General features: G+C 36.0%; 3 protein-coding genes across 3 annotated transcripts; 1 reads left to right on the top strand and 2 right to left on the bottom strand.

The window, feature by feature from the left end:
• Positions 1–30792: 30792 nt before the first annotated feature.
• LOC141684463 (large ribosomal subunit protein uL3m) lies at positions 30793–35683 on the top strand. Its single transcript, XM_074489450.1, has 5 exons — positions 30793–31319; positions 31888–32097; positions 32723–32827; positions 34702–34815; positions 35231–35683. The coding sequence occupies exons 1-5, from the start codon at positions 30972–30974 to the stop codon at positions 35402–35404; spliced, it is 951 nt and encodes a 316-aa protein (XP_074345551.1). The 5' UTR covers positions 30793–30971; the 3' UTR covers positions 35405–35683.
• A 250-nt stretch (positions 35684–35933) lies between these two features.
• LOC141684462 (putative pectinesterase/pectinesterase inhibitor 13) lies at positions 35934–38161 on the bottom strand. Its single transcript, XM_074489449.1, has 2 exons — positions 36954–38161; positions 35934–36871 (listed from the first exon to the last, which is right to left on the bottom strand). Exons 1-2 carry the CDS (start codon positions 37951–37953, stop codon positions 36174–36176), a joined length of 1698 nt encoding a protein of 565 aa, XP_074345550.1. The 5' UTR covers positions 37954–38161; the 3' UTR covers positions 35934–36173.
• A 1337-nt stretch (positions 38162–39498) lies between these two features.
• Positions 39499–42463, bottom strand: LOC141682653 (pyruvate dehydrogenase (acetyl-transferring) kinase, mitochondrial-like). Its single transcript, XM_074487361.1, has 6 exons — positions 42149–42463; positions 41076–41334; positions 40786–40966; positions 40406–40553; positions 40081–40294; positions 39499–39757 (listed from the first exon to the last, which is right to left on the bottom strand). Exons 1-6 carry the CDS (start codon positions 42395–42397, stop codon positions 39699–39701), a joined length of 1110 nt encoding a protein of 369 aa, XP_074343462.1. The 5' UTR covers positions 42398–42463; the 3' UTR covers positions 39499–39698.
• Between the last annotated feature and the right edge of the window lie 29626 nt (positions 42464–72089).

Here is a 72089-nt window from a genome sequence, read left to right as displayed (position 1 = left end):
CTAGTCAACATGACTGATAATTTCCTACAACATCTAAGAATTACAACTTGAATCCAGAGAATGAAATGTGCTACAATACTAAACTTATTGCTAAGTAAAGCTACTCCTTCAACGGATAGCCAAGATGGTCTTATCCGTTGAGGCTACAAACACTAGATTTCTACCTAAGTGTTTTGTTTAACTTATCATCAAACTAATACACATATTCCTAACACAATTGTTGTAAGAAAAGAAGGCTTATTAGGATGTATTGTCAAAGGTGGATGCAGTTATTAATGATCTTATTTTTGAGGAGAGTACACAAGAACCTTCACCAATGATTGCTGAAGCAGTTCATATTCCTCCGGCCCCACAAGAACCATCAGTTCAAAGTACTGATGCTGGTCTAGTGCATTCTCCTGACAAATCAAATCCTGATACTACAACAAATCCTGATGCTGACCAACTTTTAATTCAAGCAGCTCCTACTGATGATATATTGTTGCTAGCTAGTTTGTCAAAGCACCCTGATGCATTGTTTGTTCCTCCACTGTCATCACTACCACTTAAGGACACGCCTTCAGGTACTGCTTATTTTCCTCTATTGTTCTCAATATTTGTATGATTATAAATAGTCTCTTATTTGAGGTTACCTCTATTTATATGACAAACATACTACTCCTCTCAGCCCTCTCTTATTTTTTTATAAAATGTGTGATTGTGCCTTTCTGTGAGACTGTGTGAAAATATTATGTGAGAAAATCAAATCCTGAGTGGCAGTCTCCTGTACTGGCAAAAGGAGAGGTATTTTTTGAGAAAAAAATTTTATAAGTTTTTTTCTTATAAACTTTCTTATGTGAGAAACATATTACTCTTCAAAGTAACATATTGTGTGAGAAGTGATGAGATCACTTAAAAAGAAAAGAGAGATTTAGGTGTTACATTGTTTTCAATTTCAGGATCTCATCAGAAATAGACAATTATTGCTAAGGATCCTCTTAAAGGCAAAGCAATTCTACCAAGCTCTGCAAATTCTTTTGAGGTTCTGTCTTGCTCTGATTATGATGAAGGCAGTGATCCTGATGCTCCTGACACTGCTCAGCTAAAGACTGCTATTCATGCATCTAAGAAGTCCAATGTTGGTTATTCTTCACATTTTAATGTTGATCCCTCTTATTACAATGCTGATGCTGAACATTTTCGAAAGGCTGGATGGGATTTTGTATGGAGAGATGCACATAATTCTATCTCCTCAGCTGTTGGTATGCAACATGTTCACAGGGCATATGATGGATTTCAGAACCCTGGCCTTAAATTGCATCTCAAGGCCTCTACCATCTCTGTGAAAGGAATTCTCTCTGAACTTGCTGCTATGAAGACATCTCATGCTACTCTACAGAACAAAATTGTTGCATTTATGATTAATTCACTTACTTCAACTGAACTCATAAGTGTGAAGAAAGTTGTTAGAGCCGTGATTCAATCTCAACAAAGCATGGATACTCAATTTTCTTCCTTGGAAGATAAAGTGTCTTCAATGGCTGATAAACTGGATGCTATGTTTTCTCTTCTTTCAAATCCTCATGCCAAAAAGGGGAGAAGATAGCTGTCACAAAATGTACATCTGACTCTATTCAGTTGAAATATAAAGATACTAATGATGATGGTGATAAGAATTCAGTTGCAAATGTTCAAATTGCTTCTGTTGTTCAACAACCTCAACATTCTAGAAGATCTGGGCCAGGACAAGGAAAGTCTACTGGTGCTCATGAAGTTAAGCACAAGACTAATGCTGATGCTCCTGAAACTGGTGACGTTACAATCTCTAACATAGCAGATACCAAAGGATTATTCTTTCCTTACAGACACAAGGAAACGGGTGAAGAGATTGTTATGTATTACAAGGACAAGAGGTTTGAGCAAAAAAAATGCCAGAAGTGCTCTTGGGTTGATAACTGAAGAATTTACTGATCTAACAACTGAAGAAGCAGTTATACAACATAAGGAGTTATTGGCTCAAATTGAAACTGAAGCAAACACCTCTAAAGGAAGAGGAAAAAGAGGTGGAAGAACTACAAGAGCTAGAGGAAGAAGAGGAAGAGGAAGAATTTATAATTCAAGTCGAGGTTCTTCAATTGATTCTGCATTTTTGAATGTTCTATTAAGAGAAGGTTTTATTCATGTGCAAGGAAATGATGTAAAAGAAGAAGCTGGGGATACTGAAGAATTGATTGTCCCCAAAAAGAAGAAATCAACCGCTGACATTGCTTAAGTTGATGTAACTAATGCAAATGTGTCTCTTGAAGCAGACACAAATCCTAAGAAAAAAGCAGATCCTGATGCTGTGAATTTGAAAGCTGACTTTGATACTGATGAGAAGGTGATCAAAATATTGGTCGAATCAGTTCTTAATACAACAGTTATTTCTCATAATTTATAGGTTGATGAACAAGAAAGAACTGACAGAAGGAGGGCTGATCAAGCATGTAATGTCTATGTACAAAGAATTCTAAATTCAAGGAGAGAGCTATGGTAGAAATCAAAAGGGAAGATTCATGATTTATCTACGGTGTATGCTCCTCTCAGCAAGAAGGATAAAAGATGGAAAGATATCTATTCATTCAGTTATCCTAGAGGATTCAAGCATATTGAATTTGTGTCAGCAGGACTTAGGGATTCTATTTCAGAACAGGAGGATATTGATAAGTCCATCAAGAAACCATCTTGGGTGGAACATAATGAAAAGCTAAAGCTTATAAAAACTCATACTAGAGGAGGTATTGGGCATTCTGGAATGGAGACTCTGAGATCTAATTTACTTGACACAGATACTCTGACTGACAATCTTGGTGAGAAAATTACTCCTTCACATCTTGAGAAAGTTGAAGCTGTGAAGATTCTATATAGAAAGATAAATGATAATGATGTTAGAGAAGAGATTCTGTACTTCTTGAGAGATGGTAAAGTGAAAAGCTTTACATTGCAGCAACTCTTGATGAAGACTGTGATAGAGTTGAAATATATTCACTATCTTCTTAGAGTTGAGGACAAAGTCACCAGAAAATGGTCTTCTATAATACTTGAGAGTATCAGAAGAAGAGTCAAGAACAAAGAAGACAAATATAATGGTGATTATGTTCTTATGTACAGAACTTACACTGGTTAAGAAATGAAGATGGAAAAGGAACTGCGGTGCTGAAAGTTTTTCTCAACAATCCTCAGTTATCTTTCAGTCCTAATCATAAAGATCTCAGCTTAAGCTTTATGTTAATTGATGATCTTGAAATAACTAAAAGTTTGATTTTTAAATTAAGATCAACCATTTATCAGCTTGGGGAAGATAGTGAAGAGAAGAAATAGTTGAAGAAAAAGCTTGTCAAAGTCCTTCAAGACAAGGTGGAAGAAAGGTTAAACAAATTTTTGGAAACAACTGTCAGTTATCTTAGGATACTGAAGTAAACCTTATTCCTTGTACATTTTGTAAATTGGTTTTGGCATCATTGAGAATGGAATTTGTGCTTCATTACATTAAGCTTAAATTGGGGGAGATTGTTACGTGCTGATTCTCAATAATCTAGAGAAGCTCGGGATCTGGCTGTTTTGGATGTCATCAGGATTTGATGCTTATCAGTATCTGCAGAACATCAGTATTTGAAGATAGTCTGTTATGAAGATTAAGTCTGTTCCTTATTTTGAAGGATGGATATTTGTTCGTTCTGAGTGATAGGACTTTGTATATTCAGTTAGAGATATGTATCATTTTCAGTTAGTAAATGATAATGCATATCCTAGACTGATTTGTAGTAGTTGTGTATTATATAAACACGGTTTAGGTCATCACATAGTGTGTAACTCGAGCATTGTACGACCTAGTAGCTCTCAAGAACATCAGTATTTCTTGAGAGAGTTTGTAACAGTTTTTATCAGAAATATAAAGAAATGTTATATTTCTATACTTGTTCGAAATATTTATACAATTATATCTAACCCCTCTTAAACAATTGTATCTTTACCGGGCAACAAAGCTGAAGCCAACAGAAACAATAGAATGAAGGAAAAAATAAGTGAACCAATTAATTCTGACAATGAAAATTTATCTCAAGAAAGAAGCACACCTGAATTTGGTGGCACAAACTCAGGGGGATAAGAAGATGATAGTTCTGCAAGTCATGCCAATAATGAAGAAATTGAGGATAATTCTAGTCAACAAAATCATCACACCGGAAAATGAGATAAAAATCATATAAGAGATACTATAATTGGTGATCCTAATTCTTGAGTGAGTACTAGAAGTGCCACTGCAAATGAATGTTTGCATGTATGCTTTTTATCTTAAATTGAGCCTAAGAAAACTGAGGAAGCTCTACTTGACCCTGATTGGATAACTGTTATGCAAGAAGAGCTAAAACAATTTGAAAAAAATAAAGTTTAGGAATTGGTTACTGCACCAAGAAATAAAAGCATCAGTGGAATAAACTGGGTGTACATGAACAAAATGGATGAAAATGGAATCGTGACAAGAAACAAAGCAAGACTAGTTGTCAAAGGCTATTCACAAGAAGAAGGAATTGATTATGATGAAACTTTTGCTTTAGTTCCAAGGCTTAAATGTATCAAAAATTTCTTGATTTTGTTTACAAACTTTTAAAGGCTCTCTATGGACTGAAGCAAGCACCAAGAGCATGGTATGACACTCTATCAGAATTTTTGCTCAAATATGGATTCACTAGGGGAACAATTGACACAGCTCTATTTTATAAGCAACATGGTGATTACATCATCCTAGTTCAAATTTATGTGGATGATATCATCTTTGGTTCTACTAATGAAAAGTCGTGTCAAGATTCTCAAAACTCATGCAAATTGAATATGAGATGAGCATGATTGGAGAACTAAGTTATTTTCTTGGCCTTCAAGTTAGCCAAAGAAGTGATGGAATCTTTATCAGTCAGACCAAGTATTTCAAAGATTTTTTGAAGAAATTTGGAATGGTGGACTGCACCTGCATCAACCCCTATGTCTACAGCTACCAAATTGGATGAAGATAAGAAGGGAACAAGTGTAGACATCTCAAGCTATAGGGGAATGATTGGATCTTTGCTATACTTAACTGCAAGTAGACCAGACATCATGTTTGACACATATTTGTGTACCAAATTTTAAGCAAATCCTAAAGAATCACACTTAATGGTTGTCAAAAGGATTTTCAGATATTTGGAGGGAACAACAAACTTGAGATTGTGGTATCCTAAGGGAACTGATTTTGAAGTTGTAGGATACAGAGATGCAAATTTTGCTGGATGCAGGATAGATAGAAAAAACACAAGTGGAAGCTGTCAATTCCTTGGTCAAAAACTTATATCATGGTATAGTATGAAATAACAATATGTGTCAACTTCCATAGCTGAGGCAGAATATATAGCTGCTGAAAGTAATTGTGCTCAAATGTTTTAGATTAGAAATCAGCTAATGAACTATGGCCTAGTGTTATAAAAGATTCTAATCGTGTGTGACAATACTAATGAAATATTTATTATTGTTAATCCAGTTAATCATATCTAACTTGGAGTTTTTTTTAATTCTAAGAAAAACTGTCCAAATGTTAGTTCACATCATTATTATGTAAAATTAATATAAGACAGATTCGAGAAAAATCAAAAATATGTAGAGAACTGAGTTCTCGATAAGTCTAAATGACTTGTCGATAACTCTATTGTAGGGAGAATTTCGTACAATAGTATTTTGGAGGTTGATTACCATAATAAAGATTAAGGGTGATGTTTAAGGGCGGAGGGAGATTGTGTATGGTGGTGATTGAGCTTGTATGATGACTCCTCAAGGAAGAATATGGTTTTCTTTATTCTTCGTCCAGTGTCCATTCATGTCTCATACAAGTTCCCACGTACCCTTTTTTATAGGGATCAAGCCTCACGTAGTTTTTGGGCTAGGGTTAGGGTTTTTCTACTGTGCAGCCCAAGCCCATATCTAAGTCAGGCCTTCAGCCAATTAGTCACGTAAAACTCGACCAACCCCACATGCTTCCTACAATCTCGTGGCATCTCCGTATTTTTTCCCATAATTGTAGGAATGTCCCATGTCGTTCCCGAAATTCACGAACAACTCAATCATCTATGCATCATTTTTCCATATTTCAAATAAATTCATGTAATGCGAGCCGACCTGGTCACCTCAGCTCGCATCAGCTCTTCTCAGACCAATAAATGAGCCATATCCTTCATTATTCCACTAGAAACGAGCTCACGAGCCCGGATCGCATGTGGATAGGCTCCTTTAGCTCATACATAATGTGGGATGGAAGTCATGTGGTGGGCCTGCAGCCCACCAATCTTTTTTATAAGGTTATGCAAGCCCAGGTCACATGATGCGAGCTCAATTTATATAATAAGCCCATGAACCCAGCTTACACAACGAGCCCACGAGCCCAACTCACATAACAATCCCACAAGGCAAGCTCGCACAAGAAGCCCAGCCCATTAAGACTTTGATTTCCTTAAAGGCTCATGCTTTTAACAGAAAAACCAAGGTGCGAGCCCAATAGACCATCTCATGCTTTTCAATAATCTAGGCCCTCTTTTCCAACATACCCTTGGGGACCTGTTTAGTGCCCATGCCCAGAAGTGGGAATAACAACTACCCACCAAAATTCCTGGTCGCATTTTGGGGCTAGGAATTTTTCAATAACTTCTTATATGTTCCTGCGAATGCGAGCCCACGAGGTCGCTTCTTTATACCTATACGTTGCGAGCTGATGAAACCACATGAATGTCTGGCCGCTTCACACTCTTCTAATAATCATGTCTCTTGAGTGGTTCATAGATGTAAAAAAAACTGTCATGGGGATATGTGTCATCCATCAAAATGATGACACGTGTCATCATCACTTTCTCTCTCCTTTCCCCTATAAATATGAGAGATCCACTTGCTATTTGTAACTTTCCCAAGAATATTATTGAACTCTTGCCATTTTTGTTCAAGGATCTACCATGGCGAAGACCATCATCACCACAAGAACCGTTTACCGGCGGTGATATTCTCCGGCAATAGTTTCATCAGGATCATCCTTTAAATCATCTACACCCTAGTTAGATTCAGGCATGCTACACTTTGTATCATTTTGATCCGAAATTATGCATTTTCATTATTGTTTGTTCATAAGCCTTATGCGACATACCACATATTCGATGCGAGCCCATTTTAACACACGCGCTTACAAATTGCAATGTGAGCCCAAGTTTTTGCTCACACATTCACCAAACACGATGCGAGCCCACCAGCTCACAGATAGTGATAGGTACGACCCCGTATATTCGTGTGTGATGCGAGGACACTAGTTCCTTTAATTTTTTATGTTTGTGATTATATATGATTTAGGAGCACACATTAACTTTCACTATCTCCTACAGATGTCGAGTGCATCTTCAGCTCGCTCTTTTGGCTTGTCCTGCTCTTCCTCGAGCCCCGCTCGCTCCTCGGCTACTCATTCCCCTCTAAATCAATATTCACCTGAACAACGAGGCTCCAAAGATTTTCAGCATGAGCTGACTTCTATCTCTGGTCGTCTTAGCCAACCCATTTCTTCCAGCTCTACTATCACCCCACAGGGGCAATGAACATAGCTCGAATTGAAAATAAGACACGTGACAGCGTCTCCAATTCGCTGAACATCCACCTCGACCCCAAACCTGAAGAATATACCAGGGAAACCAATATTTATACTGGAGGAGTAGACCCATGAATCTTTCAAAGATCCCTAAATCACTTGGAGTGGAGGAGCTTCTCAGACGCGAACCTACTCCTATTAAAAAGGAGCGAGCCGATGAGATCCCGAGGGAGATGGCCCAAGAAAGAGAAGCTCGTCTTAAGCTGGCTGCGGACACCACCCTCGACCCCATTCACCTTGACTCAGATTCCACGGATAGCGACACGGGCATCGATTACTTTGATATCAATTGAGGGAAAAAATCGGTTCTTTCAGAATATCCTATCATTGGGCTCGAGGGCGAGGAGGACGACTCACAATGGTCCTATGACCCTCCAAGAAGTGAGGAAGTGGCAGATGTGACAAGCCAAGTCAATGTCTGTAACTACAACTATGTCCCGGCAGCCTCCTCTAAACCATATATACACCCTGCCCAGCCTAAACTTGAGGGTGAAATTATCTTTATGAAGCAAATTATTCCAGACGGAGAGGAAAGCTCGAGCTCAGCTTATGAAGAGGTAAAAGTCTTGGCTTGTCGCGACCTGGCCTCCTCGCTTACTCAAAAATATATAGCCGACATCGTTGACCAATTTCATCTCGAAGGCCACGTAAATTTTCAAAGGCCGTACATGCGATGCTACAGATTCAACCACCCTGAGAATGGGGATAGGGTTCCTCGCATGGTCCTGTCCACCTTCCTGCTCAAACTGGGGATTTCTTCACCTCTCCATCCATTCATCAAAGACTTCTACGAGTATTACCAGCTCACCCCGCTTCAAATAAACTCAAATGGATATAGGGCCACCATTGCTCTGTACATCATGTACCATAAACGCGGATACCCTCCTCTCACCGCGAGGCAGCTGGGTTATTTCCTCAATTTGAAGCACCATCCAAATGACTTCGGGTATTTCTACCTTTCTGTCTGGTCGTACTACAATAAGAAAAACCTCATTCACAGTGGGCCCAGTAACCCGGGGAAGTGGAAGAGTCCATACTTCTACATTCATGAGGTGCCTCGAGTTCAAACCCAATTTTACTACAACCCATATAAGTTTAAACCCTTTGGTCGCATTTCATTCCTTCATAGTAGTTCATTTTGATAATCAATCTTCCTTTTTTTCTTATTCATCACTAGCCCACCCGCATTGCACTATCCTCCATGGACAATAAAAGAATAATGTGCATAACCTTCTTGAGCTCCCAACTGCGGACATGATATCTGTAAGCTCGTTACCACCTTGAACCTAGTCGGGTGTGGGTTTTTGAAGGAGGGAGTAAGGCTAACTCCCTAAAAGAAGAAATCAAAGAAAATAGCCAAGAAAGGTAAGGGTACCAACCTCGCATATAGCTCGTAGTGCGAGCCGGCCGGCTCGCACCCTTTATTTTTTCTACACGCATTTTATTTTTACTTGCATATCTTATATTGCATTTTTATTTGCATCTCTTATCTGCTCGCATCTAGCCTTTTTTAACACTTCTTTTATTGATTATTTTCAGAAATGGCTATCTCTCTCATCCCTTTTATGGAGGCGGAGCAAGTCGTCGCAGCTTTGGGCCCAGTCCAGCCAGCGGAAGTGACCACAGTGGCTCGCACGTAGGAGAATCATGTTGCCCACGGGACAACTTTGACTGAACACCTCAATGGTGGTGCCCCTTCTCCAAAACTCAAAATGCATCAAAGCTCCAAGAATGGGAGGACAAACGAGCCTGATCCTAAAAGGACCCTCCTCTCTGTTCCTGCTGATATTCTTCCTCCATCTTCATCATCTACCAGCGCAGTTGTGACCATATTAATTCAGCTCGCACATGCCAATGTGAGCGACCAGGACATCAAGAATTGGACCTCGACATCTCTCGAAGCCAACAATGATGCACTAACTCGGGTCACAGCCGAAGTATAATTTTGTCAGCTTTCAAGGACCCGGGAGATTCGAGCCATCGACTAGGCTAGTGTGAAGTTGGATGCCAAGGTTAAAGGTCTGCAAGGCCAAGTCAACGAGCACGGTCAGGAGAAAGTTAAGATGTTTAAAAATTATAATAAAAAATGCTTGACTTGTCTGCTGCTCATGTCAAGGAGCAAAAGGAGGCCCATGACCTGGCCGCGGATGATGCAAGGAGGGAGATGGAGGCCCTTGAAAAGAAAGTTGCAGAGCTGGAGGGGTCACTTTCTTCTGTGACCGTGAGCCAGGAAGCCACCCTCGCGAATTCCAGGAACCTTGGAGCAAGAAACTTTATGAAAATCTTTATCAACAAGGTTCCTGACTTTGACTGGGGTCTCTTAGGCACAGACACGGCCATAAATACAGAAAAACTCAAGCTGGAGATAGAGAGGGATGCCAAAATTGCTGAGAAAGTTTGGTCGCAGCCGAGCAGGCCTAGAAGGAGCCAGAGGCCGATAAATCCTAGTTTCCTTCAATTTGATAAACTTTAGATGGGGAGGCGGGCACCCCGTTTGCCTCGCGTTTTTATTTAAACTATCTTGCCCTCGAGCCCGACTTTTAACTTTGCTTAATTATAACTGTTGTATAAATTTTGAAGTCTTTTGTGCTCACATATGATTGTTGTACATGTATCAGTGCTTGTTCTTCTTTTTACAAGTTGATTGAGCTCGCATCGCTCATAAGTTTTGCCCATACTGGCATAGAGTCATTCTAACTCTGGCCGCGTATGACGAGTGTATTACTTTAAAAATGGGTCGAACCCACCAGCTCACATCATATTTTTATATGTTCTACCATGTTTCTAATTACATATTTTTTCCAAGTGTTTCCTCCTCGCATGCGAGCTGGTTAATGCAAATTAAATTTACTTATACTTTTCTTGATTGGGATAAACTTTTGCCACTACTGGCCTAGAGCTATCATAACTCTGGCCGCGTATGATGGGTCAAGTTATTTTAAAAGTGAGCCGAGCCCATTAGCTTGTATCGCTTGTCTAGTATTCTCGCCCCCTTTTCTTTTGTCTTTCTATGAGCTTGTATTGCTTTCCATTTTTAACACAAGTAAAAATGTATTCATGACAAATCTAAGTAGAACATGCCCGCATCACCACTGGCCTATAAATTCTAGCCGCATATGGCAAGTTTATTCATTTGATAGGGTGTCGAGCCCACCGGCTCGCATCGCATGTCCACATCGTTAGCAGAAGAATTTATTAATGTGAGCCGATGGCACAAGCTCTAGTTGATGCTCGCTTTTAAAACCTTTGTAATTTTGGCCTCACATGGCGTAACTCTAGTTGAGATCGCGAGCTCGCCCTGTATTAATTCTGCAATCTTGTTTAAATATGTTAGATATGAATACAACACAGAGGGGGGGTGAATGTGTTTTGGCTTAAATGTTTGATTTTCGATCGACTTAGGCTTTAGCAGTTGGTTGTTGTTTATGATTTAGTAGAATGGATGTTAAACATAAATAGCTGTGCAAATATATAAAACAAAGATCTTCAAAACTCACTTAATTTTATATTAAAAATCAAGCAGTGTTTTGCTACAAAATCTCTAAGTTCTTGTTTTAGAACTTAACTTCTTTCTTGGGAGAGAACACACACGCTTCTATTCTGATTGTTCTTCTTTTTTTAACTAGAGGACCAGTGTTAACTTTATAACTCAGTTAACTGCTGGTTTACACAGTGGATAATAAACATGCTATTAGCTTTTCTAAACTGTCACTTGTCATTTTTATTTATAAAAAAGCAAATATTCTATTTCTGGCTTAGCATATCTTTAGCATCCCGTGTTAACTTTAATCTCCTCTGTCAGTTAATCTTTGTCATTGATCTTGCACATCTCTCAAGCTGCTTTTTGTAGACTTGTCAATCCAGCTGTGTGAATTGTTTGTTGATTTGCAACCTTGGATATTGAACTGTTCTGCAATTCTGTACTTAGAGAAATTTCTTCACTTCGAGATCTTCAGTTAAGCTGTAGAGAACTCGACATCTCAATAGGCATGTTGGCTTGTCGATATCTCTGAAACTTCATTGTTGCCTAGACTTATCGACAACTCTGAGTTCTCTAGTGAATTTTGGTTTATCGATAACTCAGAGTTCTCTAATGGACTTTGGCTTATCGATAAATCAGAGTTCTCTAATGAATGTATACTTTTTGATATCTCTGAGTTCTCGATAGACAATTCATGAGTTCTCGACACCCGGTGGATGTTGCTTATCCGTCGAGTAATGATGGCTTATCCGTCGAGTAGACATTCCTCATCCGTCGAGTAGATATTGCTCATCCGTCGGGTAGATGTTACTCATCCGTCGGTACTCTCTGGAGTTTAAATGACTTCTCGATAAGTCATTCTGGAGTTCTCGAATGATTTCTCTATAACACTAATTATGTGACTTGTAGAGATCTTGACTTAGAATATTTTACACCAAACAGATTTATTCAACTCCAAGCTTCTTCATAATTCTTCTGAGGCATGATCTTCTTGATCTTCTTCCAGATAGAATTCTTAGGCTTGACACTGTTTAGAGAAAAATGCACCAGTCTGCTCCATTTACATTTTACAGACATTAAGTGTTACAAGTATAAATTATAGATTAAGGTTACAATACAACTAATCTTAGGGTTGTTAATATGACTTAGTCTTGTTATGATACAGGCATGTCTTGCACAACAATCTCCCCCAATTTGTGAGAAGATTGCTTATCACAAATTCATGCATGTTAATAAGACTAACCCCAAGTTAAAGAATGAAAATAAAATGATACAAAAAATGATACAACACTTGTACATTGGACAGTTTACAATAATTAAGTAAAGACTGAGTTGTCTGATTCTTTCTCAATTATGTTCTTAATTTGCACAAGTATTTCCAATTCTTCTAGAATGGGGGTGTCATCTAGAGCCTCTATTAGTTTCAGCAAATCTGGCTTAGGATATCTAGCTAACATCCCTATCCTATAACTTGACAAAGAGCCAGCTTTTATATTCAGAAATCTTCCATCCTTTGATATTCTGCTCTTGCCTGCTGCCTTCAACTCTTCTGATATACTCAGATCATAGATGTTGATGATATTATTAGCTCCAGTAATCTTTGACATCATCTATTATATATTACAATCTCCCCCAACTTGTTCATTATGAAATTATGCACAAGTTCTGATTGATGATGTCAAAACTTTAACTAAATGCAGAAACCAAAATCAGTCTTCCCACCAGGTCTTCTTCTGTTGAGTTGCATTTAGATTTATTCAACATCCATTAGCTATTTTGGCATTTAGATATATTCTCCCCCTTTTTGACATTATCTCCAGGAAGAAAAATCCAGCTAAATGCACATTGTTTAAGCTGTTGTCATTGTCCATTTGGAACACTGTCTGCAGCTTCAAGCTTCATTGAGATTCATGGTGATAAGTTTTAAACAATAGAAGTTTCACTTAGATCTGTAGAAAAATCTGTTAGTGATAAAAGTCCTAAGCTATCTGTTCTTTTGAATAAGTAGTCTCATCAATTCTCACTGCACTAGTCTCATGACTTTTGAGAGTCAGAGTTCCCTCACAAGGATTACTAAATCCATACATTCATCTACCTCTCCTTTTGCCAGGAAGGATCCTGCCTCTCTTATTCTTTGTTTTTCACTCAATCTTTTTTCTTATTCTCACATGAAAGGCTCAAATGTTGTTTGACCTACGAAAATAAGAGGTGGCTGAGAAGAGGTAATCTGTGATCATATGATTAGAGGAAGACCATATAGGGCTAATCATACTCATTTCACCAGAAAAAAAAAGAGTGCGTAAGCATCTATGACTGGGGTCACAGTTTGACGCACAAATTACTCTGTGGTTGTGACAGTGTGTTGTCCTCCACTTGTAGTGAGAACCTCCATTGGAATTGGAGAGGATTTGACTGGGTTACTGTCATGTACACCAGCCTCAAACCTTTGTGCACCTTGCAGAGCACTGTCACATAAATGTGATAAGATTGCCCTTTTTATAACATTGTCATAGGCAATTGTTCTTCTAGCTTTGACTAATGAGACAGCTTCTGCTAGAGTTATGAGGGGAGTTGTTCCTTCTTGAGGAACCTCCAATTGAATTGAAGAGGATTTAGATAGCTCCCCCTCAGGAGTACTACCCTCAAACCTATCAGTCTGTTAAGACTGTTTTGCACATGAAGGTGCATGAGAAACATTCATGAAATATTCTCTAAACTGATAAACTTTCATGTCTGGTGGATTCTTTTCTCAAACAACTGAATCAATCTGAAGGTCATAAAGATATTGCTGTCCTTTTATAAAATAGGTGGCTTTTGAAAGTCACCTGAGTGGGATTGTGTTTGTGTTTGTGTTGCTGTTGTTGTTCCATATTTAATGAAAGTTCTGATTCTTGTCTGAAAGTTCTAGTTTGTGTTTGTGTTGTTGTGCATGGGTAAACCACAGTTTGGTTTTGAAATGTTTTAGCTGCAGTGTAACACAAATACCTGTTGATTGAAACTTGATTCTCCTGTTATTGTCTGAGTGGATTGTGTTGAACCTGTAATGCATTGAACATATTTATCTGTATTGATTAGGCATAACCATTGAGACATACAGTTGCATACATTATGACAGGAAAACTAATAATCAATCAATTTGTAAACACAAGGCAATCATGACATAAACAATCAAGCAACAAAAACAAATTGATAAAGAAGAAGATAATTTCATTAATATTAAACATAGAGTACATTAAGATGCAGATTACATAAAGTAAATCCTAATCCTAACTACTCTAATTTAGACTTCTTCTTCTCAGCCTCCAACCTCCTTGCCCTGCGCTGGTAAGCCCTGGACATGGAGTGTGCAAGAGAGATGATCCTCTCCTGCAACTCCAAAGCAGCAAGGCGTTGCTGCTCAGCCTCCCTTGCTCGCCTCTCCTGCTCGAAAAAGGCTTTCATCTCAAAAAAAAGAATGTCAACTTGATCATCCCACGAGAGTCCGTAAAAGACCTTAAGTGGAACATCAAAGGGGCTGTAAACTACCCCCTTGATGCGGACACGAAGTCCGAAGGGATCAAAATACACCAAATCATCATCCAAATGATGAACCGGTAGATAAGCTCCATTAACAAGTCTGTAGAAGACTGGGGCATCCATTTGAATGAGAGAAAGAGAGATGAACAGAAGGTGAGTTTGAAATTTGATGTTTTTGTTGAGAGTAGAAGAGTGATGAGTGATAAAGAGTGAAGCGTTTTAATTTATAGATGGAGTAAAGATAGAAACTAAGAGACTCTTGAGTTGCCTGGATAATAGGAGTAATAATCACATAAGCCTACTAGACAGCTAGAAATGACTAGTGACTATTCCCCATGCAGGTACTCAAGAATATTAGTTTATATTAAAAAGTAACTATTTCCCATGCAAATAAGCGTGTACTCCCTACACAAAAAGTAACTCTCCCTATTAGCAAGCAATCATATATGATTATCACTATCAGCATACGCAAAACAACACAAATAATGTACTAGTCTACTAACATTGGACTAACATATTTCCACGTAAGCAAGAAATTATATAAGCACGCAAATGTGTCAATAAGTCAGAGAAATTTAGAGACTAAGTATGTTAAAAGTATTTTTATGAACAGAATTTATGAATTAAATTTGTTCAGTTTTTCATACTTTTTGCTTCTTTTGATCTGTTATTTATTAAGTTCACATACTGAAGATATGACGTAATAAATATTCAGTTTACTTAGAGTTTTGAGAAATTCCAAGTTAATATTAATGGAGAAGTCTGGGTATTTATAGAAAAAGTAAAATACTTATCGAGAAGTCAAATAAACATTTGATATTAAACTTATCGAGAAGTAATTTTAAATATGAAAAAGGTACATTCGAAAAGTCAAGTGACTTATCGAGAACTCTGATAAATGCCCAGTTTGTCCAAAAAGGACTAAAATAATTCTAATTTATTTGAATTGAATCAAATTATAATCAGAATAAATTTTCCAAAAGTATTTGTCTAAAATAATTCATTGAATTAAATTATTTTAGTTCTAAGTTATTGATAAGTCTCAAAATATCCTTGTCGAGAACTCTGTGAATTAACACTATTAGAGAACTCTACATGGTCTTATCGATAAGTCATAATAGAGCTTATCGAGAAGTCATTCGAGAAGCCTGTAGACAGACTTATCGAGGACTCCCTCGAGAACACTAAAATGACTTGTCGATAAGTCATTTTGACTTATCGAGAACTCAGTTCTCTATACCTTTGAGTACTGTTTATCTGCCTTGTGCTAATTTTTACACATTTAAGATGTAAATTAACAACTAAGGAGTTTACTTAGAATTTGAAATATTCTAAGTTAATTTTTGAGTTTTTAAAGAAAAATAAATATACAGAGCTTCTGAAATATTTATAATTCATATTTCAGTTAATTTCCAATTAAATCAAACTGGGTTGATTTATTAGAAATTAATCTGCTGCAAAACATTAGCTGAGTTCTTGCCTTAGGATGAAGAATTGAGCATTCCAATTTCACTCACAAGTCTAGTGAAGGTTGCTTCATCCAAAGGTTTAGTAAAAATATCAGCTAATTGTTTTTCTGTTGGAACAAAAATGAGCTCAATGGTACCATTTACAGCATGTTCCCTGATAAAATGGTACCTAACATCAATGTGCTTTGTTCTAGAATGATTAGCTGGATTAGCTACTATAGATATGGCACTAGTATTGTCACACATAATAGGAATTTTGTGTAACACTAGACCATAGTCCATTAGCTGATTTCTAATCCAAAGTACTTGAGCACAACAACTTCCAGCAGCTATATATTCAGCCTCAGCTGTGGAAGTTGACACAGATTGTTGTTTCTTACTATACCAGGACACAAGTCTTTGACCAAGAAATTGACAGCTTCCACTAGTACTTTTCCTATCAACCTTGCATCCAGCAAAATCTGCATCTGTGTATCCAACAGCTTCAAAACCAGTTCCCTTAGGATACCATAATCCCAAGTTTGGAGTTCCCTTTAAGTATCTGAAAATCCTTTTGACAGCCATCAAATGTGATTCCTTTGGATTGGCTTGAAATCTGGCACATAGACAAGTAGCAAACATGATGTCTGGTCTACTAGCAGTCAAATACAGCAATGATCCAATCATCCCTCTATAGCTTGAAATATCCATATTCTTGCCTTTCTTGTCTTCATCCAACTTGGTTGCAGTAGACATTAGTGTAGATGCAGGTGAGCGATCCACCATACCAAATTTTTTCAATAAGTCATTCACATATTTGGTTTGGCTGATGAAAATACCATCACTTCTTTGACTAACTTGAAGGCCAAGGAAGTAACTCAATTATCCCATCATGCTCATTTCATACTCACTCTGCATTAGCCTAGAGAATCTTTGACAAAGCTTTTCATTTGTAGATCCAAAGATGATATCATCCACATAGATTTGAACTAGGATCATATCTTCACCATGCTTCTTGTAGAAGAGAGTCTTATCAATAGTACCTCTAGTAAAACCATGTTTGAGTAGAAATTCTGACAGTGTGTCATACCAGGCTCTTGGTGCCTGTTTCAATCCATATAGAGCCTTAAGTAATTTGTAAACAAAGTTAGGAAATTCTGGATCTTCAAAGCCAGGTGGCTGTTGCACATAAACTTCTTCTTCTAATTCACCATTGAGAAAAGCACTCTTGACATCCATTTGATACACCTTGAAATTTGAGTGTGCAGCAAATGCCAGAAAGATTCTTATTGCTTCTAGTCTTGCAACAGGAGCAAAAGTCTCATCATAGTCAATTCCCTCTTCTTGTGAGTAGCCTTTAGCAACCAACCTTGCTTTGTTTCTAGTAACAATTCCATTTTCATCCATTTTGTTCATGTACACCCACTTACTTCCAATTATGCTTCTATTCTTTGGTGCAGGGACTAATTTCCAAACTTTGTTTCTCTCAAACTGATTCAGCTCCTCCTGCATAGCACATATCCAGTCAGGATCCAATAGGGCTTCTTCAGTTTTCTTGGGCTCTACTTGAGATAGAAAACATGCATGTAGGCATTCATTAGCAGTTGCACTTCTAGTTCTCACACCAGCTGAGGGATCACCAATAATAGCTTCTACTGTATGACTCTTATCCCACTTTCTGGTGTGTGTCTGTTGTGCCTTCATCATTTCCTTCAGTATTACCATGACTGTCATTTCCATTTTCTCCTTCTCCCCCTGAGTTTGTGCCATCAAATTCAGGTGTCTGGAGAGAGCTTTCATTTCCATGATTTTGTTCAGAGGTTTCTTCATTTGTCACTTGTTGTGTCACAACTTCATCTTCCTCATCAGAATCACTATCAATGGTTAGGTTTTCAAATGCAAGGGCTTCAGCATCATTTACATCAAGGCATTTTAAGCCTGGACACTTGTCATCATCAAAAGTCACATATGTGCTTTCCATAATTTTCTTTTGATCAATCACATAAACTTTGTAGGCTGTTCTTTCCAATGAATATCCCAGAAAAATTGCTTCAAAAGCTTTAGAGTCAAATTTTCCCACATATTCAGAGTTGTTTTTTAGAATATAACACTTGCTTCCAAACACATGTAGATGTTTCACTGTAGGCTTCCTGTTAGACATGATTGAGTAGGGTGATTTGCCATGAGCTTTGTTGATGAGATATCTGTTTTGAGTGTAGCATGTAGTATTAACAGCCTCTTCCCAAAAACTAGTTGGCCACTGAGCATCTTGTAGCAAAGTTCTAGCAGCTTCAACCAATGTTCTATTTTTCCTTTCAACTCCATTCTGTTGAGGTGTTTTAGCTGCTGAAAATTCTTGAACAATGCCTTTGCTTTTGCAGAATTCACTTAATATTGAGTTTCTGAATTCTGTTTCATTATCACTCCTCAATCTTTTCACACTAACTTTTCATTCAGCTTGCTTCTCAATTTTCTTGATGTGCTCAATTATAATGTTTGGAGTTTCATCTTTAGAGTACATGAACTCAACCCAAGTGTATCTTAAAAAATCATCAACCATGACAAGGGCATATTTGTTCCTTAAAATTGACAAGACATTTACTGGCCTAAACAAGTCCATGTGAATAAGTTACAGAGGTGCACTTATGGAATTCACAGATTTTGACTTGTGACTTGATCTTTTCATCTTTCCTTTCTGACAAGCTTCACAAACTTCCAGTTGAGTAAATTCCAAACTGGGCATGTCTCTCACAAGCTCCTTCTTGAATAAGGTGTTGATTGCTTTGAAATTCAAGTGAGATAGCTTTTTATGCCACAGTTTGCTTTGCTCTTCTAATGCCTTGGTGTAGAAACAACACACCCCTTCCTTATTTGTTAAGTCTAAGTCTGCAACAAACAAGCTTCCCTTTCTTACTCCCTTAAGAGCAATTTCACCAGTCTTTTCTAATAAAAGCACAATCTTCTTTGTTGAAAACAACTTGAAAACCTCTGTCTGCAAATTGACTAACACTTAGAAGATTTACTTCTAATCCAGCAACTAGTGCTACATCTTCAATGACAACATTTCCAGAAACAATCTTGCCATATCCCATTATGAATCCTTTGTTGTTGTCTCCAAAGGTCACCAAAGGGCCAGCCATCTCCTCAAATTGTGATAGCAGGGCCTTATCACCTGTCATATGCCTGGAACATCCACTATCAATGATCCATATGACCTTCTTCCCTTTGCCCTGTGATTTAGATGATGAAGAATCTCCTTGCTCCAAGGCCATGAATGCATAGTTTCCGACTTCTTCATCTTCATCATTATTTGAATCATCCCAGCTCTTGCCCTCTGCAATATAAGCTTTCCCTTGTTGCTTCTTTAGAAGAGCATCATACTTTGCTTCCAATTCAAGATAGGCTTTGTCTTTCTTTGCCTTTTTGGGTTTTCTACATTCTGTAGCAAAATGGCCCAACTCATCACAGTTAAAACACCTTATTTTTTATCTATCAACAGATCCAGTTTTATAGCCAGTTTTGCTATCAGGAGTGTACTTCCCTTTTCCTTTCCAGCTGTTATCTTTGTTGAAGGACTGTCCTTTGCTCTTGAAAAATCTTGGTTTCTTTACTCTAATATTAGAGAATTTTCTAGCCAAGTAAGCCATTGATTTGTCTAGCTCATCAAGCTCATCAAGAGTGTAGAACTCATCTTCTTCATCCAATTCCAGTATGACTTGCTCTTCAGTGTCATTGACTCTTTTCTCACTTGTAGAAGTTGTTGGAGTTGGGAATCTTTGCTCATCATTAGAAGTCTGGCCATCATTCACAATCAGTGCACTTGAGCCATCCATTACATATCCTTGACCAGCCCTTAATGATTTCTTTTGAATCATTTCAAGTTCATAAGTTTTCAGAACCCCATAGAGCACTTCCAGTGTGATTCTACTCAGATCCCTTCCTTCTCTGATTGCAGAGATCTTTTGTTCCAAATGGTCAGGGAGAGTGAGCAAGAACTTCAAATTCACTTCTTCAACATCATAAAATTTATCATGAAGCTGCAAGTCATTTATCAGCTTATTAAACCTTTCAAACACATCAGTAATACCCTCCTTTGGTTTAGCCATAAAACCCTCATACTGAGAAATCAATATCCTTCTTTGATTTGACCTAACCTCCTCAGTTTCTTCACAAAGTATTTCAATCTTTTCCCAGATCTGTTTAGCAGTGTCACAGTTGACAATGTTATTATACATTACATTGTCAAGTGACTCAATTAGTATCAGTTACAAAGCACTGTCTAGGGAAACTTTCTCTCTTTCAGGTTCAGTATACTCAGAAGGATCTTTGGGAGCATAATGAGCTGGAAATCTCCATCTGTGGTTTCCTCAACTCTAACTACAGGAGTGAAGGACCCTTTCTTGAGGATACCAATGTAGAGATGATTGGCCATTCTTATAAACAGTAACATTTTCTTTTTCCATAAAGTGTAATTGGCCTTATCAAAGGGAGGAATCTTGATACTACTGATTTTCTGTGTAATTGCCCCCTTTTCTTTTGTCTTTCTATGAGCTTGTGTTGCTTTCCATTCTTAACACAAGTAAAAATGTATTCATGACAAATCTAAGTAGAACCTGCCCGCATCACCACTGGCCTATAAATTCTAGCCGCATATGGCAAGTTTATTCATTTGATAGCGTGTCGAGCCCACCGGCTCGCATCGCATGTCCACATCATTAGCAGAAGAATTTATAAATGTGAGCCGATGGCACAAGCTCAAGTCGATGCTCGCTTTTAAAACCTTTGTAATTTTGGCCTCGCATGGCGTAACTCTAGTTGAGATCGCGAGCTCGCCCTGCATTAATTCTGCAATCTTGTTTAAATATTTAGCAATCCATTTTGTAAATATTGTTTTCAAGCGGGCTGAGGCCCAGCTCGAATTGTAAACCTTGTTTCTAAGCAGGCCGAAACCCAGCTCGATTTGTAAGTTTAACATGCTAAGAAAATAACTATTTTTTCCTCGCATGGGCGTCCCTAGGACGGGCTCCCCTGCTGGTATCTTAGTCTATTAACAAATGTCAACAATCAAGGCATAAAGAAATAAATAGCAATTAGGCATTCATTCATAAATAGTGGAAGGTGAGTCAAGTACATGTTTATGACCTCGGGGAGGTACCTATATAACACTACCCCCCGAGACTTATGAATATTTTAATAATACTAAGTCTAAAAAGAATAATATTACTGATAATACTTGCAGAGATGCTCCACATTCCAGGCCTGTGGGATCAACTTATCTTGCATTATTGAGATGGTAGGTTCCCTCCCAAAGTACTAATTTTATCTTGTAGGGGCTTTCCCAGTTGCCCCAAAGACTCCATGAATCACTACCTTGGTGTTTAGCATGACCCGACGCAAATCTAAATCTCCCACTTTAAAAGTCTGGGTTCGAACCTTGCTGTTATAGTGTCGAGCTGTCCTTTGCTGATATGCTGCTATCAGGGCTGTCAAAAAAATTCGAAAAATCCGATATCCGTCCGAAAAATCCGCATTCGTATCCGAAATAAAGCGGATATTATCCGTATCCGAAAAAAGCGAATATTATCCGTATTTGAATCTGACGATTGCGGATACGAATACGAATATAGGCATATTTGTATCCGATAATATCTGAATCTAAATAAATATATTATATTTAAATATTTATGTAATTTAAAATTTATTATATAAAATTTATAGTGTGTGTATATACATACACACAGAGATATATATATATATATTAAATGTTATTTTTATAAATTTTTTATATAATTGTAAAAATAGTTAAACATATATTAAAAAATTATTTGAGTTCAATAATTTAAAGATAACAAATATATCGGAAAGATAAATAAAAATTAATTTTTGAATAAATTAAAATAATATTAAATCTCTTTAAATCTTATTTTAATTTTTTATTAATGATACTTTAATTTTTATTATATTTTTTTCAATTTTTAAAATTTTTTAATATAAAAATAAAAAAATCTCATTGAAAATCGTATTCAGATCCGGCTATTATCTGTATCCGGATAGTATCCGTCGGATCCAGATTCAGATATTATTTTTTAAATATTTTCGAATTCGGATATAGATACGAATTTTCAGATTCGGATCTGGATACGGATATAAGCAAATCTGTATCCGAATTATCCGTTTGACAGCCCTAGCTATTATCCTGATCATATCATCCTCAATCATGTCCAAGTAAAGTCGATAATTAACCCCATTCGCCTTCCGCTCATAATTATCCTTTCGAAAAGATCATGCTCCCACTTCTACCGGCATCATTGCCTCACATCCATACACCAAAGAGAAAGGTGTTTCCCCGGTTGTAGTTCTTGGGGTCGTGTTATAAGACCACAAGACCTCTGGGAGCTCATCTGGCCATGTTCCCTCATTCTCCTCCAGCTTTGCCTTCAAGGTATGCTTGATGATCTTATTAACAGCCTCAGTGTATCCATTATTTTGAGGGTGACTGACTACACTGAAGCTCTTCTGAATCCCAACTGCTCATAAAATTTTCTCATCTCCTTGCTGTCAAATTATTGTCCATTATCAGAGACCAACTTATGTGGGATGCCATCCTAACACACAATGGCTCTGTACACAAACTCCTTGAGCTTCTTTGCTGTAATAGTGGCCAGAGGCTCAGCTTCTGCCCACTTTGTAAAGTAATCCACCATAACCACTGCATACTTAACACCCCATTGGCCTTTGGGAGCTCTCCAATCAAATAGATTCTCCATATTATGAAGGGCCAAGGGCTCATGAGAGATGTGAGAGGGGCCACGAGGTTGTTATAATGATTGGCATACCTCTGGCACTTATCACAAGCTCAAGAGAATTCAAAGGTATCCTTTTTCAGCATTGGCCAATAGTAACCTTGACGGAGGATTTTTTGAGCTAGAGAGCTACCTCCCGAGTGATTGCCACAAATGCCCTCGTGTACATCCCTCATGATATAGTTGCTCTCATCACCATCTATGCATTTGAGGAGGGGCACATTGAACCCTCTTCTGTATAGAGTCCCATCATATATCACATAACAAGCTACCTTATACCTCATCCTCCTTGCCTCATTCTTTCTGTTTGGAATTGACCCTTCTTTTATGTATTTTATGTAAGCCAAAATAAGAGTCATCCATGTTAGGGCACACCAGGCCGCCTCTTTTTATCCAAGGGAACGACCCCTAACAGAGTGGCCTCACAACGCGAGCCCGGTTTGGCTAGCTCATCTGCATTTTCATTCTGCTCATGTGGGATAAGTTCTAGCCTTACTTCATGGAACATGCCTATTATTATTTATGCACATTTTAAAATAAAGTTTCATCCTCGGCCCTTTAGCTTGGTACCCCCCGTTTATCTGGTAGACCATGATCATGGAGTCACTAAACACATTCAAATTCTCGACCTTTATTTAGTTTGAGGCTGTTGATTAGAGCCTCGTACTCAGCGTCATTGTTGGTCACATGAAAAGCCAAATGGGTCACATGTCTTATCTTGTGTCCCTATGGGCTAATCAACTCAATTCCGGCTCCTGCCCCTTCCCCATTAGAGGCTCCATCCATGAAAATGCTCCACCATGGGGCACTATTCAGCTTCCCATATTCATTATCCTCCGCCCCAGGTGTGACAATCAAGGCTCGCTGATCCATTTCCTGATGTGGGAAAAACTCTAAACTAAAATCGGTCAAGGCCTGACCTTTAATCGCAGTCCTAGGCTTATAATCCACCTCGAACTGGCTGAACTCTACTGTCCATTTCAACATTCAACCAGAAGCCTCGGGCTTGTACGTCACCTGCCTGAGAGGATAAGAGGTCCTCACTTCTATTTTGTGGGCCTGAAAATAGGGCCAGATCTTCCGAGAGGCCAAGATTAGAGCATATACCAATTTCTCGAGACTTGCGTATTGAGTCTTTGTATCAGCTAGCCTTTTACTCACATAGTATACCAGGAGTTGAACATCACCTTCTTCCCGGACCAACATAACACTAACTGAAAAGTCAGAAACAACAAAGTAGAGGACCAAAACTTTCCATACCTTCGGGTTAGATAGCATGGGAGGGCTGTTAAGGTGCTTCTTTATGCTCTGAAAAATAGCTTATATATTTTTATATATATATAATATATGCTTGTAGATCGACTCACGACTAAAATTAGACTAACGATGTTAAGGAGTAGAAAAATTAAAACTATCTAATCGGTCTTAACAATAAAATAAAATAATAAAATAATTGATTTAAATTACTTACCTCAAATTTCTCGGGCGTTACATAGTCATCTATCGGTTTTTTAATATTGATTTTTTCTGAGCCAGACATCACCGGAACCATGGAAACCTTGGTTTCCAAGACCCCTGGTCGCGCGCGCTGAGGTTACCAAGGTCTCCAGGCTTGCTGATGCTCGTGTGCGATAAGGGTCCCTGGTCTCCCAGGCGCCCAGTCGTGGCAACTTTTAAATTTATATTTTGGTATTCCAAAATTAATTTGCCTTCTTTACCAAATGTTTAAATTTTAAGTGTGCATGTCTGCTGATTTTTTGGACTTTTAGTTTCAAGGTTACGTCTCTTTCTAAAATTTTAATCACTGACACAGGGCATCACCCTACTGTAAATTTGTGTGTGCGTGTTGATTGATGTCACGTTTATTTTATTTTGACATAATATGTGATTTTTTGTCCAAAATTTTTGCGGTGTACCATAGTAAAGGCCCTGATCACGGGATTTCACAGCTCCTTGATCAGTCATGTCCATCGTTTAAATTACATAGGCGTCCCTAGGTTAGATTTGGAACCATCACTTTCCTCTTTTTGTATTAGCAATAACTTGTATTCTATGATGTTTTTGTATTAGCAATAACTTGTATTCTATGTCTTTTACTAGACCTTTGGCCTCTTTTTAGGCCTGATTTTTTTAGCGGAGCGATTGTTAGACTTTGAGCCTTTTATGGGGCGTTTTTTAATTTATTTTGGGCCATTTTTGGACTTTGGGCCTCTTATGGGTTCTTGTTAATATTGAGGTTTTTTCAAGACCTTGGGTCTCTTATGGGGACTTTTTCTTTTATTTGTTTTGGTATATTACTGGACCTTGGGCCTCTTATCGGGCCTTGTTTCTCAAAAGATCATTTATTAGATTTTGAGTCTCTTGTGAGGCCTTTTTTTGCCTATCCAAATCCTTACTATTTGGCAAGACTTTCATCATTTACGGACTTTTACCTACTAGGCGGCTTGTTACCCTTATTGTATAATAATGGAAGTGTAAACTTTCATTTTCACACCAACCTCCACTTTCAATAAACATTCTTCAAAATTTCTCTCAAGTTAGTTCTCGAAGTCTGTTATTCCCAAGGAACTAACAATGAGATTTACAGAAGTGGGGTTTAATGTAAATCTCAAAACTTTTTCAAGTTGCTTAGTGTATGATGAACAGATGTGTGTGAATTGCTTTGAGCAGGTGCAGACAGATGTATATTCAAGACACAAATGTAAAGAACACAAAGGCTTTAAAAACTTTTCTGGTGGATTTGTTGTTCCACCAGAGATGTGTATTTCAGAAAATCTATGATACAAAAAATTGATCACAGCTGCTTCCTAGTACAAATTAGATGATTTTCTCTCTATGTTTCTCTAAACAGCTCTGGAAAATTCATACCTAATTACTAACTGCAACTTGGTTTATATATCACCAAGTTTACAAGTGAAGACAAAGATAAAATATAATTATAAAATAGTTCTTCACATGTTTTTTCTTCATTTCTCTATCCAATGCAATTTAAGATAATCTGTGAATCTTTGAATACTTCCTTGTTTGCACCAGAATGGAAATGCTGCTTTTTCTTGATTCCTCCAAGAGGCTACCACATTCCAATTGTCTCTGTCAACCCATGTGCCTCTGTCAGCTTATGAATTATCACTATCAACTGTTATGGAACTGAGCATCCGTTGAAGCTTTCATCCATTGATGGCTTTATCCGTTGATGCTTTAGTGACATCCGTTGATGCTTTAACAGTTGATGCACTCATCCGTTGATGGATGTTATCCGTTGAAGTTTTAGAGACATCCGTTGAAGCTTTGTTTCTCATCCGTTGATGGCCTTTAATCTATCAGTTGATACTACTTCATTTATACAAAATTACAAGGCATGAAATATTTACAATTAGCCCTCCTATTTGCATATCCACTAGTAGTCAACATGACTTATAATTTTCCATAACTTCTAAGAATTATAACTTAAATGCAGAGACTGAAATGTGCTATAATACTAAACTTATTTCTAAGTAAAGCTACTCCATCAACGGATAGCCAAAGTGGTCTTATCCGTTGAGGCTACAAACACTAGATTTTTACTTAAGTGTTTTGTTTAACTTATCATCAAACTAATACAAATATTTCTAACAAAGTCCATTAAAGATCTTCCTAGTTTTATCCTCAACTTTTTTAGTGTTTTCCTCGCATGGCTAGTTCTTCCTGTTCTTTTCGACCTCCTTCTCCTACTTCTCTATCTCTAGACCAAACCCTACTCAAATGGGTTTCTAACTAAAGATGGGGTGTCTAGGGTTAACGGCTTGTTGCATATGCTCAATGCAGTCGTATCATCCACGAAAATAATGTTAGTTAATTAAGACTTAATTTTTATTTTTTTTATTTTCCCGGGGACGTGCAAATGCTAGTGTGGGGTTGTTTAATACGATATATTTTTATTAGATTTTAGAAAATTATATTCTCATGTTTATCGTATTTTGCACTGATTTGAATATTTATTTGATAAATTTGATGCTTTTTTGGATACACAAAATTTTAGATTTGGAAAAAAAGCTATTTTGGAGCCAAATTAAGTAAAATTTCAAAAAAATATTGGGCTACATGAGGTATTACAATGTTTGGGCCATATCTTATTTTTCAGAAATCTGATTCTGACAATATTATAACCCACGTGAAGTTTATGAAATTCCCTTTATTTAAAGGATGGTATAGTAAAGAGAATCCAATTGAAGCAGTATAGAAACAGAGGAAAACATAGAGCTATGAATTTTTATCAAAGAATCTCACTCAGTTTAGAATTTTTACTTGTAAATTTATAAGAATAATAAAATATTTGTATTATTAAATTATAAATCAGATTTTATTATGAGCTTAGACATAGAATAGGGACTTACATACTATTATAGAGTATAATATTTTAGAATTATAGTTAGGGTTCTTACAAAGATAAACCAATAGTGAGACGTGGTTTTTCATCTTGCGACATGATTGAATATTACAGGGTTTTCTATCTGAATTCTTCTATGTTCTTATTAGTGTAACTATGTTTGTTTGTTTTAATAGTTGTTTTACTTGTTTATTTACTAGCCAATAGTCGTTAGGGCATTAAGGGGAAGACATGTTTGCACTGCAATGTTGGCATGATTTTCACAATAGTTTGATTTATTATGCTTAATTTAAGTTGATTATGTTTTAACTATTAATTTGTGTAATCAACCAATATTATGAATTAATTCTATGTGAATATGAGTAATAGATCGAGAGATTTTACTAACTAGAGCGTACATACTATTAGCATAACTGAATTTGAGTGCGAAAAGTTTATCATTGGATTTTTGAGAGCATTAATACTCGAGAGAGATGATCATTTCTCTAATTACCAGATTGATTGAATTATCAAAAAAAATTTAATGTATAAGCATGTTTCGAGAGTGTTAATACTCGAGAGATAGATCAACAAACTCTATTTACATGACAACTTTAGTGACTTTAGCTTAAAAGCCGATTATTATGCGAACATGGTGGAACTGATTGCCCTAGGTTTTTATTTCCTTGTTTAAAATCTAATAGTTTAGTGTTAATTTAGTTTTAATTATTAGCTAGCTAAAATTATACAAACAATCATTTTGTTCTTAAAACAATCGCAATAATTGGATCTAAATTAATAGAACTTGTCTCCATGATGATACGATCCACTTTCCATTTTGTACTAGCAATAAACACCGTGCACTAGCGGTTATATAAATAAACATATCAACGAACTCTTAATGAACACGGACAAAAACCTACCGAACTGAACAATGTTTAGTAACACTATCGAAAAAAATTCAGTGTTCGAGTTAGAGTTCGGTAATTACCGAATCGAACACGAATTGTCCGAAAAACTAATCGAGCGAATCGAACACGAACAATTCATTAACATAACATATTTTCAAAAAATAAATTAGGACGTTTTAACTTAATTTAAAGCAAAAAATATATATTTTTATATGACTTAAATCAATATATTTTAACATTCGTAAAGTCTGATCGAAAAAAATTATCTAAAAAATTGTTTGGTTGATCAAGAACCAATTTCATTTTAAAGTGAGTACTTTTAATAGATTTTCTTTGTAAGATCATGCAAAAAAAAACTTTAATTTTTTTAATTATTTTTCTACATCAATAAAACTAATATATTTTAACATACGTATGGTTAGATAGTTGAGAAATCGTTTAAAAATTTATTTTGTGAATCGTGAACGAATCTCATTTTAGAGAGTATTAGTTTTACTGGATTTTCTTTATAAAGTCATGCATGATAAATTTAATTTTTTTAAATTATATTTTTACACGACTAAAATCTATATATATCTTAACATTCATACAATTGGATCATTGACATATTAATTTAAAATTTTATTTTAGTATCGAATCTAATGAACCAACCGAACCGAATTCGAACACAAACTTAACAAATCGAGCACGAACCGCATACCCAAAAACTTCGGTTTGGTTCGTTAAGCTTATCGGACAAAAAATGTTGTTCAAATTCGAGTTCGGTTCGTTAAGTTTATCGGACATAAAATATTATTCGGTAAGCTCGTCGTTAAGTTTACCGAACTCGAACACGAGCCGAACGAGCAACTGCTCGGTTCATTTACATCTCTAACATATTTCTTGTCTCCATTACTAATCAACCAACACTAACTGAAAGTTCGATATTAAAAATTGAATCAGTTCTTTTCAGGATTTGAATTGTTTACCGAATTTTTAAGATTGACCTGCGAAAAATCTTGAAAAGAGCTATGATATTGAAATAACTGGTTTTTAGGATGATCATGATTTTTCAGACTGAAATTCTTTAATTAATGATCTTGAAAATATTATGGGTCACGAAATTATTTAGTCTCTTCCTGAAATCACTACTCGAACTGCTCAAGAAATAATGGTATGAGATGAACAATGATGCAAGTTCGAACTACAATAATCTATGATAACATTTTATAGCGACATGTTATTTTCAGAGACACATTTTTATTTTCAGAGTAAAAGAAGATTAAAATGACAAAATTGCCCACATTTACAATAAAGCCCCGAAAAAATATGAATATAATGGTAATTCGGTCTTTTCGTAATTTTTTGCTCTGGAAATGAAAAAAAAAAATTTGAAAAATAAAATTTCCCTTTAGTTATACAGAAATAATAAATTAGCTTTATAACTCTTATGTGTATGTATAATGATCGTTAACTTATCGATTTATATATTTATAACTGTTACACCCTTATTTTAATAATTAAAATTATGTAATTTTATTTTAGTGATCCCGTGTAATGATACAGTAATTGTGATTGATTGTGATACTTTTTCAATTTCCAGTTCAAAGTATTTGTATCTATTAGAATAACATTCTCTATAAGTATAATTTTTGGGTAGCAATTAAGAGAGAACTTCTTATATAACGTTCCGCAAAGAATCGTTAAATAAATAAATTTAATACACGTATTTAATTCATCTTTCATTTATATGTAGCTACAAATTTTAATTATCAAATTTAAAAACAAAGTTGCACAACTTTTTTATTTAAAAATTATTGAAATTAATGAAAATAGTTTAAAGTGTTTGTGGTAAAATTGCACTTATTCAAAATTATTTTACAGCAGAACCAAATTTCAAATCATTTCTTTTAAATTTGATGTGTTAAACTTTTTATTTTATTAAAATATAACTATTATAATAAATTAACATCGAAATTTATATTTTTTAAAATAAAATTTTACAGTTTGTGATGAGATTTTATAATATAATTAAGGGTTCTCCACTAAATTCCACAATCAGATAAGATAACCGGGTTCTCTCTTTAAAATTGACCAGTATATTGTATAGATATATGTATATTTTTAAAAATTTAACTATTCTCATAAATAAAAATTGTTCATTCTTAATAATAAAAAAAAAGTCATTATAAATTATTGGAATTTTTTCAAAAATACCGTAATTTTTAAAAAATATTTCGAAAATACTTTTATTTTTAAACTTATTTCAAAACTACACATTTTTAAGTTTTATTATCAAAAATACGATTTGTAACCTCTGCAATCTATCATGCAAATTTTGATTTTTTTTTAAGTTAATCTTAAGGTTGCAAACTTGAAAGGCAACAAATACAATTTTAAATTCATTTTTTTCAAAATTGGAAATTAAGTTGAATAACATATTGCAGATGGTGCAAACTGTATTTTTGAAAATAAAACTTAAAAAATTATATTGTGAAAGTAATTTTTTTTTAATTTTCGTAAATAAGTTTAAAAATATAGTATTTTGGATAATTTGCCTAAATTATTTTAAGAATCAAACAAATTTATTTCATTTGTTGAAATTCCATTAGGTCCCACGGAACACTCTCTGAGACCAAACACACACAATCAAAACCCTCCCTTCTAAAACCCTACTCAAACTCCCCATTTCCCCCATTTTTCTCCTCTCCATCTGCAGCACCCCCTCCATGAACATCCCAACACAACCTTAAAAATACACACTTATACACACAAACACACAGCTATACACACAAACACAACCCTGGTAACTCACCCTTTTCTTGACAATGTCAGCAGCATCAAGAGGCCTAACCTCTCTCCTAAGATCTCTCTCAATCTCTCCCAAACCAACACCTTTATACACAAAAGCAACAAGTTTTACACCGACCCATTTGAGATTATTCAGTTCCGAGTCATTAATTGATGAGACCCACGAAAGATCTGGTGTAATAGAGCTTAAAGCTGGAGTTATGAAGGCTAATTCAAGAAGAACAGGCTTGATTGCAGTGAAATGTGGGATGAGTGCTCTTTGGGATAAATGGGGTAAACGTGTTCCTATTAGTGTTCTTTGGGTTGATGATAATATTGTTTCTCAGGTTAAAACTCCTGACAAAGAAGGCATTACTGCTCTCCAGGTGCGATCATGTGTGTGTGTGTTTTTATGTGTTTGTGTGATGTTTCTTGATTAGGGTTGTTGTTGGGTTTTTGTTGTGTTGATGTATTTTGTGGGTTTGGTGTGAATTTCAAGAATATGATTGGATTAAAGTTTTGATTTTTATTGAAGGGTTTTATGTTAGACCTTTTCCACTGTGTTTTAGAAGAGGTTGTCGAAAATGCTGCAGTTTAATGGGATGGGATTTTTGTTTTTGGGGTAGCTATTATAAGCTTTGGGTGATTGAAGTATAGATTTTGAAAACCTTTTTGTGATGTAGCCATAGAGGACATGTGTAGCACCCCATACACATATTTTGCATCTTAACAGATGCACATCTGTAGCATAAGAATATTGAAGATGCCTATTTCCTGCTTTCATGTGATGCTTGGTTGGTGGATATTTGATTTGGTATCTTGGAACCGATTTATAAATTGTGGTACTATCAGATCTATATGTTCAAATTGTAGTATTTTAGGCACTATTTTCTTATTAGATGACTGTTGAGTACTTGTTGAAATGTTTGTTTTTGGTGGTGTGGTGTTAGTTAGATTGGTTGCGGGCATAAAAAGGAAAAGCATTTGACTAAACCAGAAGTGGGTCATTTTAGAGCTCAGGGGGTTCCTATGAAGAGGAAACTTAAGGAGTTCCCGGTGACGGGGGATGCTCTTCTTCCACTTGGTACATCATTAGGTGTACGCCATTTCGTACCTGGTCAGTATGTTGACGTGACTGGAATTACTAGAGGAAAGGGATTCCAGGTGGGGGATATGTGCTGTTTTAGTCAATTATTTTATTTTTGTCTTTGTAGGTCTTTAATTCTAGATGTATCTGGATTATATAAATTCAAAATGATGCAATTTTTACTATCTGTACCCAAAATATAGTTATATACTACCTGTATCCAAAATATAGTCATAAATATTACCCTGATGTGTTAGAATAAGATTATATCTTAGCTGGATACCAACTTCTCTGCTTGCTATCCCTTTGTTTGGGAAGGTTAGAATGAATTAATTTGGCAATTTGGTTGACAATGGAGCACATTGCCCGTTTTTTACCTGTTCCCTTATTTCTATTGGTCTATTCCTTTTACAGAGCTCATTATCTTCTCAACAAATTTTAAATCATCCGATCTTTCTTACTCCCTCCCTTTTGTCTTTACTTATCTTACGTACCATTCAATAATCGGTGTTATCCATTTGGAGGCAGTGAATTATAGCTAAATGCATACTGGTAATCTCACAAATAATCATTGGCTGTCCTTGTAGTGATTAGATATTAAATCACTTGCATAATTCGTTATGAATAAAGAAAGTTTATAAACAGGGATTGTTTTTTTATGCATTGCATTATTTGGCGAGTTACTAATTATTTTGTATGTAGGGTGGCATGAAAAGATGGGGTTTTAAAGGAATGCCTGCATCTCATGGTGCGTCATTATCGCATAGAAGTATCGGTTCTACTGGTCAGAGGGATGCTCCTGGAAAGGTGTGTTGGACTTCCCCTTGAGATGCATAATAAGTTAATCTGTATGTTTTTATAAGTTTGTTTAGATTATATTCTGTAATATTTCTTAGTTTCAAATGCCTGTCAAAATCAGTTTCTATTGTTTGTTTACATATATTATAGTTTGATAAATCACTATCTTCAAATGATTTGTATAGTCCATGTCATCTTTTTTTAAATCCTTCTCGGCCTTGCTTAATCTAAATTTAAAACTAGATTTCAGTGTTTTATTTGTTCTATCTCTTGAAATTAGATATAAGGACTTCATTTACCATAAAATTATATCACATTGCCACTAACATGCGTCCTGGTTATGCACTTTTAAGATAGATAGCATAGCATCTCATTTGAAAAAGAATATGATTTTAGAAATGTCTGAGATTATGAGATTGGTAAGGAGAAGACATCGTTTGTATTGTAAACTCAACCTGACTTGTGGGCCTGCCTATATGTCACTTAATTTTAATTTTAAATCTAAAGTAACGTTGTATAATGCATTTGTGACTAAAACAGGACATTTTGAAAGAAACATATGGTATCATAATTTCTTGTATTGATAAAAAAGAAATGTAATTTACAGAGGATAAAATCAGGGAGAAATCATGGGGAAAAGTAGAGAACAGAGAAGAGAGGGAGGGAGGGAGGGAGGGGCATCACTCCTATATTTTATATGTTTGTTCCACTAAATCAATTTAGAGGTTTAGACAGACACAGGTACTTCTAGGTCTCCTAAGCCTTCTCGAATCAAAATAAGCCAAATCCAGCACTACTTGAATATTAATTATTCTTTACTCGGAGTCGGAGACCCCTTATATTACTAATTCTCATGCCTTACCACTGTTATAATTCTAAATCAATCCTTCCAGGTCATAAACGTGTCGTAATTGCTGTAACAGTAACACTCTGAAATGATGTAGAAAGCTTAATTCTAATTTTTTAATGAAAATGTTGCCATCCATTAGTTAGTCAGTATGATTTGAAAATTCTTATTCGAGAACGTGAATGTTTTACTTGCAGAAATAAGCAAGTTAATTGATATATAATATTTTTTATAATTAGATCTAACTTACTGTGTTGGACCTTCCTTGTCCATGCGTGACAAAAATAACCACTAGTCAAAGGCATAGAAGTTGATATGCGCAAGCAAAAGGAAGAATCCCGTTGTGGAAGAGCAAGTTACTCACTTCATTTATCCCCCATTTGCATCGATATATTTGGGCTAAAATAAGTGCCTATTTTTGCAAATACTTAAAGGTGCCCGAGAAATAAGCACTTGCTAAAGTATGCAATGAGCTGTCGAGCTCCTACACTTTCCATAATAATTGAGCAAGAATTGGGGTTCGGGGGGGGGTTGAAGCAATGTTTTTTTCATTTATATCTTTCGTAGATTGGAAAAATTACACCTAAAAAAATTCTTCATATTTACTTTTTTATTAATGCATTTATTACAATTCTAATTGTTGCCTTAAACAGTCTGCTTGAGAAGTTACGCCTTCTGACTATTATATTGCAGGGGAGTGGTAACTATTCCCTTGTGGAAAAGGTCACTTTTGTATTTTAAAGTTCGAGGGAAGCTTTATTTAAATTTACTATACTGCAGAAGTAAAGTATGAAATGTATAGGTGAACACAATTTCAGTCCATTAAATATTTGTGCAGGAAGTAAATGATTAATGCATCTTCAGAATTCAATAATTATTTTAGAGCAATTGTGGCAGTAGTTTTTTTTATTGTCTGCCATTAACAAGTGTATCATTTACTTTGACTTGATACCAAACTGAGTACCTTATACGCGACCCTTATTAATGGAAATAGTAACTAATATGGTAAGATCAATATTTCGGTCATTTTCAACAGGTATTTAAAGGCAAGAAGATGCCTGGCCGCATGGGTGGAAAGCAAAGAACAGTAAAAAATGTTTGGGTGTACAAAATAGAACCTGCAAGGAATTTGATTTATGTGAGAGGCCAAGTATGATTTTCCAACTTTCTCTTTTCCGTTTCCTAGTAACTTTTTAGTTGGATGTAAATCAGAAAACTGATATTTATGCATGTGAAAGTTTTCTTTTTCTAAACAAGTATCTGATTTCGGTATGGTATTTGGTGCATGAACTCAATAAATATGTAGTTGGTTAGTTCTATATGAATATATTAAATTATACATGGCCTTTATATTCGTTGTTGATCGGGATGTTTGAAAACCTTCCTTTCAAAGTAGGTACAGTATATTTAAAGAAAAAAAATGTAAGGTTGTGTAATCTATAACGAAGAAAAAATCAAGAATCGATATATTAGTAAAATATAAACAGGAGGCAAATATTTGCTTGCCTGCTTGAGATTTTGTGAAAAGATGTGCTCTAAGGTCTCTTAACGTTACTGTTCTTCAGGTTCCAGGTGCTACAGGGAACTTTGTGTTTATTAAGGATGCCGTTTACAAGAAAACAGATGCATCTTTGCTTCCATTTCCTACATATATTGCTCCTGAAGACGAGGACTTGTCGGCATTAGAACCTCTGATAGCCGATCTTGGGGATGTTGATCCGTTTATGGCAGCAGACTAGTTTATGGCAGCTGACTAACGGAGATGTTTATTCGCCTTATCAAAGAGATCAATTTATGCCAGCGACCATGGTTAAAGTACTTGTCATGTTCATTATTTTTGCTACCTTTTCCCCTCCTAATTTTGTCCATGGAGTAGTAAAAGAGTTGACCTCTGCAGCCAAATTAGCACATTAGTTATTTCTGTAATATTGTCATGTATTCCATCTCTGAAGGTCAAACAGATTGGAATTGTTTTTGGATCTAATATTTATTTTTTAAATAAATGTTGAGTCGGTTGATCCTGGACAAGCTGAAAATCTTTTTGTTTGGAACTGGCAAGTTAGCTGAATTGTCATATCTAATTCTATTTAAATGAGAACCAATAATTTAGAATACGGTTTGTCAGAAATGTGTGTAGTAAATGCAAGAAAATGGAGGTCGTACTGTTGTTGATGGCCGGAACAGTTTTTGGTTTACTGGGCTTTAACCCTTTTTGACAAAGAAATCCATCTTTTGAGTGGCAAGTTTAATAGAAGTTGTTTTATGCAGATACTTGTCATATAACGAGGAAACAGTATAATTAATTCGCTCAGATGTATACACACTATTTAGCTCAACTGTGGAATGATAATACATACGCTAAATTGGAACTAAAGTTCACATTCAAGAAGAAATGGACAAGATGAAGGCACAGCAGCAGACTATGGTTACAAAACAGTTAGAATATTATGTTTTCTAATTTAGTGATGTGAGAGAAGAGAACACTATATGTTGTGAAATTGGAATGTTTTAAGTTGTCAAGCCGAGGACAAAAGGTGCTCCAGTTCCTTGGATCCACTCGTTTCCTTGAAGAAATGGTCCAGCAGTGTATGGAAGAACCTCATTCCTGTCAGTAATAACTTTGTAGCCTTTCCACTTGACCCTTTTTGCAGTATCTGCGCCTGGACCGCGGTTTGCATACTCTCTGTAAAACAATGTATCAAGTGCAAAGTTCCCTTGCCATGGCATCCATCCAGCTGGTTGTATGAAGTCAGCTAGTGTTGATTCCATGATTAACGTCATAGAGAATTGTTTCCAGGGCCTTCCCAAGAAAGTTTGGATTTGGAATCTCTGTGGGAAGAGTTTTTGATCAGGGACAATGCGACAGTTTTGAATGACTATGCCAGTTGGTTCATGGCGGTCTGTTCTCCCTTGTGCAGTAACTGTATTTTTCTGGCCTTCACTTGGCATTCTGACAATGATCAAACTGTTCTGAATAATTACAGCTCCATCACCAAATATGAAATCAACGGTGCCTGAGATAACACAGTTGCGATAAAATTGGCGATGTGTTTGTGTATATAAGGTGTCTTGGTATCCATCAATTCTGCAGTTATAAAATGCAGACATATCTGATTGACTTCTTAAAGCCACTGCCTGATGTCCATCAGGACCTGCCGTGTTCTGGAATCCCATATCTTTAGCCACAAATCCCGTTCCAACAGCAGCTGCAATGAATGATCATCTAGTAAGTACATCTAACTTACATTTTTCATTATGATAATTATGTGTAAATTAATGTATACTTGCCAAAGGTTGCACTCTGCATGGTTGAAACTCCTTTGGCATTGCTTTTATTGCCAGTGACTATAGTCTTGCGAGGCCCATCTCCATACATAAACACATTCACTTGATACTTGGAAACAGTTACATATTCATTATAAGTTCCTGCTTTCACATATATAGTATATTTCCCTTTATTGTTTTTCGGATATGCAGCAAGAGCAGCACCAATAGTTTTGTATTGTCCACTTCCATCTTGTGCTACAACCGCATTGGGTGTCAGCCCTGCATTATCACTGGCTAGCAATTTTCTATCTGCAGTTGAAAGCCACGAAGGATAATTGTTCTCATTATCCTCGGCTGCCTCAAGTAGGTGTCTAGAGGCTGCAGTCTTATTTACAGAAATGTTAAACCTCTGAAAAATATCAGGCATTGATGAAACAATAGCCAATGAATTGCTTGTCAGTTGTGTGGCATTCATGAGTGCGTTTGACATTGTTTCATTAAGATCATGATTTTCACCACATCCGTCAATGCAAGTTTGGTGAAATGAAACTACTGCACTCAACCAGTTCCTCAAATCGGCTTCTCTGTCTGGCATGCTATGCAACTCGCTGTTTTCAACAGTTGAAACTGAGCCTTGCAGCTCATCAATAGCAAAGTGTAACAAGTCTTGGCAATCATCAACAGCCATTTTATCTCGCGGTCCCTTCACAGCTTTTTCTAACATGCCTGATTTATCTAATGCCGATTTTACTTCATTAAGGGTATAGTTTATAGCAGCTTGAATCAATTCCTTTGGAGTTGCAGATTGATTGTTACCCAAAAGTCCCAAGCTATTAACACAAGCCTCCTTGTAATCCGTGGAAGAGCAAACTGATGCGACCGGTTTTGTGGCGGTAGCCAGAGGATCTTTGTCTGGTTCTCCTGATGATGATTTCTTGTGCACAACATCAGTGCCAATAAGGCTCATAACTGCAGCTACCACCGCAACACCGACAACTGCAAAGAAAACCAACTTCTTCATCTTCTATACATGCATAACAATCTAGACTATCCTAATTTTTTTTGGAAGATTTTGTTATGTATTAAACAAGGAGGATGGTGTTCCCATAGGAATGATCTTAATCTATCTGGGAGGGAAAGAGAAAGTGTAAAATGAAATGCTGTAAACCGTGCATGCATGCATGCTAATGCATATTATAAATATTCTCATATGAGTGCACGTCCTTTAAACAAGGGTTTAAGATTGGATAATCCATCGCTCATAGTTTTGGGGAGATTAATTATTAGAAATTTAGAATAAACTGAGGTTGGTATTAATTAAACAGTTACATAATTGTTTAGTTTGAGACTTTTGTGGTTCAAACATGCATGTTTTTCACCTTATTTTTCTTTATCAAGGCTTCATATTTCTTGGCTGGGCATGTACATCAATATTAGGCCTTTTGAAAAATAAATAAATCATCCTATCATTAAATTTGTTTGATAAAAATGCAATTTAGTAACAAAAAGATTTTAATGGTAAAGAGAGAAGTAATTACAGTTGAGGTTTCTTGTTGAAAAATCTTGTCAATATTTCACAATTTGGGCGAGTAGCTGAGGTTTGTTGCTAAAATGCATTGAACTGAATATACGTACAATGGATGCATTCACTCACAACTTCAGCAACAAAAAATACAAGTATGCGACATTGGGACTCTACTGAGATGATCAATTGCGCCTCTTATAATCTTGCTTAACTCTAGATGTTGTTTTGATTAAACTGATTGCAAATGCATTTCCCTAATGGGTAACCCTCTAATCTGTGCTATATGCAGAGTATGCAGGGTGACTTTTGTGTCATACCTACATTCCTGGAGTTTAAGAATCCATTATATATACCATTTTCTATGGGACAATCCAACTCCAATCATGCAATAAAACGGTTTAACTTTATTGGACCAAAGTGACTAGTGTTGCATCATATTTGTTTGACACTAATTTGCAGTTTTGCACTTCTTATTTTTTCTTTTCATTTTGGCTCTAATCTACTGTCATGACTTTTTTATGCAGAAAACCGAGAGTCCTGAGATATACCAAAAAAAATGTGAAATAGGTAGGACGGATAAATGGAATATGAAGGCTCTCGCCAATCCTAGAAGATGAGGACTTGCATCACTATCTTGCTTAATTCCGATGTTTCCCAGCTGTGAGGATGACTAAAACCAAGATCAGTTGATAGCATATATTCTAGCTGCTTTTAAATATGGGGTCAAAAAACTTAAATGATATAGATGGGTGGCCTTGTCACAGCACAAAAATGGTGATGATCTCATTTTCCACGTAATTTTAATCAGCCGTGGATGTGGAAAGTTAGCATGTGAAAGCGGGTTCACGTCATCTACCAAACTTTCCTTGGAAAACAATCACAAACATGTTATTTGGTTGGGAAGTGCTTAAATACAACAATTACTCGACCCGGGTAGCAGACTTACGGTTTCTTCTAAAGTGTTCAGTTTTACTGCAGCACTAGATAGGACACCAGAAATATAGAAAGTTTACGTTTTGAGCTTAACAATCATATTGTGAATTCGTCTAACAATGGTAAAATATCATATAGCGGTTTACTAGTCACTTACATGATCATCCAGATGCAATAAAGCTTTGCAAATTTACATCACCATACAACTGAAGATAAGCTGCAATTTTATATGTTTGGACTATCTACATGTGTATATACTGATACTGTGACAGTCTTAGCTTGTCAAACCTTTATTAAGAATGGTGGTATCAAGGCAGGGGCTCTTGAGAGTCTCCCAAGCGAGACAAATGAAGATAAGCATCAGTCCCTGTACAGTTGTAGGCAAATTACAAACTGTTATTAAAAGACAATCCTAGTCATATACAGATCACGGTATATTCTAGTCATTCTTGCTACATTTTTGCAAGGAAGTCGATTACAATTGCAGACTGAAAGTAAATTTTTAGCATAATACAGGAATGCACCGGGCAGTAAGAAATTTCATTAAAGGTACAGCTACAATACTATAGCTTCACATTCAGATAAATTTTTTATTTTATTCCTTTAGGTTTGTTTACCAATGGTAGTGTAACTGTATTAGATTCAGTAATTCATTTACAGTGCAGTAAGATCGAGGGTTAAAAAATATACCATAACCTTCCATAGAGATAATCTGCAGATCCCCTCCAAAATACCTAGCATACAAGCGGCTAATTGGGAGCCCGTATCCATACCCAGCCATTGTCGCCACATTTGCTGTTTCAAGATCTGGCTGCTCACACAGCGGGTTTTTTGCAGTGCTGTAGAGATATGTAAAAATTTTAGGCAGACCACTTCTTGCTATGCCACCTCCTTCATCAGAAATCTAGATATATTAATATGATACTCTCGTTAGCAACAGTTCGAAACAGTGACTGTTTTGGTAGCACATGTACATAAACACGAGATTTCATGCAACAAATTTTATGAATCAGACCTTGATGGTAACATCTTCTAACCCGTCAGCAACTATAATTCGAACAGGAGGTGTAATTTTATCCAGGTCCATAAACCTCTCTTGGACAGCTCGCAAGGAGTTCTTAACCAGCTCAAAAACCATCATATGCAAGTGATTTGGAACATAGCTGACATCACGAGAAATAATTCAGAGTTCAAAGACTTTGAGGTTTTAATTGCTGTTCAAAAGCCATTACTTCTTGATATGGATAACAAATATCTACACCCCAAAGTAATAATAGCAAAAACTCACAACAGAACTCTAGCACATATTTTGAATGAGTAGCGTAGTTGAACAAATCACTAACAATAGGAAGGTCTTTCAGGTGAAGCACTCAATTAGGGAAAATGAATACTCACGGGAAAGTAAAACTAGAATCCCCGTAGATATTAACCTCAGGTGCACTGCCATATTCACGCAGACAAATGCCACGAGCATCCTCGCTGGCACTTCTTGCTACCTCCAAAGGAGACATTTTAGTATGTATGTAACCTACAACATCCGGAGGAGGATTCGGATTGTGTAGTTCTACGTGTTGCCCTAAGTTTTATCCAGACATGAAATCCACAACCATATTAGGATCTTACATAATAAAAGACCATTTAGTGACAAAGAATTGACAATAACTGTTAAAACAGAGAGCACATACCAATAAGCATACGTATTCCAATCCTCGACATGTAGAAGCGATCTAGAAACTGGTGAATTTCTTCCAGACCATTAGTATGCACCTTTGGATGCAGACCTTTCTTCAGCTGTTGGACTCCCAAGGCCATTGTTGGCACAACATTATTGTGTCTCACCTTGATCATCTTAATCATTTTTGTGAATTCTAACTCATCATTATCATCCTTGATGTCAGGGAAGGATTTAAGGTCACGAAATGAATCCAAATACCAATCCCGCACCTACCAAGTGAAAGAGTGAGTATTAAAGCAAGTATTAAACTCATTTAATCATATCACCAGTTCACTTGTTTAAAAACCACCCACCAATATACACTCCAGTAACTCCACTGATCAAGCTAAGCACTAAAATGACGCAAAGGATATTCTACCTAACAGTGAAAAAGCCATTCTATCGTGTTCTGAAGTTCATCAAGGATTCTTATATCATTGTCTAGACCCTTTACTGTGTAATTTACTTGAAGCGCCCTGTATTAGGCATTTTTACAAGTTCCGAATCCTTTTTATGTTCGTCCATCACCCCTATCCACTCGGTGCAAGGTATCTCACTAACATACCTAAAGAAAATTAACAGGGTCTTGGTCGGGACTCGGGACTAGGGACTAGGTTAAAGATCAAAATATCCTCAATCGTTTAACTATACGGCAACAATTGAAAACCTCAAATGCCAATTTCACCATAAACAAATCCGAATTTTACCTAAAACAGAACACCACAAAATCTAACACAATAATTTCCCACAAAATTTATGTTCCCCTTTTATTCCATTTCGCGTTTTTAACGAAGGAGGCCCCCTGTTCATTCAGGAACTAGATAGACCTTAGCCACTAGGCCATCCCACAATCCTCAAATCAATCATCCACATTATGAAGTCTCATTTTTCATTCTTTAATTTTACTCAAATTTAAGAAGTCCCATTTTAATAAGTAGAAACAAATTAAACCACATCACATGTTATAGTTGTAACACATACACACACACACACATACCAAAAAAGAGCAAAAGTACAAAACAGAGAGAGGGAGAGAGAGATGACCTTAAGAACAGCGGGCTTATCAGATAAACCGTAGGGGAGTTTCTGAAGCTCAATAGCTCTACGAGCAATTCGAATAGGCAACTCTTTATGAAGAAACTGAGCAGAAATCAACAAATTTCGACAAGTGGGGTTAGACCCAAATTCCATCATGTACCGGAGACTAACTCCGGTCTGTTTCATGCACCCACATCGGTGGGCTTCATCGATCAGGCTCTTTGAAAATGTCTCGTACAGTTTCTTGGCGGCCATATCAAGGTGAGCATGTAACAAACAAATGGAAAATTAAAGTTGATTTTTAGTACTAGTAGTGTTAGCAGTTACCAGTATGTGTGTGTATATAGGCACTACTTTCTATGCATATAGCGACAAAACCGAATTTAATGATAATTAATTAAACTTCTGAATTTTTGGCAATCTCATCTACTAACAGTGTATTTTAAGCTCGATGATTAAGGGACAACTAATAAGACATGCTACAATAATACTAGTATTTTATTTACACTAATAGATTAGATTTTTTCTTTCTCAATTTTTTACGGGATTACAAATATAATTTGCAATATTAATTGATCGAATATTAAAAATGAGCAACTTAACATTAAAATATATCGAAAACTAATAATTGACAGATAAAAATAAAATTTTATTTTATATTTGGTATATTGGTTGAAATGAACAAATTTAAAAGAAATAAATGAGAGTTGTACTTTTAACATTTGATAATTTAAAAATAAAGTATTTGTTGCTCATTTCAATTTTTATTACCTAAATTAGATGTCAAAATTTTCAAAATTTGCGATGCGTTCTCTTAGATACCAACTTTCTTTCAATGACTCATTACAAAAAATCGTGAAAGTGAACATATAATTTGGAGTTATTAGCCGAAAAACCCAATGAACTTGTTATTTTTTTGTAAAGTAACGTGTGATACTTTTTATTGGTCAAATAAACCAACTAACTTTGCTAAATTATGATAATTCATTTGACAATTAATCATAGTTAATAAGAATCTGACATGTCAATTATTTAAATGACTTGTAATTTTAATATGCATACATGCCACGCGTACAACCTAAAACAAATATTTTTTTAATTACAATTACTAGATATTTTTTTAGTTAGTTTATATTTTTATTACTAAATTTTTTTTAAAAAAATAATATCTTTTATTTAAAATATTTATATTCTCGTACTCGCTCCAACCCTTCGTGTCAAGAGGGTTTTCATCATCAAACTGTGTCTGTCAAAGAAACTATCTACAATATCCAATCTTGTTAATCACTTGGTGCATGTGATTGAAAATCAAATAGTTCATAATTTTGAGTAAGTATTTTTGTTATCTCTGTCATTTGTTATAGTTCCTCATTTTTTATTTTAATTATTCAGAAATGTATATTTCAATTAGTTTAAATTTGAGTTTGTTTCTTTTGATCCTTATATGTATATATGAAGAGACTCCTCATAAATATATTATCGAATCATATTAATTGGTAACTATAAGGATGGATTATGTATTATTGTTACTATTTTCTGTATCTTTTATAACACCCTCCAAATCCGGGTTATAGATTTGGGGCATTATTAACAACTACAACTAAATCTGCACAAGCGGAATATAAATATAATAATTACCCCGAACTAATACTACTCAGGATCTTTTAAAGGTTGAGTTGATAACAAGAACCACATACTACACTTTATTACAAGCCCAAATAAATAAAACCTGTCTCAAGAACTCTCTTTGTTACAAAACTTTATTCTATCTACCATCTCACCACACAACTTTTATTCAAACTACACAAGACTTTTATTCAACCCTACATTACTACTTATCCTGTTACACCTGATCTGGCAATTCAAAGCTCTCTTCGGGAATGGGAAGGAACACTCTTGGTATAAGAGGGTCCCGCTGCTTGACTCGCTTCTTGACTATGCGGGTCCTGATGGGTTTCATTCTCTACCTTAACTGTAAAACAATAGGAATAACAATAAAAGGGGATGAGCCAAAATTGCTCAACAAGCCTGCAACAATATATATAGTATAAAGAGAGAGAAATAAGTGAACCAATAAGCTGCCGGTTGGAACAACCATCTGATTCTATATAGGATAGTAAATTTCCAATGCTGGCGAGTACCAAATGAACAAGACTGGAAACAAGAACCAACATATGCACTATAACCCGCTGATCAGTCAGGATATAGTGCGGATCTATACCCAACTGCATAGACCCAACCAACATAAAGAGTACTCAGGCAACTATGGCCTATTAAATAATGGTCTGGGTAAAACCCAGCCCGTATAGTAACCATCCAGTCCAAGGTATAGCATTCGGAACAATCGAAATGCTTTTGATATATCCCAACACCAGGATATACCAGAGCATATGTAACAAGGGTAAAAAAGATTGAAATATGAATAGGGAATTCAATAAATTGGGAGAAATCAAGAATCGAAATGAAATTGAAACAAGCATTAATAAATGGGTAACAGTGTATATGAACAATGATTATCAAAGGTAACTGATATGATAAAAGGAAATATAATTCACTATTCTGAATTTAGAATAGGGGAAAAACTTGCCTTGCGCGTACTTAACCTGGTTCAACTCACCGCCTTCTGTCCCTAGCTTGCCCTGCATTGCTAACACTGAACCAATCATGGAAAGATAGTCGTTTAGATAACTTACTATATACGTGTATCTTGAATTGATATCACGCAACCTTATCAGTCTACCCATGCGTTTCTATCTGACTCGCATATATACACATACATTTATATAGCACATAGGTTCACATAATCACGTAAAGCACATAGCACATAAAGCACATAATCAATTTTTAGACTTATAATTATTTTTAGAATCGATTCTAGACTCATACCTGCATTAACTAGTCCTATCTGATTTTATTATAATTTTTCGGGATTTATTCGACTCAATTATACCCCTATTAGGACCTATGAACTATTAATTATCACCAAACCACTCTCTTTCGGAAGAAATTATAACTTACAACTATTTTTATTGGATTCGTCTCATTTTTCTGAGTCTAGGGGTCTTCGTTTCGCTCAAATCGGACTAACGGTTGAATTATTATGAATTAAACAAGATTTAATTAATTAATAATTAATTATAAATAATTAATTATAATTAAACAATCCTTAATTACATTTTTAAATAATTAATTAATAATTATTGTTTTTTAAAATAATTAATCCCTAATTATTAGGAATTATTACTATTTATTAAAAATTATTATTACTTATTCGATCAGATCGATTATTTACAAATAATCAATCGATTTAATTAACCGATACGCTATTTATCGAATAACTATGAATTATTCGAATTATAAACCAACTTAACGATTAATCACTCGTATAACTACGAGCTACTCGCAATTCTCGCATAATTATCGAACTATTATATTATTATTGAAACTCATATGATTCGCTAATCAATTAATTACCGATATTTAATTATACAATATAAATACTTACCGCAATATTATTCGAATAACCATCGCTTGAATACTAATTCTAATTAGTGAATCACTATTCGCATTATTAACTAATTATTAGATTATTAATCATATCACTTAATTATTTCTAATTCTTATTTATTAATTAATTACCTAATTATTAATTAATTACCCAATTATTAGTTAATTAGATAATTAATAAATAATTAGATAAATAATTAAATAATTAATTAAATAATTAAATTCGAATTTATAATTTAATAGAATAATTTAAAAATTAATAATACTATTTTTTCAGAATTTAAAACTAATTTTTATTTACTTTTTAGAATTATTAAAAACTGATTTTTAATATACTAAAATATAAATAAATAATTAATTTAATAAAAAACACAAAAACAGAAACAGGGGTTGGGTTTTTAGGATCAAACCCGGGTCGTTTCCGGGTTGCAAACCGGGTCGACCTCGGGTTATCGGGTCACGAAGAACAGCCGTCACCGTCCCAGAATCCGGCGACGGCGACGGGTTCCGGCGAGACGAAAAACACTCGATTCCAGTTCGATTCTTCTGCGTTTTCGAAGCACAGCAACACAACGACGCTCCCCTCTGTTCCCAGGCCTTTCTCTGTCCTCCTTCCTCGTCGAACACCGCCGGAGACGAAGAACAATGGCGGCGTCGCCGTTTTTCCGACGAACACGAAACGGACACCAACAGATACGAAACCGGTGCCGTTCGACTCCAAAATCAACGATCTAAACGACTCTAACAACCATAACATCAAACAACACACAGAAAATCAAACCCGAATTCGCGATTAAACCCGAAAATATGAAAGTAAAATCAGATAATCAAACATTAAAACTAATTGCATAATCAAAAACTACGATTCTTGGGCTTCAAAACGGATACTTACACTAACGATTTGGACTCCGGAATCATGATGAAAATCGACTTTGATTCTCCTGCTCTGTTCTTCACCAAACCCTAACCATAATTCCCTTTTCTGATTTTCTTTTTATTTTCTGATTTTTTAATTATAATTAACTGAAAAATTAATAGTAATTCAGGTATTTATATTTATGAAAATAATACCCCCTAAGTAAAATTAAGGGTCTAATTACACTCCTAATAAAAATATTTGGCCCCAATTTTTATAATTTTTGGGTATCAATATTGAATTTTTAAATATCCAATAAATACAAAATAAATGCTAAAAATTCCCAAAAATTGTGAATATTACAAAAATACAAAGAAAAATGATATATGATAATTTCATGATCATATAAAAATAAAAATATAATTTTTGTGGGGTTTTTGGTACCCGAAGGGATTCGGAAAAGTCGTTTTTCGCGAAAAAGGTCAATTTGTAAAACGTCTAGGGGTTCAGAATAGCGATATAGTATAGGGCATTTTTAATAAAATATGGCCAATGATTTTGTTTGAAATACGGGCTTTTAAAACATAGTTTTGAGCTGTACATATTTTGATATAAAATATATAACTGACGATAAAACGCTCGATAAATATCCAAAACACGTTTGAATCAAAACAACCAACACGTAACACATAGCAGTTAGGGTTTAATGACTTAACACATTTTATCACATAATAACATAATTTATCATTATTATAATATAATACAAGCGTAATTTCTCGGTCGTTACATTCTCCCCCCTTAACATGATTCTGTCCTCAGAATCATACTATGCAAATAACTGAGGATACTTTTTTAACATTTCACTCTCGAGCTCCCAGGTTGATTCTTCAACCACTGGGTTTCTCCACAAGACTCTCACTAATGACACAGACTTATTTCTTAATACCCTCTCTTGCCTATCCAGAATTCTTATCGGCTGCTCTACATACGACAAATCTGCCTGAAGTTCTACTGGTTCATACTCTATCACATGCCTTGTATCAGGATTGTACTTCTTAAGCATAGATACATGAAATACGTCGTGAATGTGCTGCATATGGGGTGGTAAATCTAACTTGTACGCAACCTTCCCAATTTTCTTCAAAATTTCAAATGGTCCAACATATCGTGGCTTCAATTTCCCTTTATTGCCAAATCTGGTCAATCCTTTCCATGGCGATATTTTAAGCAATACGTGTTCTCCTTCCTGATAGTCCATATCCTTCCTTGCTTGGTCTGCATATTTGCTTTGCCTGTTTTGCGCTGCCTCTATTCGTTTTCGAATAAGTTCAATCTTTTCTTTCATCTGCCGAATTAATTCTGGACCCAAAATCTTGCGTTCTCCAACTTCATCCCAATGCACCGGTGATCTGCATTTTCTCCCATATAATGCTTCATACGGTGGCATTCCAATACTGGCGTGATTGCTGTTATTATAAGAAAATTCCACTAGGGGTAGATGTTCATCCCAACTGCCTTCAAAATCGATCGCACAAACTCATAGCATGTCTTCAATCATTTGAATTGTCCTTTCGCTTTGACCGTCGGTTTGTGGATGATAGGCTGTACTCATGTTCAACTTCGTTCCTAGACATTCTTGGAATTGTCTCCAAAATCTTGAATTGAAACGAGGATCTCGATCCGATACAATTGATACTGGTACTCCATGACGCATCACAATTTCTTTAAGATATAAGTGCAATAACTTGTCTAGTGAAAATCTTTCATTAATCGGAAGAAAATATGCTGATTTCGTCAATCGATCAACAATAACCCAAATTGCATCGTGATTTGCTTTCGTCCTTGGAAGTCCCACTACGAAATCCATCGCCAGATGTTCCCATTTCCATTCTGGAATGTCTAACGGTTGTAATAACCCGCTCGGACGTTGATGTTCCGTTTTAACTCGCTGGCATGTGTAGCATTTACTCACCCATTATGCTATTTCCTTCTTCATATTCGGCCACCAAAAGTTTTCCTTCAAATCGCGATACATTTTTGTGCTTCCTGGATGAATGGAATACTTCGAATTGTGCGCATCTCGCATTATTTCTTCTTTTAATTCTGCCACGTTAGGGATCCAGATTCTCGACGCAAAGCGTAAAATTCCTTCATTATCTTTCTGAGTTATGATCTCTTCTCCCGTTAAGTCATCGTCTTGACTCATCACTTCATCTTGACAACAATGAATCTTTTCTGGCAACCTTGGTTGGAAAGTCATAGCGTAGATAGTTCCTGCAGATTCATTGGGAATACGAATCTCGATTTCTAATTTATCGAATTCCTTGACCAATTCTTCGCATGAAGTTAACCAATTCAGTCTTTCTTTTCTTCTCAACGCATCCGCTACAACATTTGCTTTTCCTGGATGATAACTGATTGTAACATCATAATCTTTAATCAATTCCAACCATCGACGTTGTCGCATGTTCAGTTCCTTTTACGTGAAGATATACTTCAGACTTTTATGATCCGTGTAGATTTCACATTTTTCACCGTACAGATAATGTCTCCAAAGCTTCAATGCAAATATGATTACTGCCAATTCCAAATCATGCGTAGGATATTTCTGCTCATGAGATTTAAGTTGTCTCAAAGCATATGCAATGACGTTACCGTATTGCATCAATACACATCCTAGCCCGCGATACGAAGCGTCACTGTATATGACGAAATTTCCTTGCTCGTCTGGCAGTACTAATACTGGTGCGGTCACCAACCGATTCTTTAACTCTTGAAAACTTTCTTCACACTTACCATCCCATTCAAACTTTTCACTTTTTCGAGTTAACTTGGTCAGCGGTGTTGCTATCTTCGTAAAGTCTTTGACAAATCTTCGATAATATCCTGCCAATCCTAAGAAACTTCGAACTTCTGTCGGCGTCTTTGGTCTTTCCCAATTTAACACAGCTTCAATCTTTGCTGGATCAATTGAATGCCTTCTCTAGTAATGATATGCCCTGGAAACTGTACTTCTGTCAACCAAAATTCGCATTTTGAGAATTTTGCATAAAGCTGCTCCTTTCGTAATATCTCCAATGTAGTTCTTAAGTGCGCGGCATGTTCTCTTCCGTCTTTGAGTAGATCAAGATGTCATCAATAAATACAATGATAAACTTATCCAGATACTTCTTGAATACTCGATTCATCAAATCCATAAACGCTGCAAGTGCATTCGTCAATCCAAATGCCATTACAAGAAATTCATAATGTCCGTACCTCGTTCTGAACGCTGTCTTTGGAATATCTTCGGCCTTGATCTTTAACTGATGATAGCCTGATCGTAAGTCAATTTTCGAAAACCATGCTGCTCCTTTTAGTTGATCAAATAAATCATCGATGCGAGGTAAAGGATATTTATTCTTGATAGTTAACTTGTTCAGCTCACGATAATCAATACACAGTCGCATACTACCATCCTTTTTTTTCACGAACAATACTGGTGCGCCCCATGGGGATACACTTGGCCTTATGATTCCTTTGTCGAGAAGTTCTTGCAACTGCTTTGCTAATTCCCTCATTTCAATAGGTGCCATTCGATACGGAGCTTTCGAAATTGGTTCAGTTCCTGGCGTCAAGTCAATAGTGAACTCGATTTCTCGATCTGGTGGAAGTCCTGGTAGTTCGTTTGAAAAACATCAAGAAACTCACAAACTACAGGAATATCTTCAATCTTCAGATTACCCTTGTCAGTATCCCGTACATAGGCTAAGTAAGCTTGACATCCTTGGCGTAGCAATCTTCTCGTCTGCATTATTGTTAAGAATTTCTGCTTTTGCTTCTCACCTTTAAATATTACCGTTTCATTTTCTTCAGTTTGCAATTTCACTCTCTTATTCGCACAATCAATCTGTGCATTATTATTAGATAGCCAATCCATTCCTAAAATAACATCAAACTCCCCTAGCCTAAAAGGTATTAAATCAACTGAAAAATGACATCTCCCTATCTCAATATCACAACTCGGGCATACTCGATCTACTGCAACCTGATCATCATTTGCTAATTTTATGACTAACACTTCATCTAACCATGAACCTCACAATCTATCTTAGAGATAAAATCTTCAGAAATAAAAGATCTAGTAGCTCCTGAATCAATCAATACTAGAGCATTTACGGAATTTACAGGGAGTGTACCTGCAACCATATTCGGATTCTGTACCGCTTCCTTCATTGACATGTTGAAAGTCCTTGTTCTGGGCTGATTTTGTTGTGGTAGTGGAGGTGGAGGTAATGCTAAAACTCTTGGAATATTAGCGGCCATTGCAACTCCTCTGCAGTCTCGGGCAATACGTCCTTTTCTCCCACATTGGAAACAAGTAACTTCTGCTTTTCCCATCGGACATTCTCCAGAATAGTGTCCCCTTTGCTTGCACTTGAAACACGTGACATTTGGCTTGTTGCAAATTCCCGTATGCTTTTTACCACACGTTCTGCAATCAGGTATAGGCGGTCGAATAAGCCTTTGCTGAGTTGGGGCAGGAAGTCGATTACCCATCCTCTGGTTGTTTTGTTCTAGTCTCCTAAAGTTTACTTTTCCCCGAGCTTGAAATCCCGGTCTTTTGTTGAAACGATTCTGAAAATTTCTTGGCCCTTTCTCTTTCTGAGCTGCTTCACTTTCACCTTCAATAATCATAGCCTTATGAACAACAGTCGTATAAGTTGTCAGTTCAAACACATCTACTTTGCTATGAATTCATGGTTTCAGTCCTTGCTAGAATCTCTTGGCTCGCTTCTCATCCGTATCCACTTGCTCTGGAACAAATCTAGCCAATTCAGTGAACTTGGTCTCGTAATCCGCCACTGATAAGTTGTCTTGCTTCAGCTCCAGGAACTTGATCTCCATCTGGTTCTTCATAAAGCGAGGAAAATATTTCTCCAAGAAAAGATCAGTGAATCTATCCCAGGTCACCACACCTTCTCCTTCCAAAGCTTTCTTCGATTCCCACCAGTAATTGGCTTCGCCTTTTAGAAAGTAGCTAGCAAAATCCGTCTTCTGTTCTTCCTCAACTTTCACCAATGAAAATGCCTTTTCCATCTCCTTCAGCCAAGCTCTCGCCTTTGTAGGATCCGTGGAACCCATAAATTCCGGAGGCTTTACCGACTGAAATTGCTTGAAAGTGACCGTAGGTGCTGTTGGTGGTACTTGATGTCCTGGATGAGCGGCTTGCTGTAATATCTGTTGCTGGAACTGCTGTTGTTGCTGCTGCATATGTTGTTGCATCATCAACATCTGCTGTTGCATGAGATTAAACATATGATCCATCTGGTTATTATTGTTTTGGCCCTCGGTGTTTCCATTTGATGAGTCGGGTTGTGCTTTTCTTTTAGGTGCCATCTTTCTGGTAAATAAACAATGGGTCTTCTTTAATAATAGTATATTAAACAGATATTAAAACAGTTGATTTGGGAAAATAAAACAGCTTATTAAATAGCTTAAATAAATAAAACAGTATGATGTGTAAATAAAAATATATATATATATATATTTTTATATTTTAAAATCTTTTTGAAAACATAAGGGTACAACATGATCGTAAATAAAACAACATTTGTAAATATGCAATGGTAATGAAATAAATGTAAATGCTTAAATGACTAGAAATAAAATAAAGAAAATATGCAAAAGACCATCTCATATATATATATATATAGTTAGAACACTAGCTGCAGGTGTCAGTGCTTGATACAAAAACCTATGATATATCAGTCGTACTGCTACTACTATCAGTCAAAGTCAGTAGCTACGCTCATACAAACTAGTCATAAAATACTATACTGCCTCTATCTACAAAATGTACATGATACAACACTCCTCGATCTGCTAGTCTCAAAATCCTGGTGGCACGTGACTCAACTCCTCCTGTAATGCCTCTAGCACTGCCTCGGTAAGTCTCAATGCTCTATGATATGCTGTCTCCGCACTAAGATCCTGCTGTCTCAAATCTATAAGCTGCTGAGAACTAATCTGGTGAATCTGACGTAGCCTCTCTCTCAGTATATAATCTGATCGTAATGCTCTGACAGGACCATCTGCCTGTGTCTCATACAATCCAAGGATCTCTCTGCACTGGTTCTGTCATCGAATCCTCTCCTCTCTCTCCGCCTGAAAGCGCTGATAAGTCACTGTATGATGCTTACGAAGATCCGTGCTAGAACCTCGAGAAGGTAACGGCCCATCTACCACTATCTCATCCATGAACTCTGGCTGAGGAAACTGATAAATTCCAGGAACAGGGGCATAAATGGCTAATGGGGCAGGGAATAAGACAGGCTGCTCCATAGGTGCATACACTGGCGGCTCTGCCTCTGGCTCCATCTGTGGTATCTCTGGAATCTCGACTGGTGGCATAGGAATCTGGGGCTCTAAATCCTCCCACTGCGGAAGATCAACCATGTCAGGAATATCGAACATCGGAAACTCTAGTGGTGGAAAATCTGGTATCTCTGACTCAAAATATGGAAAATAATCTGCAAAACCTGGTACCTCTGGGGAAGTGGTATCTCTGGTGCTGGTCCAGGTGGCAATGGTGGAAATAGTGGCAATGGTGGAAAGATCTGCTCTGACACTGGAGCTAATACCGGTGCAACCACTGGATCTGTCTCGGTCCACTCCGTAGACGATGATAAAGAAGCCATCTAATATACATAACAATAATAACACAAAAACAATCAAATCACAATCCTAAAACTCATAACTTCTAATCACATAAACAGACAATCCTAACACTCTTACTTTTATCCTATCTCATTTTCCTATCTTATCTTAGCCCTAACGTTCTTGTTTTCAAAGGTCAATCCTAAGCTCTGATGCCAACTATAACACCCTCCAAATCCGGGGTATAGATTTGGGGCATTATTAACAACAACTATAACTAAATCTGCACAAGCGGAATATAAATATAATAATTACCCCGAACTAATACTACTCAGGATCTTTTAAGGGTTGAGTTGAAAACAAGAACCATATACTACACTTTATTACAAGCCCAAATAAATAAAACCTGTCTCAAGAACTCTCTTTATTACAAAACTTTATTCTATCTACCATCTCATCACACAACTTTTATTCAAACTAAACAAGACTTTTATTCAACCCAACATTACTACTTATCCTGTTACACCTGATCTGTCAATTCAAAGCTCTCTTCGGGAATGGGAAGGAACACTCTTGGTATAAGAGGGTCCCGCTGCTTGACTCGCTTCTTGATTATGCGGGTCCTGATGGGTTTCATTCTCTACCTAAACTGTAAAACAATAGGAATAACAATAAAAGGGGATGAGCCAAAATTGCTCAACAAGCCTGCAATAATATATATAGTATAAAGAGAGAGAAATAAGTGAACCAATAAGCTGCTGGTTGGAACAACCATCTGATTCTGTATAGGATAGTAATTTGCCAATGCTGGCGAGTACCAAATGAACAAGACTGGAAACAAGAACCAACATATGCACTATAACCCGTTGATCAGTCAGGATATAGTGCAGATCTATACCCAACTACATAGACCCAACCAACATAAAGAGTACTCAGGCAACTATGGCCTATTAAATAATGGTCTGGGTAAAACCCAGCCCGTATAGTAACCATCCAGTCCAAGGTATAGCATTCGGAACAATCGAAATGCTTTTGATATATCCCGACACCAGGATATACCAGAGTATATGTAACAAGGGTAAAAAGGATTGAAATATGAATAGGGAATTCAATAAATTGGGAGAAATCAAGAATCGAAATGAAATTGAAACAAGCATTAATAAATGGGTAACAGTGTATATAAACAATGATTATCAAAGGTAACTGATATGATAAAAGGAAATATAATTCAATATTCTGAATTTAGAATAGGGGAAAAACTTGCCTTGCGCGTACTTAACCTGGTTCAACTCACCGCCTTCTGTCCCTAGCTTGCTCTGCCTTGCTAACACTGAACCAATCATGGAAAGATAGTCATTTAGATAACTTGCTATATACGTGTATCTTGAATTGATATCACACAACCTTATCAGTCTACCCATGCGTTTCTATCTGACTCGCATATATACACATACATTTATATAGCACATAGGTTCACATAATCACGTAAAGCACATAGCACATAAAGCACATAATCAATTTTTAGACTTGTAATTATTTTTAGAATCGATTCTAGACTCATACCTGCATTAACTAGTATTATCTGATTTTATTATAATTTTTCGGGATTTATTCGACTCAATTATACCCCTATTAGGACCTATGAACTATTAACTATCACCAAACCACTCTCTTTCGGAAGAAATTATAACTTACAACTATTTTTATTGGATTCGTCTCATTTTTCTGAGTCTAGGGGTCTTCGTTTCGCTCAAATCGGATTAACGGTTGAATTATTATGAATTAAACAAGATTTAATTAATTAATAATTAATTATAAATAATTAAATATAATTAAACAATCCTTAATTACATTTTTAAATAATTAATTAATAATTATTGTATTTTAAAATAATTAATCCCTAATTATTAGGAATTATTACTATTTATTACAAATTATTATTACTTATTCGATCAGATCGATTATTTACTAATAATCAATCGATTTAATTAACCGATACGCTATTTATCGAATAATTATGAATTATTCGAATTATAAACCAACTTAACGATTAATCACTCGTATAATTACGAGCTACTCGCAATTCTCGCATAATTATCGAACTATTATATTATTATTGAAACTCATACGATTCGCTAATCAATTAATTACCGATATTTAATTATACGATATAAATACTTACCGCAATATTATTCGAATAACCATCGCTTGAATACTAATTCTAATTAATGAATCACTATTCGCATTATTAACTAATTATTAGATTATTAATCATATCACTTAATTATTTCTAATTCTTATTTATTAATTAATTACCTAATTATTAATTAATTACCCAATTATTAATTAATTAGATAATTAATAAATAATTAGATAAATAATTAAATAATTAATTAAATATTTAAATTCGAATTTATAATTTAATATAATAATTTAAAATTTAATAATACTATTTTTTCAGAATTTAAAACTAATTTTTATTTACTTTTTAGAATTATTAAAAACTGATTTTTAATATACTAAAATATAAATAAATAATTAATTTAATCAAAAATACAAAAACAGAAACAGGGGTTGGGTTTTTAGGATCAAACCCGGGTCATTTCCGGGTTGCAAACCGGGTAGACCTCGGGTTATCGGGTCACGAAGAACAGCCGTCACCGTCCCAGAATCCGGCGACGCCGACGGGTTCCGGCGAGACGAAAAATACTCGATTCCAGTTTGATTCTTCTGCGTTTTCGAAGCACAGCAACACAACGACGCTCCCCTTCTGTTCCCGGGCCTTTCTCTGTCCTCCTTCCTCGTCGAACACCGCCGGAGACGAAGAACAACGGCGGCGTCGCCATTTTTCCGACGAACACGAAACGGACACCAACAAACACGAAACCGGTGCCGTTCGACTCCAAAATCAACGATCTAAACGACTCTAACAACCATAACATCAAACAACACACAAAAAATCAAACCCGAATTCGCGATTAAAACCCGAAAATATGAAAGTAAAATCAGATAATCAAACATTAAAACTAATTGCATAATCAAAAACTACGATTCTTGGGCTTCAAAATGGATACTTACACTAACGATTTGGACTCCGGAATCACGATGAAAATCGACTTTGATTCTCCTGCTCTGTTCTTCACCAAACCCTAACCCTAATTCCCTTTTCTGATTTTCTTTTTATTTTCTGATTTTTTAATTATAATTAACTGAAAAATTAATAGTAATTCAGGTATTTATATTTATGAAAATAATACCCCTAAGTAAAATTAAAGGTCTAATTACACTCGTAATAAAAATATTTGGCCCCAATTTTTATAATTTTTGGGTATCAATATTGAATTTTTAAATATCCAATAAATACAAAATAAATGCTAAAAATTCCCAAAAATTGTGAATATTACAAAAATACAAAGAAAAATGATATATGATAATTTCATGATCATATAAAAATAAAAATGTAATTTTTGTGGGGTTTTTGGTACCCGAAAGGGTCCGGAAAAGTCATTTTTCGCGAAAAAGGTCAATTTGTAAAACGTTTAGGGGTTCAGAATAGCGATATAGTATAGGGCATTTTTAATAAAATAGGGCCAATGATTTTGTTTGAAATACGGGCTTTTAAAACATAGTTTTGAGCTGTACAGGTTTTGATATAAAATATATAACTGACGATAAAACGCTCGATAAATATCCAAAATACGTTTGAATCAAAACAGCCAACACGTAACACATTGCAGTTAGGGTTTAATGACTTAACACATTTTATCACATAATAATATACATAATTTATCATTATTATAATATAATACAAGCGTAATTTCTCGGTCGTTACATCTTTACCATAAACTCTTATGCTATGGTGTTAAACTTATTCAGTACCATAATTTTAACAAAAATTGTAAATCAACATTTAGACGTATGGAAGATAAAGATTTATGTTTGTAATCACATTTTTATACATTTTTATGTGCAGAATGGACAAGGTGGATTTTGTGATTCATTTTGATGGTAAATTTGAATATTCGCCTCATCTTGAATATTCAGAGAGAAAGTTAATGTGTGTAAAAATTATGACGTTGATATTCTTAGTTATTTTGAGTTATTGGATTTGGCCAAAGAAGACGCGGAGAATAAAAGCATATCATGATTATACTTCAAGTGGTGTAATATGCCTTTGGATGTTAGTTGTACAAGATTGGACAATGATGTTGATCTGATGCGAATCTTGAAATTTGGTCCTGAAGAAAACAATAAATTTGAGATATACACTGAACATGAGATTAAAGATATCAATGAAATCGAAGAAGACGAAGAGAGTTGTAATAGTATGACTGGTCCGCTTAATAGTATGCCTGATAGTGATGAAGAAGTTATAAATGTCTAGAAAAGAAAATCACTACTATATGAGGGAGATTGTGAAATAGAGGATAATAATGATGGGATAAAAATTGTGTTCAATGATGATAAATATGCAAGTGATGATGAGGATAAATTATGCTTAGACGAGATTGAAGAGATTGAGGAGGCTAATGGTGTTTTAAGAAATGAGGATTCATATTACAATGATCAGACCAATTTTAGAGATATTGAACTAGTCACTGGAATGAAATTTATTGATCATCGTGAACTGAGACATGCCATTCAATCTCAATCAATTGCTAAAGGATTTGTCATTAAGTACTTAAAGAGTGAAAGTACCAGGGTGATGGCAGTATGTGGATACCCAGGCATCTGCAGCTGAAGACTTTACGCTACGAAAATGTCACGTGAAGAGAGTTTTCAAATAAAATTATTAAATAATAGTCACACTTGTATAAATGACTACACTGCAACCGTCGTGAATAACACCTGGCTAGCGAAAGAATATGCCAGAAAGTTTCGAGATAATCCTAGTTGGAAGTTAAAGGATATGCAAGCTGATGTGTTCGGTAACTATGGATTGACAGTAACTTTTAACCAGTGTTGGAGGGCTAAACAAAAAGCCGTTGGAGAGATTGAAATAAACTTATAGAAACATTATGCAATGCTATTTGATTATGCAGAGAGATTCAGAAGACTAATCCCGGAAGTAGAGTCATGGATGATGTTTTAAATAAAGATGGGAGCAGATTTTTTAAGAGAATTTATATTTGTTTTGCTGGTATTAAAAGAGGGTGGAAAGAGAATTGTAGAAAGGTGATTGGTCTTGATGGATGTTGGTTGAAGGGCAAGTGTAAAGGTGAGCTGCTATCAGCATTAGAAAGAGATGTTAATGACCAGATGTATCCAATTTGTTGGGCTGTTGTGGAAGGGGAATCATACGATTGTTGGAACTGGTTCTTATGTTACCTGTTAATGGACTTAGGGTCTGATGGATTGATGAGTACGGGGCATGGTTGGACTATCATTTCAGATCAGCAAAAGGTCTGTTTGTATGTTTCTTTTAAATTTTGTATATTTAATTTAATTTATTATTATTAAATTTTAACATTTGTAGGGGTTGTTAAGATAATTTGGTATTATTTAATTTCAGATGAGTTTGGTAAGATAATAAATAGGGTTAAAAAAAATTCAAAACAAGCTTATGAATGGCTTATGGAGCATGATCCAAATGTCTGGAGTAGAGCTTTTTTCCGTCATTTAACAAAATGCACGAGTATAGAAAATAATATGTGTGGGGTGTTTAATGGAAGTATATTGATCGCTAGGGATAAACTTATTATTTATATGCTAGAAGATATTAGAAGAGCAATCTTGGATAGAGTAAAGAAGAATCTCCCAAAGGTTTTAATGAATGAATCAGATCATCTCTGTCCGAGAATAGGGGATAAATTGGAGAATTTGAAGGCACAGTATAGACTCTGGACTCCGAAGCATATTGGAGAGGGTGTGTTTGAAATATTTCTTGGAAGTTCGATTGGATATGTTGTAAATATGAGACAACAAATATGTAGTTGCAATATATGGCAGCTAAGTGGCATCCCATGTGTACATGCCATTAGCGCTATATACTATAGTAATGGATATCCCGATGACTATGTTGACGTTGCGTACAGGAAAGAGACTTATAAGAAAATATACACAAACTACATTCAACCATTAGAGGGAATTAATATGGCCTGAGAGCAAATTAGTGCCTATATTGCCACCTATGCAGAGGAGATTGCCTGGAAGACCTAAAAAAGCAAGACGCAAAGAAATGCATGAAGAAAAAGATGTTGGAGCTTCTTCAAAAACTAATAAAGCAGTGCAACTTAGCAAGAAAGGAGTGCATATGACTTGTAGCAACTGTGAAAGTATTGGGCATATTAAAATAACCTACAAAAATCCACCAAAAGAAAGGACTCCAGAAAATGAGAAACCAAAAAGTAAAAGTGGGAGGCCTAAGGTACAGAAAGCAGCATCTAGTTCTATTATACGACCAAAGAAGAAAAAGAAAAATCAATACTTGGGAGTTGGATTGTATACTGATCCTAAAACGGGAACAGTTTATCTAAATATGAGTTACATTTATTCTTACACTTAAAATGCAAATTACTTGTTTACTAACTAGTGAATGAATTATCCAGGGTTATTTGCTACCTAACGGAGCTGGAGCTAGTTCAACCATAATGGAAGTTGGCTCAAGTGCAGCAGCAAGTAATTTTTTTAAAAATACATCATTACCAACCCAAATAAGTGAGGTCAATGAATCACTTTCACTCTCTCCATCTAGTTACTCTTAGTGATTAGTTAAAATTTAGTTTCTTTTCGCAGAATTTGTTCTGGCGATTTGAGTTCTAAGACTACTAGTTTATGGACAATTTTTATTTAAAGGATGAATGTTAGTTATTGTTAGCAATCTTGTACGATATATACATTATTATATATATTGAATATAACTAATTCACAAGAACACTGCTAATCTTAAATCATATAAGCATATAAGAATTAACAATTAAACTAGAAGAAGGGTTTGGAAAAATAAACAGAGATTGGATTTAATCTCGAGCCCAGAAAACTGTCTCCTTAAAGCAGTTTCGTCCCGCACCATCCGTGTTTAGTGACCTGCTTCCCAAGATAAAACGAGATACTAGTATAATCGATAAATCGAAGATACTCTCAGCGAACTTGAACTGAGCCCGAAAACTATCACCGTAATATTGAGAAAAAATTAAGACTAAAGAGACCAAGAATTAAAGAGACGACTCTTATTTTCTCGACTTGATAAAACTGGTGTCCTAAGTGTTGTGGATATGTTGTAAACTTGATGATTTCATTAATAAAACACCTTAGTCGATTTAACTTAGTGAAAAATGTAGCACTCGACGGATAAGAAAATATAGTTCCGACGGATGACTCATTACAGTCCCGACGGATGACTCATTATAGTCCCGACGGATGACTCATTATAATCCCGACGGATAATTATTTGTTATCCATCGAGTGAGTAGCTTATGTAATAATAAGTCTGTAGCACATTTCTGCATACATCTTTATATAGATTCTGTAGTAGCATATAGGTCATATTGACTTTAATTAGATATGCAGAATAGGTTGATTAAATGTACATAATTGATGTCTTGTAATTCTGCATAAATGAAATGAAGTCAAGTGCCAAATAGCTACTCGACGGATGATCAACAAAGCTACTCGACGGATGATCAACAAGACAACTCGACGGATGATCATGTACTCAACGGATAATCAATTCAAATATCTGTTGATAGTGACAACACAGTCACATGCGTCGAGTGTATGCAAAAGGAATGTGGAAGCCTATTCAACTGGGTTTTAGAGAACAAAGAAGCATTTCCATTTCCATGCTATTATGAAAATATTCAAAGATGCTGGAATAGAGTAATGAAGCAACAGAGTATTAGACCTGATAAATTTTGTTTTATTATCTTGTCTTATTACTTTGTAATCTTGGTGATATATAAACCAAGAAGTAGCAAATAGAACAACAACTAGACTAAGAACATTTTTCTCAGAGAAACATTTGTAAGCTGTATTTCTTAGCATTTCTCTGTAAACTTAGTTTTTCATATTTTAAGCAGCTGTGAGCTAATTTAGCTACACAGAGTTCTCTTGATATAATATATATCTCTGGTGGATACATTCAAATCCACCAGAAATTTTTTAAAGACTTGTGTTTTTAATTACTTGTGTTTTGATTCATTCTAAGTTATTATTCCGCACTCTGCAAATCAATTCACATGGATATATATTCTAAGTTAGAACACTTTTAAACCAAGAAAAAGTTTCAAGAATTCCATTCAACCCTCCTTCTGTAATTCTTGTTGCATTGTTAGGGACTAACAATTGGTATCAGAGCAAGCTCTTGATAAACAAAGAGTTTAAAGATCACAACAAAATAGCAAGATGAACAATAAGGATGTTGGAGTCAAGATTTCTTTTATGGATAAAGATAATTACCATCACTGGAATGTATAAATGCATCTTCATTTACTTTCTCAAGATGAGGCCTATGTAGATTGTATAGAAAGAGGCCCTCATGTACCAATGAGAGCTGCAACTGGAAATGAGCCATCTGTCCCCAAGCCAAGGCATGAATGGTCTGATCCTGATATTGAACAAGTCAGGAAGGATAAGAAGGCCATGAATATTTTGTTCAATGGAGTTGATGGTGACATGTTTGACAACATCACCAATTGTAAAACTGCCAATGAAGTTTGTTATGAATATGTTGTGTACTTGATGATCACTTAAACAAAATGTCTAAGTAGATTTTACTTAGTGAAATTATGTAGCACTCGACGGATAAGAGTTTTAGTCCCGACGGATAACTCATTATAGTCCCGACGGATGATTAACTTATTATCCATCGAGTGAGTAGCTTATGTAATAATAAGTTTATAGCACAGTGATGTATGCATCTTTGTATAGAATCTGTAGTAGCATATAAGTCATGTTGACTTTAACTAGATATGCCAAATAGGTTGATTAACTGTACATAAGCAATGTCTTGTAATTCTGTATAAGTGAAATGAAGTCAAGTGCCAAAATAGCTACCGACGGATGATTAACAAAGCTTCGACGGATGATCAAATGACTATCAACGGATGTTTAACATAGCAGTCGACGGATGATCAAATGACTATCAATGGATGTTTAACATAGTAGTCGACGGATGATCAATTGAGTCATCGGCGGATGATCTGAAAGTCGACGGATGATCATATCAAGATTCAAACATCAGTTGAACAGTGAAAGCTGACACACAGCCGCCGAGTTGGATACAAACACACTGTGGAAGCCCATTAACTGGGTAATAGAGGACGAAAAGCAGCAAAGATCAAGACTGTTAGATTTTATATTTGTTCAATTCTTTTGACTTTGTAATCTTGGTAATATATAAACCAAGAGAGTAGCAAATAGAAAAATAACCGAGATAGCTGAGAAACATAAAAACAGAGAAATCTTTGTAAGCACAATCTTTAGCATTTCTTGTATTCTCAGCGATTCTATTTTGTAAGCAGTTGTGAGCATTTCTGCACACAGAGTCCTCTCGATATATTATATATCTCTGGTGGAATTGTTTAAATCCACCAGAAAGTTTTTAAAGACTCTTGTTTTTAATTACTTGTGTTTTGATTCATTCAAGTTTACATTCCGCATTGTGCAAATCAAAACAAATATATTCATAATCGAGTTGAGCATTTTTATTTCAAGAAAAAGGTTCAAGAATTTCATTCAACCCCCCTTCTGTAATTCTTGCTATATTGTTAAGGGACTAACAATTGGTATCAGAGCAAGCTCTTAATCAACAAAGAGTTTAAAGATCAAAACAATTCAGCAAGATGAACAAGAAAGATGTTGGAGTCAAGATTCCTTTTCTTGATAAAGATAATTACCATCATTGGAAGGTAAAGATGCATCTTTATATGCTTTCTCAAGATGAGGCCTATGTGGACTGCATAGAAAGAGGCTCTCATGTTCCAATGAGAGCTGCAACAGGAAATGAACCATCTGTTCCAAAGCCATGGCATAAATGGTCTGATCCTGATATTGAACAAGTCAGGAAAGATAAAAAGGCCATGAACATTCTGGTCAATGGTGTTGATGCAGATATGTTTGATAACATTATCAACTGCAAGACTGCCAAGGAAGTTTGGGACACAATACAGATAATCTGTGATGGTACTGAGCAAGTAAGAGAAAATAAAATGCAGTTCCTGATTCAGCAATATGAGCATTTTCACAATGAAGAAAGTGAGTCACTCACTGACATTTTTAGTAGATTCCAAAAGCTACTAAATGCTCTTAAATTGCATGGAAGAGTCTATCAGACTAAAGAGTCCAATCTAAAATTTCTCAGATCTCTTCCAAAGGAATGGAAACCAATGACAGTCTCATTGAGAAACTCACAAGATTATAAGGAGTTTACTTTGGAGAGACTGTATGGCATTCTGAAGACCTATGAGCTTGAGATAGAGCAGGATGAAAAAATGGAGAGAGGAAAGAAGAAAGGAGGATCCATTGCACTAGTTGCTGAACTGGAAAAGGAGAAGGAAGTGAAGATGGAAGCTGTGGAATCAACTTCAAAGGCCTGTGAAAGCAAGGGTAAAGGGCTAGCTGCAGAAAGTGAAGATTCATTGAGCCAAGATGACATGGAGGACATTGATGAGCACCTAGCATTCCTTTCAAGAAGATTTGCCAAGCTCAAGTTCAAGAAGAACTTTGGAGCTGCCAAGCCAAACAGAAACATGGTGGATAAATCAAAATTCAAGTGTTTCAAATGTGGCTTGGCAGGGCATTTTGCAAATGAGTGTAGAAAGTCAGATTCCAGTAAGAAAAGGTTTGAGTCTGTGGATTATAAGCAAAAATACTTTGATATACTCAAACAGAAGGAAAGGGCTTTTATTACACAAGAGAATGACTGGGCAGCTGATGGTTTGGATGAAGATGAGGATGTCAGCTATGTCAATCTAGCCCTTATGGCCAAGTCTGATGAAACAGAGACAAGTTCCTCAAGCAATCAGGTAATCACTACAAACCTTGCACATTTATCTAAAGCTGAGTGTAATGATGCAATAAATGACATGTCTATAGAATTGTATCATTTGCGTGTTACACTTAAGTCCCTCACTAAAGAAAATGCTAAAATCAAAGAAAACAACTTGTTTTTGAGTGAGAGGAATAATGTGCTTGAGTCTCAGTTTGTTAGTTTGAGAAACTAAAAATTGAGTGTAGAATTGCCAAGGAGGAATTAACGGAGTCCTTGAAAAAGGAAGAAATTTTAAAGAAGCAGCTCGATCGTGAATAAGAGGTGATTAAAGCATGGAAAACATCCAGAGATGTTCATGCTCAAATCACCAAGGTACAAGGAATTGAGTCTTTTTGTGATGAAGCTTGGAAAAAGAATAAGGAGAAACTAGAACCTATTTTGGTAGATGGGTTGCTGACAGATGTAGACTCGACGGATGATGAGGACTATCCGTCGGATAACAAAAAGTGTTATCCGTCGAATGATAAAAATCCTCATCCGTTGGCTGTAAGCAAACCCATTAGCAAAGCCAAATTAACCAAGCTAAATGATAAGTATGGGTCTGTTTCCAAGAACTTTGTTTCAGGAGAGTCAAGTCAAGCCAAGAAAGGGAAGAAGGCTAATGTTGGTCACATGACTGTCAAACAGTTAAGTGACAGACTTGAGTAGATAGAGGTAAAAACAGAGACTAAAAGGAAAAACAATAGGAATGGTAAAGTAGGGATAAACAAATACAATAACTACACACCTGACAAATATGCTCCTAGAAAAATATGTGTCAAGTGTGGTAGTGTAAATCATTTGTCTGTTAATTGCAAATCTGCCATGCCTACTCCCATGTCTGTTCAGCCTCAATTCTCTAACATGAATGCCACGCCTCCCATGCCTATTAATGCTATGCCTACACAGAACATGAATGCACAGTTTGCTAATATGCCACTTGCACCTAATCCATATTATGCTGCATACAATATGCCTCAAATGCCATTTAGCATGCCTTACTGGAATAACATGTTTACACCAAGCATGCCATTTCCTGTTAGCCATAACATGCATGATAATTCTGTTGCATCTAGTGGTTTCAAAGGCCCAACCCAAATGACTAAGGAAGAATCTGAAATTCCTAAGTCAAATGAGTTAAGACCTAAGAAACAGAAGAAGAAAGCTAACAAGGCAGGACCCAAGGAAACTTGGGTACCAAAATCAACTTGATTTGATTTTGATGTGTGCAGGGAAATATAAGGAATCTTTGGTACTTGGATAGTGGTTGTTCAAGACACATGACTGGTGATTCTACCCTGCTCACAGAGTTTGAAGAGAGAGCTGGCCCAAGTATAACTTTTGAAGATGACATCAAAGGTTATACTGTGGGATATGGCTTGATTTCAAAGGACAATGTCATCATTGAAGAGGTTGCCTTAGTGGATGGTCTCAAACACAATCTGTTGAGTATCAGCCAGCTTTGTGACAAAGGCAACTCAGTAACCTTCAACAAAGAAACCTGTGTTGTGATTAATAATCAAAACAACAAAGTGGTTCTCACTGGTGTGAGAAGAGAAAATGTGTACCTAGCTGACTTCAACTCAACTAAAGCAGATTCTGTAACTTGTCTCCTTAGTAAAGCAAGTCAAGATGAAAGTTGGCTATGGCACAAGAAGCTATCCCATTTGAACTTCAAGACCATGAATGAGCTGGTAAAGAAAGAGCTAGTTAGAGGCATTCCTCTGGTGGAGTTTACAAAGGATGGACTGTGTGATGCCTGCCAAAAAGGAAAGCAGATCAAAGCATCATTCAGAAAGAAACTTGATTCAGCAATTGAAGAGCCTCTGCAACTACTCCACATGGATTTGTTTGGACCAGTCAATGTATTGTCAATTTCAAAGAAAAGATTTTGCCTAGTAATTGTAGATGATTTCTCAAAGTTCTCTTGGACATATTTCCTAAAGTCCAAAGATGAGGCTAGTGAAATCATCATCAATCACATAAGGCAAGTTAACAATCATCCTAATTTCAAAGTTAGAAGAATCAGGAGTGACAATGGAACTGAGTTCAAGAACTATGTCATGAGAGTATTTTGTGAGGAAAATGGGACCTTGCATGAGTTTTCAGCAGCAAGGACTCCACAACAGAATGGAGTAGTGGAAAGAAAGAATAGATCTCTTATTGAAGCTGTAAGGATAATGCTTGAAGAATCAAAATTACCAACTTATTTTTGGGCTGAAGCTGTAAACACTGCATGCTACACTCAGAACATCTCTCTGATTAATCAAGCAAGATGCATGACACCTTATCAATTGTTCAAGAACAAGAAGCCAACTCTAAACTTTCTTCATGTCTTTGGCTGTAAATGCTATATTCTGAGAAATCAAACTGATCAAAATGGGAAGTTTGATGCTAAAGCAGATGAAGGAATTTTTGTTGGATATGCTGTTGGTAAAGTATATAGAGTCTACAATCTAAGAACCAACATTGTTGTTGAATCTATACATGCTGTGTTTGATGACAAAAAGATTGAAGGATTAAAAGATGGAGATTACCATGAGAGCCTCAAATTCGACAATGTTGAGATGGTCAGTGATGAAAGTGATGATGAGAGTGATCAAGAAACAGTGTCTAAGGATAATGCAGACAATTCTACCACAAATGAAGCACAAAACTCAACATCCGTCGAGTTACATAATGCTTCATCCGTCGGAAGGCAATCTGTATTATCCGTCGGAAGACAACTTGCCTCATCCGTCGGTACTCAAAATTCACCATCCGTCGGGTTATCAAAAGGAGCAGGAAGTCAAGGCAGATCACCCATAGAAAGTACCCCTATCTCAAATCAAAGATCCACAAACTCAGGGGGAGTTTCTGGCAATCAAAACTCAATCACACATCAAGACAACATTGAGGTCTCTTCATCTAGGGCTAATCTACCTCAACCAAGGAAATGGACAAAAGATCACCCCTTTGAACTGATTATTGGTGATGTTTCTTCCAGAGTTTAAACCAGGATAGCAACTCAAGAAGAATGTCTATATAACAACTTCCTGTCTAAGGAAGAACCAAAGAAGGTAGAAGAAGCCTTGTTACATCCTGATTGGATTTTAGCTATGCAGGAGGAGCTAAACCAATTTGAAAGGAATAAAGTATGGAAGCTGGTACCCAAGCCTACAGGAAAGAATCCAATAGACACCAAATGGGTATTCAGAAACAAGATGGATGAAAATGGCATAGTGGTAAGGAACAAAGCAAGATTGGTTGCTAAAGGCTATTGTCAGCAAGAAGGGATAGATTTTGATGAAACATTTGCTCCTGTTGCAAGACTTGAAGCCATCAGAATCTTCTTAGCCTATGCAGCCCATGCCAATTTCAAGGTCTATCAAATGGATGTCAAAAGTGCCTTTCTGAATGGAGATTTGGAGGAAGAAGTGTATGTAAGTCAACCTCCTGGCTTTGAAGATCCAAATTTCCCAGAGTATGTCTATTATCTACTGAAAGCACTTTATGGACTGAAACAAGCGCCTAGAGCCTGGTATGACACTTTATCAAAGTTCCTTTTGGAAAATCACTTCATAAGAGGTACTGTAGATAAAACTTTATTTTTCAGAAATGTTAATGGCTCTAGCATACTTGTTCAAATTTATGTAGATGATATTATTTTTGGCTCTACAGATGAGAAACTTTGTAAAAAGTTTGCCAAACTGATGCAAAGCAAGTATGAAATGAGTATGATGAGAGAACTAACTTACTTTCTTGGTTTACAAGTTAAGCAAGTTAGTGATGGAATATTCATTAGTCAAACTAAATATATTTTTGATCTTTTAAAGAAGTTTGATCTAATGGATTGCACATCTGCAAAAACTCCCATGACCACTGCAACTAAGCTTGAACTAAACACTACTGAAAAGTTTGTAGATATTTCAAGTTATAGAGGCATGGTTGGCTCACTTCTGTACTTAACATCTAGTAGGCCAGATATAATGTTTGCTACATGTTTGTGTGCTAGATTTTAGGCTGATCCTAGAGAGTCTCACTTGATAGCTATTAAGAGAATATTCAGATATCTCAAAGGAACACCAAAACTTGGCATTTGGTATCCTAGAGATTCTGGTTTTGATCTAACTGGTTATTCAGATGCAGACTATGCAGGTTGCAGAATTGATAGAAAAAGCACAACAGGAACCTGCCAATTTTTAGGAGACAAGCTTGTGTCCTGGTTCAGTAAAAAGCAAAATTCAGTTTCTACTTCTACAGTTGAAGCTGAATATATTGCTGCTGGCAGTTGCTGTGCACAGATTTTATGGATGTAAAATCAATTCATAGACTATGGTTTGCAAGTTGAAAGGATTCCTATTTTCTGTGACAACACAAGTGCAATTGCCATCACTGAAAATCCAGTGCAACATTAAAGGACAAAGCATATAGACATCAAGTACCATTTCATAAGGGAACATGTAATGAATGGTACTGTAGAGTTACATTTTGTTCCAAGTGAGAAGCAACTTGCAGATATTTTTACCAAGCCACTGGATGAATCCACCTTTTCTATGTTGGTAAGTGAGTTAGGTATGCTTAATTACTCTTGAATTTATCTGAATTATTTTGCAAGTTGAAAAGTAGCCAGAAACTTAGCTGATTTTTAGTCTTGGATGAAATTTTGGCTAAGTCAAAATTTGCATCTCGACGGATGACCATTATCCATCGGGTTGAGTCATCCGTCGATATACAATTTGTAAATAAAAATCAATTACTTTTCTGGAATATTTTAAAGCTCGACGGATAACAGTTTATCCTCATCCGTCGAAGTGTCTAAATCCTAACCGTTAATTCCCTGAATATTATCCATCGAGTATACTTACAGTTTGTAAGCATTACACGACGGATAATGGGTGGAATTTTTATAGTTTATTTTAAAACGGCTATTTTAGGCAATTTCTATTGGGTAATTTACTTCTCTTTATTATTTTTATCCGTTGATTTTGAGTAAAGTATAAAAGCTTATTTCATTCTAATCATTTTCTTTTATCACTCTCAAATTCAACTGCATTATTTCATTCTCTCTCAAGCAAAAATCCTCTTTCTCTTCAAAATTTTCTTCTCTAACAATGGCACCCGTAGTAAAGATCATGTCACAGACTGGGTTCATCTATGAGAAGAACAACTTCACTGCTTTGGTCAATAAGGGTATTCAGCAATCTGAAGACTATCATAAGATGATGGACTTCGTGAAGAACTGCAAGTTAAGTTTTGCCATGCTGGAATCACCCACAATTTATTGTGAAGTTGTGAGGAGATGTGGACAACAACAATCTACAACTCTACTGACAAAACCATCACTCTGACCATCAAAGGTAATGATTTCTGTATCAATAGTGATGTAATAAAAGCATGTTTCAAGATTCCTGATGATAATGTAACTGCACCACACACTGACACTGATATTGTCAATATGCTCAATTCCATTCATTATGCACTTCCTACTACAAAACTAAGTGAAATTAGAAGACTAGGTCTTAGGAAGGAATGGAGTTATTTGTGTGATGTTGTAACTAAAGTCTTTTCTGGAAAAATCAGTAATTTTGATTCTGTGAACATTTCCATGCTTAACATGCTATACATGCTAGTTACAGACAAATATCACAATTTCAGTGACCTTGTTGTGTATGAGTTAGGTTTTAAACTAGGTGACTTAGCCAAAAGAGGAAAGAATATTTACTATGCTAGATTTTTTATGCTTTTGGCTAACCAACTTTGTCAAGAGATTGTACTTGAGAACCCAGACAACAAATTAGCTTGTTGGGTTCAAGAGAGAAGAATCATTGCAGACTTGAACAGAGCCAACCATCACAGGGATGTGCCAATGTTCTATTTCCCTGCAATGCTGACACCTCAGGTAAGTGAGGTAAGTTCATCCATACCCTTAACTACTCCAATCTCCTCTATTTCTTTGACTTCAGGCATAGCTATGGAAACTATGACAATGACCAAACAGTTGCCTACCAAAGTTGCCAAATCAACTGTAATTTCCAAATCCAAATCAAAGAAAACCCCCTCTGGTATCTCTCAAAAGGTACCAGTTGAAAAATCTACCAAAGCCAAAGAGGGGAGTGTGAAGGAGAGTAAGATAGGTAAGGGAAAGGGTGAACATCAAAGAAACCCCAAGGATAAGGTTGGAGAGTTGAGTGAATTCCAGCCTAGCCACACTGCAGTTTCCCAACAAACTGCAGTGCTTAAAAAGGATAAAAGCTCATTTCTAGCTGCATCCTCCCAAAAGGATGTGGCTATTGAACAAAGCTCTCATCCAAGAGCACAGGCCAAAAGGGTTAGGGACACAAGCTCACCCCAAACTTACACCAGAAAGAAGAAATCCAAAACAACTGGGGATGCACAGGGCACACACTTAGTGCAAACTGGTGCTAAAGACATAGTCCCTGCACCTTCTCAAATTCAGATTGATGTGGCTCCAATAAATGTGGAGTCACAGCCAAAATCTCTCATTATAGAAGCCACTGAAACACAATACTCACCAACTAACTCACTGGAAGTGGACATGATAAACACTTCAATTCCTGATTCCCCTTCTTTAACTCTGTTGGGAAGCCAAAATCTAGTGCAAGTGAGCATCATCTTTTAGATGATTTGTTGGCTCACTTGCCAATTCTTTCAGATTCTATTGTAACATCTGTGCCTCAAATAACTTCAATCAACACAGAGTCAACAATAGTTTCTCTTCCCACCTCATTCATTTCTACTCTCTCGATGGATATTGCTCATCAGTCGAGTAGTGATTGTATCCCGACGGATAAGCTTAACAGCAGTTATCCGTCGGATAGCTTTACCACTCACCCGATGGATATCACTTATCCGTCGAGTGTCTCTACACAACTTCAAACTTCAATATTCTCAAGTGTAGAAGATTTGGTGGTAATACAATCACTCTTAGGACTGAGAGAGGAGAGTGCATTGAGTGAGAGGCTGGGTTGCTCCCAGGAAAAAGGAGAGGAAAAGAGTGAATCTCAGCAATCCATTCATTCAGGATTGGCAAAAGTGAGTGAGAGGAGTCCCACCTTAGTAGGTGAAGGTGAGGGTGTGAGGGTGGGGAGCCAGGGTGAGACCCTGATGCAACAAAAGAGAGAATATGAGAGAAAGGCAGGTACTGGAGAAATAAGGATGGAACCAGCCATTGCTAGTGAGTCAATGATTGTGGATGATGCTGAAAAGGAAAGACAATTTCAGCAACATTACAAAGCTGTAATTGATAACATTTCCTTGGATGCTGATACTTTTACTCACCCTATTTCAGCCTATTAATTGTTGGCTGCTCAGGGCAATGTGGAGGCAGAGCAGACTTTGAATTTAGTGCACACCACAGAATCTCTTCAAAGAGATAAAGCTGCTGTGAACAGAATGCCTTCTCAAGCTGGTGAGCCATCTGAAGAATTTGGAGTAAATTCTGATGATGATGACTCTGGTTCTTTGGATGGAAGCATGAACTTAGGGGGAGCTGAAGGCCCAAGTTCTGCTTTAAGTTTACCTGAATGGGCATGGGCAAAGGAATATACACCAGGACAATTTGAGGTGTCTTTGGTCAAACAAGTAATAGCTATTCAACAGGACCTTCAGGAAGCTTCGGATGCTGGTACCAAGGCTGTTCTTCAAGCTCACCTAGACTCTTTACATTTAATGAAGATCCAGCACTTAAGACAGAATCTCAGTGTGGATGAATTAAAAAGGGATATAGCTGACTTGAAGACCTATAACTCTGAGAAGCTGGATTCAGTTATGCCATATGGTACCATGCAAGATCTATTACTGAGATTAAGGAGAGAATCAGATTCTGACAAGAAGATAGCCAAGCTGGAGAACAGAGTTCAAGTTATTGAGAATTCAGTGGCTCTACTTCTTCAAAATCAACAGACTCAGACAAATCTTCTTATGCAACTGGCTAAAGCACAAGGCCTAACTCCTTCACTTGATGATAACAAAAA

Source organism: Apium graveolens, chromosome 9 (assembly GCF_009905375.1).
Source record: "Apium graveolens cultivar Ventura chromosome 9, ASM990537v1, whole genome shotgun sequence".
In the NCBI taxonomy this organism is placed as follows: domain Eukaryota; kingdom Viridiplantae; phylum Streptophyta; class Magnoliopsida; order Apiales; family Apiaceae; genus Apium; species Apium graveolens.
This window is presented reverse-complemented; position numbering and strand designations above follow the sequence as displayed.

What these genes read in the sequence shown, in the direction of transcription:
- LOC141682653 (XM_074487361.1), bottom strand. Translation starts at nt 42,397, where the DNA reads ATGGCCGCCAAGAAACTGTACGAGACATTTTCAAAGAGCCTGATCGAT. An exon ending in TGGAATACGTATGCTTATTG is followed by an intron (nt 40,967 to 41,075) that starts GTATGTGCTCTC and finishes GATAAAACTTAG; the next exon opens with GGCAACACGTAGAACTACAC. An exon ending in TATCTCTATGGAAGGTTATG is followed by an intron (nt 39,758 to 40,080) that starts GTATATTTTTTA and finishes ACAACTGTACAG; the next exon opens with GGACTGATGCTTATCTTCAT.
- LOC141684463 (XM_074489450.1), top strand. Translation starts at nt 30,972, where the DNA reads ATGTCAGCAGCATCAAGAGGCCTAACCTCTCTCCTAAGATCTCTCTCA. An exon ending in AAGGCATTACTGCTCTCCAG is followed by an intron (nt 31,320 to 31,887) that starts GTGCGATCATGT and finishes GGTGTTAGTTAG; the next exon opens with ATTGGTTGCGGGCATAAAAA. An exon ending in TGATTTATGTGAGAGGCCAA is followed by an intron (nt 34,816 to 35,230) that starts GTATGATTTTCC and finishes ACTGTTCTTCAG; the next exon opens with GTTCCAGGTGCTACAGGGAA.
- LOC141684462 (XM_074489449.1), bottom strand. Translation starts at nt 37,953, where the DNA reads ATGAAGAAGTTGGTTTTCTTTGCAGTTGTCGGTGTTGCGGTGGTAGCT. An exon ending in CATGCAGAGTGCAACCTTTG is followed by an intron (nt 36,872 to 36,953) that starts GCAAGTATACAT and finishes CATTCATTGCAG; the next exon opens with CTGCTGTTGGAACGGGATTT.